The sequence below is a fragment of the Lepidochelys kempii genome, chromosome 8, assembly GCF_965140285.1.
Source record: "Lepidochelys kempii isolate rLepKem1 chromosome 8, rLepKem1.hap1, whole genome shotgun sequence".
Classification (NCBI taxonomy): Eukaryota; Metazoa; Chordata; order Testudines; family Cheloniidae; genus Lepidochelys; species Lepidochelys kempii.
In genome coordinates this window covers 15,453,994-15,526,082 of record NC_136387.1, presented here as the reverse complement: position 1 = coordinate 15,526,082, position 72,089 = coordinate 15,453,994, and the positions used below count along the sequence as shown (strand labels likewise).

The 72,089-nt window shown below is 44.8% G+C and overlaps 1 long non-coding RNA gene across 1 annotated transcript; it reads right to left on the bottom strand.

Annotated features, from left to right (window-relative positions):
* Positions 1-33,995: 33,995 nt before the first annotated feature.
* LOC140915642 (uncharacterized) lies at positions 33,996-51,596 on the bottom strand. The gene is made up of 3 exons (XR_012160228.1): positions 50,924-51,596; positions 40,197-40,357; positions 33,996-35,513 (listed from the first exon to the last, which is right to left on the bottom strand). It is a non-coding gene; the product is annotated as an uncharacterized LOC140915642 (long non-coding RNA).
* Between the last annotated feature and the right edge of the window lie 20,493 nt (positions 51,597-72,089).

The following is a 72,089-nucleotide window of genomic DNA, read 5'->3' as shown; positions in this document are numbered from 1 at the left end:
TGTCAGACATGGGAGTGGGACACTGGTGAGGCCTCAGCTGGAGTACTGTGTCCAGTTCTGGGTGCCACACTTTAAGAAAGATGTGGACAAATTGGAGAGAGTCCAGAGAATAGTGACAAAAATGATTAAAGGTTTAGGAAACCTGAACTATGAGGAAAGGTTTTAAAAAAATGGGCACGGTTAGTCTTGAGAAAAGAAAACTGAAGGGGGACCTGATCGCAGTCTTCAAATATCTTATGGGTTGGTACACAGAGGACAGTGATCAATTATTCTCCATGTCTACTGAAGATAGGATGAAGAATAATCAGTTTAATCTGCAGAAAGCAGATGTAGGTTAGATATTAGGCAAATCTTTTTAACTATCTGGATAGTTAATCACTAGAATAGGCTTCCAAGGCAGGTTGTAGAAGCCACATCATTGGAGGATTTTAAAAACAAGTTAGACAAACACCTGTCAGAGATGGTCTAGATCTACTTGGTCCTGCGTCAGCACAGGGTGCTAGACTAGTTCTCGAGTTCCCCTCCAGCCCTACCTTACAATGATTCGATAGCTTGGGAGGCCAGGCCAGAGTGGGGGGACGGGGCGCCCAGCTGAAGTGGAGGAGCATCATGGAGCTGCAGGGTCTCTCTTGGTGCACAGTTTGACCTATGTTACCAAGGAACTATGTGAGCCTCTTCCAGTAACCAGCTGCCTCTAAGAGGAGTTTGTAGCCTCAGAGAGCCCCAGATACGAAGAAGCAGCTTTTTACATCCTAGCTAGTGGGCTTCTCAAGTGCTAAGGGCTTAAAGGGACCTCAGCACTGTTAACCCCAAAGGGTCAAACCTCAAGAGTCAGACCTCAAAAACAATAAGATTGGCCCCAAAATCATGAGTGGTTATATTCTTTTTTTAAGATATTATGGTATTTTTTGATCTGTTGTTTGATTTTGGAACTCATCCTGCTCCTCTCCAGGGCATGCATGTGTGTCACAATTAGTATTGCCCACTCACTCAAATTTAGTGGGAAAGGCCATTTTGGGCCTTGCTTAGGGTGACCACCCATCCCTAATTGGGCAGGACAGTCTCAGAATGTACACTTCAAGTCCTGGTCCAAAGTTGAAATACTCTGGGACAGCATTCATCCTAGATTCCCTGTGGTGCTGCTCTGCGTCTGCCCAAGGCTCAGGGGCAGCACCAGCTTCTTCCCGGTGGGGGCTGAGGTGGGCCATAGCCCCCCTTGCCATGAGGCTCCACCTCCTTCTCCTCCTCTTCCCCCCAAGCCTCCACCCCTGGCCAGGCCGGAAGCCTAAGCCGGGCAGTAGTAAGAGTCCCCCAGGGAGCCCGGGTGTCCTGTACCCTCAACCTACCAAGGGCAGCATGCCCTGGGGGGCAGGGATATGGGCTGGGGGCTACTTTTGGCCACCTGACCCTTTGCCCAAGGCCGGTGGAGGGTCCAGGGTTCCCCACAGCAGCCCAGACTCCTTGGGTGGTTCTTACCACTGCCCAGTTAAGGCTTCCAGCCTGGCCAGGGGGCAGGGCCTCAGGGGGGACTAGGAGGAGCAGGAGGCTGGCCATGGGGCCTGCATGTGTCCCATTTTTGCATTTTGAAATGGTGGTCACCACAGCCTCGCTGCAGGAACTCTCACTCCCACATCTACCCATCCCCTGCCTGCCCAGCAATTAGTTCTTTGCCATAGTCTCCAAATCTATCCTGTCCTCCAGTTCCCACATCAGTTCTATCCCCCCAAGCTTGGGTGGGGGCAGATGCAGCAGGGATTTCTTCTCCCCCTTCCTGGGATGGGTGTTTCAGGAAGGGAAATGGGAGGGGGTGAAGCAGGGAGGAGCCTGCTGTTACTCATAGGAAGGGGAGGGGGGCTGGGTGCAGAGTTGTTCTGAACTCCTGGGCTTTCTGCTCCCTCCTTCCCCATCTCTTGTAAGAATAGTGTCAGCTTCCAAAGGGAGAGAGAGAAAGTCCTGCCCAGGGGTGGGCAAGTGGGGAAGACAGCCAATCAGAAGGATTTCCCCCCAAGGCAGCCCCGACATTGCTGTGTGGGGTTGGAGCATCTTGTGTCACATCAAGACCAGGTCCAGCCCCAGCTGAATTTCCATAACTCATGAGAAAAATCCCAAGTTGACAACACTAGGACAGGAAGGGAGAATTAGCTGAAAATGTTGGCGGGGAGGGGAAACTATATTGTGGGTATGGTAGGAGAAGGGAATGGAGAAGGAGACAGACACCCTAGTCTTCACTCACATGCTTAATATTATTGCAACCAGCAGATGGACCATGTTGTGGTTTCTCTCTCTGGATTTCTTGGCCAATCCCCCCTCCAAACATTTCAAAGCATGACCCTTACCACCATTCCACCATAACAGAGTGTATAGGATGGGGGGAGAAGTCACATAGCATCCTTTCTTTAGCTAGCTTCACCAACACTTCTACTGAAACCTATGTGAACTACAACTTCCTAAATGACTACCAACTTCTACAAAACACATTTTTCTTTCTGGTAAAAAACACAAACAAAAAGAAAATTAGGCAATTCACTGACATTAAATTTTGTTGACACAGAATTAAGGTTGCCCTGAGAATCGTGTGCTCTTCTGGAACATCAAGTTCAGCAAAACCAAACCTCAGAGAAGTAGAAAATAAAGAAGTCAGGTGCATGCTGACATAACCTTAACTCCACCCAATACATCCATAAAAAAACATCCTTGCACTCTGCCTTTGCCTGGGAATGGGGAGCATGATGACTGGAGAACAGTCTAAAGCCTTCGTTTTGCTAAAGCAAAACTTGCGTCTCGGTGTTCTGAGCAGGAGCTACCCACAGCTGCCATTCGCATAGACACTGAAGCTGTTCCACAAACCCCCACACCTACTATGTTGCACAATACCTTAGCCCGTGCTAACAACGTCACCCTTACACACAGGCTTCCATAACAGCACTTTTCCTCACCCATCATAATGTCCTCACACCACTCTCATACCCCATCTCACGGCTGACAATCCCCCACAGGAAGGAAATTCCTGGATACCACTACTGACACACACTGCACAACTCAGCATTGAAATAAGGCAAACTGCATCCCTCAGAGTACACATGCATCTGTTTCCTTTCATTACACACATGGGGTGAAGGGCAGACAGAGGCACTCAGATCCTCCTCCCCTGAGAGGCAGGCCCCCACCCCATGTCACCTCATATCACAGTCACAGCTCTGCCAAGCTTCTCCAATTAATCCCTCCACCACTCAATACAGCTACATCTAACACACTGATGTTGCTGGAGTGCATGAAGATGATTGCCAGTGGTAATAGCAGCTTTGTGGGGGTCAGAAATAAGTTTGCATTGGCATGTTCTGCAACCTTATTTCCTGGTTTTCAGAGGCTTGAGTTGTGCTGAAATCAATATTCTGTAAGGCACAAGATATCCCTGGGCAATCTTAACTGTCTGTTAAGTAAGTGGGTTTTTTTTTATCAGTGAATACACTTTATCTTATCTACATAACTCTAAGGTTATCTAGATGAAATGAGCAAAAACTGCCATTGCAGACAGTTGCAATTTTCATGTAATGATTCCAGCTACAGGTTTTAGTGTTTACATAGTGCATGGTAGCCTGACAGCAGTTCCCGTAAATAATTTTACTTTCATCCCCTTTGTATAGTCCAAAATTAGTAACTATCAGGTCATTCTTCAACATCCTTAACTGCGCTTTTAACAATTAAAGGGGCTTGATTCTGCGTTCTGCAAGACCAGAGTGCAGAATGTGTAGGCACAAAGGATAAAAAGTGATCAGCAAGGGAAAAAACAGAAAGGACCCAGGCCCTGCATCAATGAGGATGCTGCTGGTGGCTGCCCAGTAGCAGGAGTGAAGCTTAAGAGGTGAACACTTAGCTAAGCACTTCATTAGCATGATGAGCTTCAAACGTACACCTGGTCATTGGAGAGTAAAGTAGCAAGGCAACGGTGAGCAGAGACTTTCCACGGCCTACTGACTACACCTAACATTTAGCCTTAATTGTATCTGCCTGGATAAAGAAACTGTGTGTCATGATTTTATCAGACCAGTCCTGTTTTCCACATGATGCCCCAAGGTCCCAAGAACTTCCTTCTGAATGCCTGCAATGTCCTGGTATTTCAGTTCATCAATCAAAGCATTCAGGGTTTGAGGGGTTTTATGAGTACAGTAGAACCTCAGAGTTACGAACACCTCGGGAATGGAGGTTGTTTGTAACTCTGACCAAAACTTTATGGTTGTTCTTTCAAAAGTTTACAACTGAAACAGTGACTTAATATAGCTTTGAAACTTTACTATGCAGAAGAAAAATGCTGCTTTTAACCATCTTAATTTAAATGAAACAAGCACAGAAACAGTTTCCTTACCTTGTCAAATCTTTTGGTTTTTTTTCAAACTTTCCCATTTTTTTTAGTAGTTTATGTTTAACACAGCACTGTACTGTACAGTACTTGAATTTTTTGTTTCTGCTACCTGATTGTGAACTTCTAGTTCCAAATGAGGTGTGTGGTTGACCGGTCAGTTCATAGCTCTGTTGTTCATAACTCTGAGGTTCTACTGTACAAAAGATGTGTTGGAGACATACTGGTTATGACAGGTTTCAGAGTAGCAGCCGTATTAGTCTGTATTCGCAAAAAGAAAAGGAGTACTTGTGGCACCTTAGAGACTAACAAATTTATTTGAGCATAAGCTTTCGTGAACTATAGCTCACTTCATCGGAAGTGCTTATGTTTCATATGCCCTGTTTCATTCTTGTCATGTAGCAAGCCCGTTTCATGTCAACCATTGCTCAAAGCCAAAGCTTGTCATAATGTGCCAGGTGGCAACATTGCAATAGAGTTCGAATGAACTGATGACTTGGGTGGAGCTTTCAAAGTAAGGATCTAGAATGAGGAGCACTTGAGTATTTCATGACTCCAAAAAATGTTATCACAAAACTGTCCTGATATATTTTTTTGAAAATATGACACTTGTAGCTTCCACACACACTGGTGTTAGATTTTCAAGAAACTTGCACACCATGCTGCCCTAGGCAACAGAGACTTAAAGGGTCAGACCAATGTGTTAGGGGACCAACCATATTTCTATTTAAGCCAAATGGCCCTACCTTTAATGCTAGCAAGATTGGGCCCTTTACTTTTAGTTGTCTTGTCTTTATAGTTAGGGAGACTTAGGAAATAAAACAGAGTGTCAGATTTTAATTAATTGACTGCTAAGTATTTTCTTATTTCAATTATACAAAGTACATCAAACTTCTTTGATGTACTTCCGCTGAATATCTATTGTGTGATTCAGTGCTGTATCCAAGACTTCGCACAGCAGTTTGCCACAGGTGCCCATACAGCTGGCATCATGTGCATTTAGCTGGCATTTTGAATACTTTCAACCCTGTTTCATTTTTTTATTCAGATCATTATCTGATTTCTTCCTTTATGTCAGACAGTTTTATCAGCTGTGGAAATCACTCACCAGCCCCAGAATAGATGTTTTACCAGTTGTGACCTTTTCCATTTGATACCAGTTTCAAAGGTCACTGATTAATTCACTAGCTTATATAATATCACTGTTCAATCAACATTTTCTTTGGCTCACCAAGGGCCAAAATGCCAGCCTCCACCGGTATCTAGAATGTATCCCCCTTTTCTGCCTTTCAACTTGGAAACATTTCTTTTTGCTTCCTATTTCTAGTGGTGCTGGTGCTTAAGACCCTGACCCTACCGACATGTACACATCTGAGTAGCTTTACACACCACTGAGCTCAACGGGACTGTCTCCATGCTTAAATTCACTTACATGCGTAAGTGTTGGCCAGACCAGGGTCTACACTTGCTTGTATTGCACTGTTGTTTTTGTCTATATCTATGTCTAAGCATTGCACTCTTGCCTTCTGGACGATGTTCTGACGTGCGAACAGTGATTTGCAACTCAACATATCACAATAAGAAGTCAGCGAGGTGGGGGGTTGGCTGTCTGAGGAGCAGGGGATTCTTTAGGACACCAACAACACAAGATTTGAGATTCATACTTTTGATCCACAATGTGTGCTGGACTTAAATTAGTACAGACCCAGCTCAGCTGCCCCTGCCAATATGCCTGGAAAGCAGCACCTCTAGCAGTGAGAGTGGAGTCCATTCTCCATTGAACGTCTATTTACCTTCCAAATGCTGCTCACTGCTCTCCTGCATAAGAGCTCTTTCTGCTTTAGGTGACGTTACAGTTACAAACCAGTGGCCTTGCTTCTTTACATTCTGCTCCTTTCAAAGCCACTTCTGATGAAGAAGAAGGGCCAAATCCTGGACCCCAGCTCAAAGCAGGAGTAAATAAAATACACTGCTCCTCCTCCAGAACAAGGGATCACCAAACCAGCCACTGCAACAGCCCTCAGGTTCAAATAGATGGGGATCCCAATTAAAATAATTCCTTTCCTCTCTGGGGTGTTGCGAGGATAAATTCATGTCTCCAGAGCACCACTGCAGTTTTTCCATCCCAACCACCCCACCAAGCAATGGTGGCGCCAAGACCACTGTCCAACCAAGACAATGCTGAAGCTTAATGTCCTGAGATGAAGCCTCAACTGTACCCAAGTTGGGCTTGGCAGAGCTGAGGAAATGGGCGCAAAGGTGGCTGTAAACCAGCTTTCTGTACTCTGGGTCCTGGGGACAATTAACAGTTGCTTTGCCTCTTAGCACAACTCAGATGTGTCTGCAGAAGCTGCACCCTGATTGCAGCTGATAGCAGCGAAGCTGCGGCAACATGGGCTCGACAAACCCACTTGGGACCCTGGGTAATTAAGTGAAATTTGATTCTGCTACAGCTTCACTACTCCTGTACCTGAGCTAGCTGGATTAAAGCTAGCTCAGGGATATTTGCATGCGCTGTGATCACACCCAATGACTGCAGTGTAGACATAGCGCTGTAGTTACCCGAGCTCTGCTACAAGTTGGACTACTTGGTTATGACCCCAAAGGGGTGGTTCCACAAACTCAGGATTGCCAGAACCCAACAGTCCTTGAGCCACACCCCTTCCAATAGAGGAGCAGGGTGCTTGGCAGGAGTGTGGCTGGTGAAAAGGATTGGGCTGAAGGAGTACCCTCTACATATTCCCTAGAGAAGGACAGTCCAGTGGTTAGGACACAGGCCTAGGGAGATCAGGGTTCAAATCCATGCTCTTCCACAAGCTTCTTGTGTGACCTTGGGCAAATCACTTATCCTCTCTGTGCCTTAGTTTCCCATCTGTATAGTGGGAATAACAACACTGCCTTACCTCACAAAGGTGTTGTGAGGGTAACAACATTAAATATATTGTGGTAGTGGCCACATAAGTACCTAAGATAGATAAATACACTGGAGCAAAGAGAATGGGCAGAGCACAAAGCTGCATCTGTTGAATTACCATCACCTTGGGGATTGCCCTACACTGGGAGAATGTCCAGTTGGCCTAGGTAGTAGAGTTGCTGGAGATTTATGAAGGAGACAGATCAGTCCTGAGATGGAAAGCACTATATATCTGAATTTCACTTTGCTTCTTCACCACATAGAGTGCAGCCTCTTGGAGTTTTCATATTTTCCTGCCCCTTCCAACTTCTGGGCTGTAAGTTAATTTTTGTAAAATAATGTGAGATTTTGTGGATTTTTTGATATTCTAATAGAATTTTGCAAAACTCTCACAAATGGCTTTTGCCACCTTACTTTTTTTTTCTGGGCAACATTCCACGTGTTTTGCATAAAACTCCTTTTTACCACAGCCTCTTTACATATCAAAACTATTGTGTTCTTCCGCTCATTACTGAATGGGCTGGCTTTGTGTTTTGGGAAATTAATCAGAGTGGCAGCAGTTCAACAACAGGTCAAGTCATTATTTATTTAAATGATAATATGTAGAACAAAGATCCAGCTCCTGACATTTTTTGTTACTCACTTCCTTGGAGGTTTTACTTGAGTAAGGAGTGAACATGAAGGTGAAAAAAATTTACTGGAAATATTTTGTTCTAAAAAGTCCCACACAATGATTGTTTTATCAACCTCAAAAATCAAGAGAAATTATTCATTTCCTTAAAGAGAAACCATAAAATGGTAGTGTATATAAGTCCAGGAGTATGCGTTTTCAGACCCTCTTTGAGCATTTCAGAACAATGACGTTGAATGTATATTTTCTTTTGCTAGCTTTGAGTATCTATGCTGCTCCTGACTCTATTACAGTTCGAGAAATTCTGAAATCAACAAAAATGATTAAAAATTTAATGAAAGAAGATCAGGTAACTGTCAACTTAAACCTTTCTGAGAATTGATACATGTAGTCATTTTTATCCGTGTTGTATTTACTTTTTACTGAGATGTGAAGATGTTAACCAACTTAATAATACTATGCCACATCTTTTATAAGTGTTATGAAAACAGTATTTGAAGACTTTAATTGCTATTTTCTCTTTCAGAGTGTCAGGATACCAACCCCAGTTCACCAAAATGTAAGTAAAAATTTGATTAAAACGAGCTTCATGATATTAGAAGAGTACACATTACTAAGTTGTAATGTCCTAAAATTGTGCAGCCAGTAGTTTAGAAAAATGGATTGTTCTTTCAATTTAATTTTCAAATGAATATTTGCCTTTTTAAGGCAGTTATTATATTAGTTACCATGAAATTAAAAAGCACTTGCTCCAAATAAACCTTGAATAAACATTAATTCAAAGAAAATATTTTGTGATATGAAAAGAAAGCAAGGACAGTGAACAGTTTGTTTTTATATTTTACATATACATACACACATTTTGTATAGAATTGATTTTCTGAAGTGACATGTTTAAATGAGTCGATGCTTTAATCCAGGTCCAAGATGTCAACCACATTATAAAATACTTATCACAGTAAAAGGCAAACAAAAAGGGAAATAAGGATTAAAATGTCAGCACATTTCCTACATATGTGTATATGTTCTGCATTTCCTACATATGTGTATATGTTCTGCACACACAAATACATTCTCGGTAAAATTCACAAAACGACAGAGCCTCAAAATGTTTAGTGTAGTTTTAATACTGTTTAGCTAGTGTTATAGTGACATCCATGAGAGTGTTTAATAAAGTAATTGTAAAAAAAAATGAGATATTAGGGTGTATGCTTATTAGATATTAACATTTTCCCCCAAGTAGTAGACATTTGGTTTAAACACATTTGTGAAATGTTCCTAAAAAGTTTTCTGTATGTAATGTTGTTACTTCCATAGTACTGATTAATTTCAAGAGAATTTAATTTCTCTCTCACTCAATGTAATATTTTATCAGTCAGTTTCAATTGCAAATATGTGAAGAGCCTTACACTGAAACTGCAGCCACAAGGCCATAACCTCCTGTGGTGGAAACCGAGGTAGCTGCTTTATTTCATCTGACCTTAACGCAGTGAGGACCCTGTTTTCAAGCAATCATGCACCTAATTTGCTTAAGAAATTACAAAAAATCATGCATGCCAGATCAGCCATTTGCACATTGTACTTAATGTGTGCCTGCAGTCTTGGTACATATACATATAAGGTATACAATTAGGTATAGGTATACAATTGGTTGCCTAAATTACTTGAAAATCAGGCCATTAAATATCAGAGCCAGTTTCACAATCCATTTGCCACCCTGCTGTGTGAAACCTAAGTCAATATTTTTTTAACCACACATTTCCATTTAACAGCTGACAATTCTTCAATCTCATTTGGAATAAACATCCTTTTCCTTTAACTTTTTTTTCTCAGATTGCAGATTGTGTCAGCACAATCTTTGAAGGGATAGACTGCCTGGAAAAACATCCTGGAATGCAAAAATTCTCAAATCTTTTTCTCAACCTCAAAATGCTAAAAACATCACTTCAAAAGAACATGAAAACACAGGTAGCTTTTTATTTCCTCGCTATGTTTATTCTTCCAGAGATCACACATTCTTCATAGGCAGCATAATTTAATGGATTGATCAGGAACTTCTAGGGGTCATACCATACCATTGTTTTTTAAGTTGTGTTGAATGGGGACTTCTGCTTAAAATGAGATGGCAAATTTTGACTCTGCATTGTGATTGCTGTAGCATGGACAAGCCACTAAACATCTCATGACTCCACCTTCAGCTGATCTCAATGTAGTTTGTTGTAGTCAGACCAAATATTTAGTTGTCTTTTCTCTTTTATCTGTTCTTTATCTCTTTCTACTGAAAGTTTAAAGCAGTTCATGAATTCCAGTTCTCTCTTTCTGCTACTCTGTCTGACTGTGTTTCTGTCCCCCTTTTTCTACATCTCAGTTTGACCCCTCCGCAGAAAGGGATCATAGTACAGAATAGAAGAGCCACGTTTATCCGACTAGCCATTATCCGGCTCCCTGTATTAACAAAGTGCATACACGGGATCGTTACAAAGCAATAAAACCTAGCGCACCCCCCCTTCACTTACAGCGTATATGAACTATTACATCTACAGTACCAGTTTTTAAAAATGCAGCAATGATAAACTCAAGCAACTCAAAAACAGTACAGGATTGCTGTTGTTGCAAGTTAAAATGATCATTGCTGCATTTTTAAAAACTGGTACTGTACTCTTTACTAGGAGTACTGGTTCATGCATACTGTAAATAAATAAATACTGTAATTATGTTTTAATGTTTTTCTGGGAGGAGTCAACTAGTTTAAAAGCAACTCTGCACCTTAAAATAACAACTAGAAAGCTTTTTGCCCATTCTCCAGGTTATCCAAATTTTTGATGATCTAATCTGGCCCCTGTCCCAATTAGATCGAATAAACGGGGCTCTGCTGTACTTATGCGCGTACGTACATGACTGCGGGGTCTGCAAGGACTCGTGAATGTTTGTCCAATGTTTTCAAGATATAAAGAACTATAACTGTTAAGTATTTATTAGGTAATTTCCAATTTTTGGTTCATTTTGCAGGAAAGTTGTGATACAGAAAATGTGACTGTGAGTAAATTCATAAACCAACTAGAACATTTCATCAAAACACAATACCTAACAGCAAAACATTGAGAGTGATGTTATTAGATTCTACAGTCAACACAAATTTAAATGAACAGGGGACATTTATATTTCTTGTAGAGTTATTCTTTCTCTGTCTGAAGACGTAGGAGACGTGTATATTATCGCCTCCTCAGGCACTGTACTGATTTGTGTTTGGAATATTACCTTTGCAACCATCGGGACCAAGAACGTAATTTTTGTTTTTAAATGGAATTTTAATGCTGCAGAAACAGAAATGCCAGTGTGGTATATTCCCATGTCCCAGCTCAGAATACCTGTTTTATCTCATTTAATGGGTCAAACTCACCTTGGTATAACTGTGATTTCAGCACAGATACACAAAGGATGAATTTGGACTACTGTGTCTAACGTATTTTTGCTTTCTGGTATTTTGAAGAGCATTCGTCAGGACAGAAACAATAATGTAACTGGTGTAAAAGTGGCTTAGAGGTGTCCACAAATGCAGTATAAAGTATGTTTGAATATTATATACACATTCACAGACGAATTATATTTATATGACTTATCTTCTTATGAGAACTACTGCATGAACTCGTGTTATGTAAACTAAGGTATAAAGTTTGAGTCATATACAGTGACGATGATGATAAGATGTGGTATAAATATACTTCCTTTGCATTTTAATCTTGCAAAGATTATCTATTTATGGGGATATGTTCCATGAGGGGACCGAATGGAGGGGATGGTGAACCTTTCAAGTTTAAGGCCAAGCCTACATGAGAAACATGTGCCACTATAGTAGTGGTGGGCAACCTGTGCCTGTATAGTAGTGGTGAGCAACTTGTGGGAAGCGGCAGCCAGCACGTCCGTACGGGCTTCGCTGCTTCCCGCCGCTCCCCCTGGCTGGGAACAGCAAACCATGGCCACTAGGAGCTGCGGGCAGCTGTGCCTGCAGAGGGTCAATGTAAACAAACCTGCGTGCAGTCCATGGGCCGCAGGTTGCCCACCACTGCTGTATAGCAATGTCAGTTAGGGGTGTGATTTATTGCAATATTTTTATATCAACAAAACCCCAAATGAAGATCATAGAATCATAGAATACCAGGGTTGGAAGGGACCTCAGGAGGTCATCTAGTTCAACCCCTTGCTCAAAGCAGGACCAATCCACAACTATACTGTACAGTGCCCTCTATTTTGTTCACAAGCAATTCAATGACTTGCACAATGTCTTTTATTCAGGATGCAAGTTCTGGGCGAAACTGCCTTTGTACCTATTTCTTGCTATTTATTAAAGTATTAGTATTATTTTAGCACTTATTTGGTGCTTTTTATCTTCAACTCAGGTTCCAATAACTGGGCCAAATCCTGCTTGAGTCATATGAATAATCCCATTGGAGTCAATAGGATTGCCAAATGGGTAAGGTCAGCAGTATTTTGCCATTAAGTTTTCTGACACTGCTGTGTGGTAGATAAGAAAATTAAAAGAGCCACATTTCATACATGGAGAAATTTAGGAAAAAAGGTTAGGTGGTTTGTCCAAAACTACAGAAGGAGTCGTTGTCAGAACTGGGATTAGAAGGCCAGAATTCCTGATTCCCCATATACATGGCTGCTGTAGTCGTGCATCTGAAGCCTGGATATCACCCCAGAAGCTTACAGGGTGAAAAATAATAGTGGAAGGGATGGAATTTATCATGAGTCTGACTATCCTATTCAGTGTGCTTTTCCCACATAACTCTGCCAACCTGCTTTGACAATGACCGGCACACCCCATGCCAACTCAAGGAATCGCCGAAGCAGATATCAACAACCATAGCAAGCTCTGTGGTGGTTTTATGATGTGGACAAACAGATGTAATGACAAGTATATAGTGTATGACGTGGACAACCATATTTGGTGACATCACTAAAATCAGGTACACTTGTGTCATAAACCAGATTCAAAGTAATCTTTTCACAGGTGGCATTGCTATATGACTATATAATACCACCAAGCTCCTCTCTTTAAACATCTTTGATAGACAGCTTACCTGTAAAAGTCATGGACAGTGGTAAAGCAAGGAAAGCAAGAAGCCCAAAAATAAAGATGAAGTTATACCAGCGTAAAAGTGCTTTTTCTGGTATAACTTATTTTGCTCAGGGAACTGGCATAAGCTATACTGGTTAAAGCACTCTTTTGCTGATACAAGCTGTGTCTACATTAGGAGGGTTAGTCGGCATGGCTACACTGGCAAAACTTTTCTACTGTAGATTTGGCCTTAGTCACTGGTTTGAAATGAACTTAGGATAGCTAGCAAAATTCATTTTCACCTGCTATTTGTTTGGTGGTCTCTCTAGACTTGGCTGTAGAGCTTATTTTGTACAATGATCAGCAAAGAGTAAAAAATCACAGCGGTTAGCAATGATTTAGGTATTGGTGTAGACAGTGCTCAGCTTGTTGCAGCATCTTATCAAGAAGATTTGACTACATTAGATGTTGAAGGTGGTGCAACAGCATCCATTGATGGAGATTAGGTACAGACTGTGTTAAAGTACACCTGCCACGTTATAAAACTTACCACCTCTGGACCAACTATTGGCAGAAGTCTCTGCAGAGAAGCCAGGGACTGAATGAGCCATCAGGACTGAACTCCCTCCTCCACACCAGAGGAGGTCTTCCAGGAAAGAGATGGAACGCCGAAGCTGGATGGGGGAAAGCTTGCACTCCACCGATTCTATGGGGAAATGGAGGACTTCAGTCTCCTAAGCCATCAGCTCAACAACTTTCATAAGCATTAAATCACTTTGAAAATTTATGTATTTTCCTATGATAATATGAAATAATATGTGTGCTCAGCTCACTCAGATAAGAGAAACTTCTTTTGTGAAGTTAACTTAATTATATTACATTTTACCGGTATATGTATTTTGTGGATAAGTATTTATTCTATATTTTATTTTTTAAATTGTGAATAAAATTGTTCTGCCTCTCAACAAATTTGTTTCTGTACGTGTTCATGTTTAGCAATTGCCAAATCACTTTTGTGTATTAGACTCTTGGTTTTTGAGAAGCATGGGTCAAGTTGTTGCTAGAGTCAGTTTTTAGGGAGGCACAGATTAAGCAATAGGCAACAACAGGATGTACACTATGGTGCCTGCCTTGAGTGCATTGTGAGGCAGGAGAGAAACTGCCTGCAGACATACCAGTAGCAATAGCCCATAACTGCACTTAGCAGAGCCATCCAAGAGATCAGAGGTTCTCCACTGGTGGCCTACAAAACATGAACATTTGTTGATGAGCCATGGAGACCTGGCTAGTCACATGTTGCTGACTCCTTTTCCTCGTCCTTTCCGGCTCTTAAAGTGGGAGGGGAAGTGATCCACATGACAATCCTGCTACAAGATGTGCCTCCATACAGTGATAAAATTTCAGGCCTTTTGGAACAGGTAAAAGCCAACAGCCCCGCTGTTATATGCCCACCCTCAAACTCAAGAACTGCCAATATTTTAACGAAGGTCTCTGTCAAAGAGTGATTGGCTTCTTTAAGAGGTAATGGGTCCATCCCTGCACATGACTCTTTCATCTCTCCTCCCCAGATAGGGAAAATTAGTGTAGTCACCTGACAGGAAGGTCATGTGGTTAAATCAGTCCACCCTGGAGACAAATGAGAAGCCTCCTGGAAGACAAAGAAAGGAGACTGCAAGAAGGAAGGCTGTCAGGGCTCTGAACCAAGGAGCAAAATCTTGCAGAATCACAGCACAGGCCTCAAGAAGGAGGTCTTTGGGGCCCCAGAAGCATGGAGAAGGTACCTTGGGACTGAGGGGCCAAAGAGTCTGTATTCTGAAAAGACTTAGCAAATAAGACCTCATAAAGGGGGAACTTACTTTAAGTAGATTCATAGATATTAAGGTCAGAAGCGACCAGTATGATCGTCTAGTCCGACCTCCTGCACAATGCAGGCCACAGAATCTCACCCACCCGCTCCTGTGATAAACCTCTCACCTGTGTCTGAGCTATTGAAGTCCTCAAATCATGGTTTAAAGACTTCAAGGAGCAGAGAATCCTTCAGCAAGTGACCCATGCTACAGAGGAAGGTGAAAAACCTCCAGGGCCTCTTCCAATCTGCCCTGGAGGAAAATTCCTTCCCGACCCCAAATACGGCGATCAGCTGAACCCTGAGCATATGGGCAAGATTCACCAGCTAGATACCCAGGAAAGACTTCTCTGTAGTAACTCAGATCCCACCCCATCTAACATCCCATCACAGGCCATTGGGCCTATTTATCATGAATATTTAAAGATCAATTAATTGTCAAAATCATGTTATCCCGTCATACCATCTCCTCCATAAACTTATCGAGTTTAATCTTAAAGCCAGATAGGTCTTTTGCCCCCACTGCTTCCCTTGGAAGGCTATTCCAAAACTTCGCTCCTCTGATGGTTAGCAACCTTCATCTAATTTCAAGTCTAAACTTCCCGATGACCAGTTTATATCCATTTGTTCTTGTGTCCACATTGGTACTGAGCTTAAATAATTCCTCTCCCTCCCAGGTATTTATCCCTCTGATATATTTATAGAGAGCAATCATATCTCCCCTCAACCTTCTTTTGGTTAGGCTAAACAAGCCAAGCTCCTTGAGTCTCCTTTCATAAGACAAGTTTTCCATTCCTCGGATCATCCTAGTTGCCCTTCTCTGTACCTGTTCCAGTTTGAATTCATCCTTCTTAAACACGGGAGACCAGAACTGCACACAGTATTCCAGGTGAGATCTCACCAGTGCCTTGTATAATGGTACTAAAACCTCCTTATCTCTACTGGAAATACCTCGCCTGATGCATCCCAAGACCGCATTAGCTTTTTTCATGGCCATATCACATTGGTGGCTCATAGTCATCCTGTGATCAACCAATACTCCAAGGTCCTCCTCCTCCGTTACCTCTAATTGATGTGTCCCCAGCTTATAACTAAAATTCTTGTTATTAATCCCTAAATGCATGACCTTACACTTCTCACTATTAAATTTCATCCTATTACTATTACTCCAGTTTACAAGGTCATCCAGATCTTCCTGTATGATATCCCGGTCTTTCTCTAAATTGGCAATACCTCCCAGCTTTGTATCATCCACAAACTTTATTAGCACACTCCCACTTTTTGTGCTGAGGTCAGTAATGAAAATATTAAATAAGATTGGTCCCAAATCTTAGGAACGCTGAGGAACTCCACTGGTAACCTCCCTCCAGCCTGACAGTTCACCTTTCAGTATGACCTGCTGAAGCCTCCCTGTTAACCAATTCCTTATCCACCTTTCAATTTTCATATTGATCCCCATCTTTTCAATTTAACTAATAATTCCCCATGTGGCACGGTATCAAACGCCTTACTGAAATCTAGGTAAATTAGATCCACTGCGTTTCCTTTGTCTAAAAAATCTGTTACTTTCTCAAAGAAGGAGATCAAGTTGGTTTGGCACGATCTACCTTTTGTAAAACCATGTTGTATTTTGTCCCATTTACCATTGACCTCAATGTCCTTAACTACTTACTCCTTCAAAATTTTTTCCAAGACCTTACATTCTACAGGTGTCAAATTAACAGGCCCGTAGTTACCTGGATCACTTTTTTTCCCTTTCTTAAAAATAGGAACTATGTTAGCAATTCTCCATTCATACGGTACAACCCCTGAGTTTACAGATTCATTAAAAATTCTTGCTAATGGGCTTGCAATTTCATGTGCCAATTCCTTTAATATTCTTGGATGAAGATCATCTGGGCCCCCTGATTTAGTCCCATTAAGCTGTTCAAATTTCGCTTCTACCTCAGATATGGTAATATCTACCTTCATATCTTCATTCCCATTTATCATGCTACCATTATCCCTAAGATCCTCATTAGCCTTATTAAAGACTGAGGCAAGGTATTTGTTTAGATATTGGGCCATGTCTAGATTATCCTTAACCTCCACTCCATCCTCAGTGTTTAGCAGTCCCACTTCTTCTTTCTTTGTTTTCTTCTTATTTATATGGCTATAGAACCTTTTACTATTGGTTTTAATTCCCTTTGCAAGGTCCAACTCTACTTGACTTTTAGCCTGTCTCACTTTAGCCCTACATGTTCTGACCTCAATAAGGTAGCTTTTCTTGCTGATCCCTCCCATCTTCCACTCCCTATACGCTTTCTGCTTTTTCCTAATCACCTCTCTGAGATGCTTGCTCATCCAACTTGGTCTACAACTCCTGCCTATGAATTTTTTCCCCTTTCTTGTGATGCAGGCTTCCGATAGCTTCTGCAGCTTTGACTTAAAGTAATCCCAGGCCTCCTCTGCCTTTAGATCCATAAGTTCTTCAGTCCAATCCACTTCCCCAACTAATGTCCTTAATTTTTGCAAGTCAGCCCTTTTGAAATCAAAAACCCTAGTTGCAGATTTATTTTTGTTTATCTTTCTGTTCAGATTGAACTGAATTAGCTCATGGGGCGGGGAGGGATAGCTCAGTGGTTTGAGCATTGGCCTGCTAAACCCAGGGTTGTGAGTTCAATCCTTGAGGGGGCCATTTAGGGATCTGGGGCAACAATTGGGGATTGGTCCTGCTTTGAGCAGGGGGTTGGACTAGATGACCTCCTGAGGTCCCTTCCAACCCTGATATTCTATGATCACTTGAACCAAGATTGTCCCCTACAACCATTTCTTCTAAGAGGTCCTCACTACTCACCAAAACCAAATCTAAAATGGCATCCCCTCTAGTCGGTTCAGCAACTACTTAATGAAGGAATCCATCAGCTATCGCACCTAGGAAAATCTGAGCCCTATTATTATTACTAGCACTCGTCCTCCAGTCTATATCTGGGAAGTTAAAGTCTCCCATGATCACGCAGTTTCCATTAGTATTTACTTCATTAAAAACATTAAGGAGGACTCTATCCACATCTAAATTAGATCTTGGCAGTCTATAGCACACCTCAAGCACTATCCCAGGGGAGGCTCTAGTAGTTTTCTTCCCCTATGTGATTTTTGCCCAGACGGACTCTGTCTTATCCATTCCATCGCTTCTTATTTCTTTACATTCTACCTCATCATTGATATACAATGCTACTCCATCACCTTTACCTTTATTTCTGTCTTTCCTAAACAGCACGTACCCTTCAATACCTGTTATCCAGTCATGACTACTATTCCACCATGTTTCTGTTATCCCTATAATATCTGGTTTCACTTCCTGCACCAGTATCTCTAGTTCCTCCATTTTGTTACGTAGGCTCCTCGCATTGGCGTACCAACATCTTAATTTTTGCTGTTTGGCCTCGTTCACATTCTGTACCCGATTAGGCATGGTCATTCTACAGCCAGTATGACCTATTAGACTAGTATCCACACTGCCCTTCCTCCTTATGTCCATTCTCCTACCCACAGCTGTATCCTTTCTTACTTTGTTTTCTTCCCTCTCAATGCTAAAATCCGGCATGGAGATTACCTGGACATATCCCAACCATCTCCCCCAAATTCCTAGTTTAAAGCTCTCTTAATCAGTTGTGCCAACCTCCATCCTAGAAATCTATTTTCTTCCCTACTCAGATGAAGTCCATCCTGAGAGAACTGTCCTCTGTCCATGAATGCCCCCCAGTGGCCATACATACCAAAGCCCTCCTTATACCACCACTGCCTGAGCCATCTGTTGATAGTCATAATCTTGTCACACCTTTTTTGCCCTTCTCTAGGAACAGGCAGAATCCCACTAAAGATCACCTGAGCCCCGATTTCCTTAAGCGTCTTCCCCAGCCTAACATAGTCTCCCTTGATACGTTCCAGCGAGAATCTACCGGTATCATTTGTTCCCACATGAAGGATAATTAGGGGATTCTTTCCCGCTCCCTTTAGGATCCTTTTCAACCTCAGGTCTACATCCCGTATCTTAGCACCTGGAAGACAGCACATCCTTCTATTCTCTGGATCAGCTCTGGTTACAGGCCTGTCTATTCTTCTCAGTAAAGAGTCCCCGATCACGTAGACCTGTCTTTTGCTGGTGATGCTGCTATTCTCCAGTCTATCCCCTGTTCCCAAGTTCTTTCTATTCCTATTCTCCCTTGTAATCCTCTTCAACCCATCCTATATCCTTCTGGGACTCATATTTGGTGTAGTCTCCATTGACTCTTCCCGTTTTCCTATAGGACTAGCTGCTCTTCTCTTCTCCCTTGCCCTTCCACCTTCAGTGACCACCTGCTGAGCCCCTTCATTTTCCAACTCTGCAAACCTATTCTTGAGCTCTATTTCTCCTTCACTAGCCCGTCTTTTCCTCTGCCTGGTTCTTTTAGTCACATGCTTCCACTGTCCATTTTCCTCACCCAGCAGTCTCTCCTCAGAATTCCTCAGTCCTGCTTCCATCTGCAAATCTGAGCTTTTCCTTTCAGCTACCTCATGTCTTTACTCCATAATCTGCTCGAACCCCCTTCTAAACTCAACCAGACTTTCCACCTGCATCTCCAATCCTTGGATCTTTTCCTCCATCAGCTCTATCAGACGGCATTTCATGCAGACAAAACTCTTACCAGATACCCCCTCCAGGATCATGTACATACCACAGCTTCCACATCCAGTCATCTTCATTGTGTCTTCCACTACATGGGTCACTCCCACTGCTGCCTCTGTATCTGTCATAGCCTTCCCACCTAAATCCTGGCTTCAACCCCTCTCTGGAAGTATTTTGGCTTGTGAGCAAATTATTGCAACAACCACGGGGGAGCTGAGGGTGGGGTGGCTGCAGGGCCATGCTGTGCCACAAGGGGCCAGGCTCAGGGATGGCACCCTGCTAGTCTCCTAAACAAATCCTTGAATGTAGCCTTCAGTATATGCTATGTATCAGGTTGGCAGATGCTGCAGAAAGGAGTGAAGACTAGAGAGTCCATTCATTTATTTAAAGAAAAATGCTTTCTTACACCCACAATAAGGCAAGAGGCTGCACCACTGGGTAACAAACTCCTGGAAATAGCTTCAGTGCGTCCCTGAGAGCTGTACTGAGTTTGTTGGTAAATTTTGACAAGCATCCAACTTGTGTAGCTGGAAGTTTGGGACAGGGATAAAGAACATGTGGGGAATTCAGAGGATCCACTCCCTCTGAGAAAAGTTTGGAAAAATCCCTGCCACTTTGTGCAATCTGGTCAATTCCAAGGGCAAAATTTTTGCAGGATTCTTAGGAGACCCAGCGGTGAGTTGTCTCTGGCATAGATAACTAAGCAGCATCCAGAGAGGGGTTGAAGTCCACCAAAGAAGGACTGAGTGGTAGAAGCTTAATGCAGTGCTCCTATGAGCCACTCTATCACGTTACTGCTTTGTAGCACAAAATAGCCCTACGAAAGGAGATTGGAAAACAGCAGGGGAGTGTTGTGTTGTTGGAAGTTAAGTAACAAACTCATAATCAATATGTCTTAGTTTATTTCTTTTTGTGGTTTGAATTTGGCTGGGAGTTGGTGTACAGCTCTGACATCTCTAAAAGACCACACCAAAGGCCATCAGAGCATGGTTTAGGATAAGCAGGGCTTGATTTTTAAATATCATGTTCATGCAGAATTGCAAAAACATGTTTAATTTTCTGTATGTACTTTCTATGCCTGGCCACAAATGGCCACCCTCATAAACATTACTACCAGAATGGTTCAGAATTCAACATGCATGCTTTTCTGTAGAAATGATTTGATTAGATCCTTTTATTTGTTTCACCCAAGAGGTAATAGATTCCCAATACTCTCCTTGAATCTGGACACAGCAAATCCTCGATTATCCTCTCTCTTCTGGGTTAGCTTTGGTCCACTTCTTTTTATGTTCTGGTCATATGATGATCTATCTTCTTCCTTAAAGAGAGCTGAATTACTCTTGCTATGTGATTTAGTTGTGCGAGTCTCCTACCACTCTGAGGCATTGCTATTATGAAGTATAGTATACTCAAGGCAGAAGATGCCATTGTCAGGGAAAGGCGCAGAATCAGACAACATTCTAATTAAAGTCTATCAGTAATAATGACTCAGTGGGAATACTTTTCCCGCATCTCTATGCACAATATACAAAGAAAGAAAAATCCCAGACACTGCACTGAACCAAATATCCCTAAACTTTGGACAGGTTCAAATAGGACTTAGTCACCTAACCTGCTTATGTGTTTCTGATGTTTATGTCCCACTAGGCCTCTATCTGCATCTTCAGGCATCTAAATACCTTTGAAAATCTGGCCCTTAGGAGCCTACATTCCATTTTGACAAGTGATTGAAGCATTTAGGAACCTAGGTCACTTAGCCACTTTTAACATTTTTACCCCTAGTCAGTGATTCGTGGTGGCAAGAATACAACTGCAAGAGACGCTTGTGCTAAAAGGCATAGGTAAATCTAGCTTGGATGCTTCTAAGGTGCCATGGTATCTAAACCCTATGGAAGGGGCAGGTCAAAGGGGTGATATTTGTTAAACTTGTCAGTAGATCCAAAACCATACCAGAGCTGTTTAAATCCACTGATTATTTCACAATCATCTCTAGAGATCAGATAAACTGATCGGAAGTAACCTTATGTCAATGGGATACTTCAAGGGCATGCTTAAATAAACATTTCAAGTGCTCGTCTTTCAGCCTGAAGTACCTAAGTCAGTTGAAAACACATTTGCAAAAACCTATTAAAACAAACACTGCCACCATTACTTCTGGGGTATTTAACCATCTCTGTCAATCTTTAGCAGGTGGATACAGGGCTAGTAAGTTGAAGTTGAGCCTTATCACTTAAATAATCAAATGGATTTGGAGAGTTGGAACAAAACTATTATGGGGCAAAGTCAAAAGGGCAGTGTCAACTTGACTTTTTTTAAATGGACTCATTTAAAACATTGCAGTTCCTGTTTGAGCACTGTTCAAATGGTGGCCCTGATTCAACAAATTCCTTAAGCATATACCTAACCTAACCTAAAGAATGTAAGTGGTCCCACTACAGTCATTTAAGTTAGGCACCTCATTCAGTACTTTGCTGAATTTGGATCAGTCTGTTTTCAGTATATGTATATTTTTTAATTATTTAAAAACAGTTTTTATACAGATTATTCCGGCTCTGGTGATATTTATAAGGGTCTTCTCAGCAAGAGAGAGACAATATACGGGAACCCAATAACACTGACTACCCAGAAACTGCACAGAGTTTAAAAAACAAAACACCACACAGAACACTGGAAAAAAAGGGCGTTTTCATTACCATCTTTCAGTTATCTTATGTGTCACTAGAATTTTCAAGGAAATGTGATTATCAGACAGCAGCCATTTAACATTACCAGAATTACCATTTGCCTATGATATGTAGAAAGCCAATAGCGGAGAATGAGGGAGATCTCTACAATATTCTTATGATTATTATCTGCACATCAGTTTATCTGCTTGATATTATTCTGTATGAATGCATGGAGTTAAATCAAAGAAGACTGTTTGGGAAAAAACACACATGAAACAAAACAATGACAGAGATCAGATTCCTCCACAGAGAATACCAAGGGTCCTTAGGAGAACAATGGAGGACTATTAATTGGGAAACGCCCACCTAACTGGTTCCAGCCAATTAAGCAGATTTGTTTTCCCAAGGCCAGAGCCTAGGGTCAAATGGACATAAAATCATTAAAACCCTTTTAAGAGGAAGTTGGGAGCAGGCAGCAGGTGCTGGAAGGGAGAATGGAGTAGTGTAGCCTGTTGGGTGAATAAACAATACATTTCAGAGCGGTAGCCGTGTTAGTCTGCAAAAACAGACCAGGAGTCCTTGCGGCACCTTAGAGACTAACAAATGTATTTGGGCATAAACTTTCATGGGCTAAAATCCACTTCATCTACACAAAAGAATAAATGGACACAAAGTAGACATCAAGAATTGTAACATTCAAAAACCAGTAGGAGAACACTTCAATCTCCCTGGACACTCAATAACAGACTTAAAAGTGGCAATTCTTCAACAAAAAACCTTCAGAAACAGACTCCAATGAGAAACTGCAGAACTGGAATTAATTTGCAAACTGGACACCATCAAATTAGCCCTGAATAAAGACTGGGAGTGGATGGGTCACTACAAAAAGACCCTTGGGTCCTGATTCTGTCATCTCAGATCTGCTTGAGGCTTCATACGAGGGAAGTATAAGCCATAAGGACTAATATCCCAGTCCTAAGCTGGAACACACTGCAATGATATTGGACATTGGACTATAACCTATGAACTATTTCTGTAAGATCTCTTTGCAACTACAAAACTCAATGACATTACTTCACCCAAGACTCATCTAAATGTTAATATTCTCTTTTGATCTCTGAATTAGTAGGTACAAAGCTCTCCATCTCTGCTGTGAATCTAAACCTCAAGAACTGAACTCATGTCCATACGTATATTGATCTTTTAGCCTATACTCTCTCTTTTGTTTTTTTAATAAATTTTAGTTTAGTTAATAAGAATTGGCTGTATGCATGTATTTGGGTAAGAACTGGAATATTCACTAACCTGGGAGGTAATGTGTCCGATCCTTTGGGATTGGTAGAACCTTTTATTTTATATGATATATGATTTTCAGAAATCTTCATCATATTTGACTTGGGTACCTGGATGCAGGCCTGAGACCCTGAGACTGGGTCACTTTTTTAAGGGAACTGTCGTGTTGGTTTTTGGGCAACCGGTGAGGTAGTAAAAAGAAAAGGAGTACTTGTGGGTGCCACAAGTACTCCTTTTCTTTTTGCGAATACAGACTAACATGGCTGTTACTCTGAAACCCGAGGTAGTAAAGAAGCTGTTTTATGCTGGCTTGGTAAATCTAAGTATTGGAATATCCACCAGCTTTGGGGTTTGTCTGCCCCACTCTTTGCAGTTCATCCTAACTGAGTGACCTCAGCTGGCCCCACTGAGACCCCGGTCACACAAGCATAAGAAATTAGTTCAAAAGAAAATGATATTTAAGGGGGAAAATTCTCAGATCCTTCCTCATTGCACCTCAACATGGCAAAAAGCCATAGAATCATAGAATATCAGGGTTGGAAGGGACCTCAGGAGGTCATCTAGTCCAACCCCCTGCTCAAAAGCAGGACCAATCCCCAATTAAATCATCCCAGCCAGGGCTTTATCAAGCCTGACCTTAAAAACTTCTAAGGAAGGAGATTCCACCACCTCCCTAGACAACGCATTCCAGTGTTTCACCACCCTCCTAGTGAAAAAGTTTTTCCTAATATCCAACCTAAACCTCCCCCACTGCAACTTGAGACCATTACTCCTTGTCCTGTCCTCTTCTACCACTGAGAATAGTCTAGAACCATCCTCTCTGGAACCACCTCTCAGGTAGTTGAAAGCAGCTATCAAATCCCCCCTCATTCTTCTCTTCTGCAGACTAAACAATCCCAGTTCCCTCAGCCTCTCCTCATAACTCATGTGTTCCAGACCCCTAATCATTTTTGTTGCCCTTCGCTGGACTCTTTCCAATTTCTCCACATCCTTCTTGTAGTGTGGGGCCCAAAACTGGACACAGTACTCCAGATGAGGCCTCACCAATGTCGAATAGAGGGGGACGATCACATCCCTCGATCTGCTCGCTCTGCCCCTACTTATACATTTCTAACTAGGAAACAACCTGATTGTCCTTTCCTGACAGAACATCACAAGGAATGACACAAATGTGAGCTCAGCTGGTACACAGAATAATAGGGGACATTTAGGCTAAATTAGCAGCATCGTCTCTCTTTGCTGCTCCAGGCTGGTGCATTGCAATGAAGAGAGCACCCTGTAGCAGCACTCCACAAAAGTGCGTGCTGCCAAAAGAAAAAAGGCATGGCTAGAAGAAGCCCAGTCCTGCGTGCGCCTCTCCCCATATTATATATCTTTATATGTGCGTGCATGTATATATGCATGAACAAACCCCAACAAATACTTTCCAAGGGGAAATCCATGGGAAATATTTTTCTTTGAAAAAACATATACTTTTGCCAGTAACTGATTTGGGAGTGATTCACTCCTACAGTAATGAATGTGCATAATTACGGTACAAGGTAAAACGTATTGTTACAGGTTTTTATTTCATGCAGTTACATTATGGCTGCATTTTATCATTTGCTTCACAGGAAGCTGACCTTTCCTTTGATAGGCATACACCTAAGGGGATTCTGGCTATATTACTTTCCCCTGTGACAGGTAGCAAATGGCTACAGTCAGCAGTTTTGTTCTTGAAATAGGTTTGCATTTCAGTGGGTTCCAGATTATGCGTTGCACAGTAATAAATAAATACTAATCTAGCTATACCAATTAGAAATCAGTTAAGGCATATTACATTTTCTAATAGATTGTGGCAGGATGGGCTATTACACACAAAAAAAGGTTCAAATAATGTTATTGAGGTTGCAAAGTCAAGCACTCAGAAGTTGGCAAGGGAGTCACACTGGTGTCAGGGATGTGCTTTTAGTCATCCTAATGAAAATTCACCCAAATTTGGCCGAGCTTTGAGTTTCTGAAAGAACTAATTTCCTCTATGCCCAATAGTTTGTTAGAGTTTGACAGCTAAATTCTCTAGAGATTCTGCCTGCACTGAGCATGTTCCAGTCCCTGTTCTATTCTAGATAAGGTATCATACTGTGCTCATCACAGTAGCATCTGTGTTGTGACTAACACCTGTCATATGGATGTAAGCAGTGTCAGGATGAGCTCCACCCTGACATCTGGTGGTGAGGTGTGGCAAGTTGTGGAAAAGAACTTCAGGGGCCGATCTCATTTGCATAGGCACACCCACCCCGCCTAGAATGAGGCCATAGCTGCCCAAATGGTCACTTTGGCTGCTGTGGGATCCCAGGTGTCTCTGTTATTGGGGCAGGAAGAATAAATTGTTATTACCCTGATTATGGGAACTGTGCTTGGAACTGTACTTGGCCTTTTGTTATGGTGGAGGGGACTCACCATCAACTAAGTGGCACTCGCTAGGCAAGGGTCATGGGTTCCAAAACTGTGAATTGAGAGAGGCTGGGGACAAGTATTAATACTTGGTGGCATGGGCCCCTTGGTGAGGGCCTTACATGCTAATTCACTTCCTCCTCTCTCCACTGTGGAATATCAGAGCTAATTTTGATTTCATTAGAAGTCTAGTTACAGGTGCTGAGCTCACTTTGGGCTAACAGTGCACCAGCACTGAGGCTCCCCTACTACAAGCTGAATTCACCAAAGAGCTGAACTGACTAAGAGCTGAAATCACTGAGCGTTGTGTTTAGTAGTGGGGGAGCCTGAAGATATAGTGTGGAGCAGTTTGCAGGACGGCTGGAGTGCCTTGTGGACAGGCTGGTGGAGCAGTTCATGGGACGGCGGGAGCTATTTGTGGGCCGCGGAGCTGAGCGAAGGAGTTCGTGGGGCAGCTGGCGGAGCGAAGGCCTATGGAGCTGTGGGGCGGTCAGCTTCAGATCATGTAAGGTGCCTCTTACCCCCGTCCCATCTCCACCCAGGTTGGGAGGTAAAGCTCCGCAGATAAACTTTCGAACTCTGGGGCTGCCCTGACCAGGGACAGAGACTTTTGGGTCATTGGACTTTTGGGACTTTGGGTAATTTGGGGTTGCTGGACTCAAGAACCAAAGGGAAAGGGGCATGCCCCAATTTGCTTGGGGTGGGTTTTTTTTTTGCTCATGGGTTGTGTTATGAATCCTGTTGGTGGTGTTTCCCCAACATAATGCCACATTGTTTCTCTCTGTTAATAAAAGGCTTTTTGCTACACTCAGACTATGTGCTTGCGAGAGGGGAAGTATTGCCTCTTGGAGGCGCCCAGCGGGGGTGGTATATATTTGTCCCAGGTCACTGGGTGGGGGCTCGAGCCGGTTTTCATTGTGTTATTGGAATGGATCCCCTAGATATTGAACCCGGCCCTTGTTGCTGCCAACTCTGACGGGCAGAAGGGTTACATGTTTGTTCTCTCCTCCTCCTCCTCCCAGTGGAGCGTTTCATTTTGGAATTTTGTTAAGAGAGCATGTGTGCGCTTAAGCTGTGTGGGGACAGCGCTAGATTACACAGCAGAGTTTACAAATTGACAATGCACAGCCACTGAACATCCATTACCTCATATTATCATTAGCAATCTGAATGAGCTGCTGAGTGACTGGTTGGGTCAGTGTATGGAAGATGAGACACCTTTGGGGAGACCAGAGGGACAGATCCTATTTCAGGAAGGGTTTTGAAAATACCTGCAGTTTGATGCAGTCAGGTAGACAGCTATTCTGATGGGTTAGGTCCTCTCTCCATCCAGCTTAGGAGTTTCAGCCCAAACTTCCCTTCATTTTGTTGGCAGAATTTTAACAGAGTTTCTAAGGATCCCTGCCACACTTTACAGTTCCTCAGAACAGTTTCTGATCCAAGCAGGTTTTGCAGCTGCTTTGCAGCAGTTATATCAACTATGCCATGTTTTTGGACAGTATAGAAATGAGGTACTCCATGGGAGTTACAAAAAGCAGATACTCTAAAAAGATGTGATCCACTAGCTGTGATGCAGATCCCTGTCCTTCTTGGCTGGTTAAAGGAGAGTCTCAAGTAATTGGGGTCTCCATGTCAAGAAGGAATGGAGAAGAACTTTGCTTGAGAGACATTAGTCACTGTTACACAATGTCTTCAGGGACACTTTGATGCCATGGTGGTGAGTGGGATCTAGAACCTGAACAGAGAGAATAGTCTGTAACTCCACCAGATTAGAAATGTACAGAATTTTAACATGGGGTTTGTATTTCCCCTTTGCTGCTCAATGCTGACTGCCACCTTCATCCATGATGGTTGTGGAATCTCCATCATTTGGAGATTTTTAAAAGCAGGTTAGAAAAACCCCTATTAGGAATGGTCTAGAAAATACTTAGTTCTGCCATGAGTGCAGGGGACTGGACTAGATGACTTTTCGAGGTCCCTTTTAGTTCTTTGTGCAATTTTTTTGACTGAATGTGGATGCTCACTACTCAGCAGTCCAACATGAATACACAGATTCAAAAATCTAACAGCCTCAGAACCAGTGGAGTGTTGATTCTTGACAGGCACAAGAGGATTAAAGTATTTTCCAAATGTCAAGTGATTCACAGAAGGTAAGAGGCTACATTTAAATCAATACATACAATAGGGCTTCCTGGAGCCCCTAATGAAATGGCATCAGCTGGGTCACAGACCAAATCCTGCTGAGAGGTGAGAAACAGGGACTTTCTTTCACGCATGGCAGAGGTGTGAGACAGCAAAACTATTCTGGCAGGCCATGGAGATGGTATATGTGGTCCTGGGGATTTCACTAAGAAAACCCACATATGTTCAGGTTAGGTCATTTTTTCCATCAAACAATTTAAACAGCAATCAAGAAAAATGCCTACAAAGGATTTCTTTCAAATTACTTTACTGAAGAGTTAACTCAGGCTCTGACTCGGAGTTACCTCTATCCCCCCTCCAGCCCACACACAAAACCCACTCACCTGAAACTAGTAATATTTTCAGCTCAGGCTAGCTAGCCTTGCTTGGGTTATGGCTTAAAACCTGTGTACTGCTTTCACTTAGGCTAGTAACATGCTCCTTTTGCGGTGAGGATGTAGGCAAAATCCTGAGTATTTATAGTCCTCCAAAGCCTTCCCACAATTCCCCATGCCCCCACAAGGACAGACAAGTTCTCTCATGATTCAATGGGAGAGAATCAGAGTGGCTCAGGTTACTGCAAAACAAAGAACCATGGAAGTTCATGGAAGCCCCCAGAAGTTCTAGAAATGCACATGGGAAAGCGCATCACCAGTGAGGATATAGTCAGACATTGCCATGTGGCTGCTTACACCTGGGGTAGGCTAACCCAGGGGCTCAGATCCAGGTGCCAGTCACCTGAGTTAACTTTGCATGAAGACATACCCTATTGGATCATTGGAGAAGTATCTGAAACAAAGTGGTCCCCTTTCATTGATAGTTTTTATATTAGTCAATTCTAAGTATGTGTTTCATTAATCCTGAGTTAATGGCTAACAACAAGAAAGAAATGTCTATCTTGGCCTCTGATGCACAACTAAATAGTATGGAGTAACATGTACCCATTTTTAATTAGTTAGAGCTATGAATTGTTTCATATTCCACAAATGGAACCTGATGTTTAAACGGAAAGAGTTATAGGAACAGGACATTACATCCACTGTCAAATGCATTTAACAATTTGCTCTGAAATATGGACGAACAAGTGAAACAAACATTTGCAATGTTTACATTAGACTTGTTAGTCTATTTTGTCTTGTGGTAGTTGTACAAACTCTGAAACTTGAAAAAGACTTCTAAAGAAAAGCTGAAGTAACAGGTATAACTTGCTTATATTCTTTCCCTATCTCCTCTGATTTTCTTATACATAAGACTGGTCCCCTATGCTGAAGAGTTTACAAGCTATGCAGTCCCCCTTCTGAGCCCAAGGACAGGAAAATGCACAAACACTAGACATAAGGACTAGAAATGAGGAGAAGACACAGAGTTGCTATCCAAACCGATTTTAAATAAATAATTGGTATTCTGATTTTGTATACAAAGAGGCCTGAAGCTTTGAAATTCAGATCTAGATCCAAATCTCGCCAAAGTTCAGGAGAATTATGACCAGTGTTCTCATTTGTGGCCACCTCTAATAAAAACAGTGCCTGGTGATTTAACCTGTACCAAATTTGTATTGAACCTAATGAAAGAGTGTGAGCAGGTGATTGCAGTTTAGGGTCCAAGCACCACTGAAGTCAGTGGAAACACTTCCAGTGACTTTACTGGGTTTTGGATCAGGCCCTTGAAGGAGGAGAACAATCTCGTCAGAAAATGTCAGCCAGCGACCACTGACACTATTAAGTCACTCTCACTCTTTCCAGCTCAACACATACTCAAATGTCAGTAACACAAAGACAATACCTAACCCTACCTCTTCATGGAAACAGCATTATCTTCCAGCTCGTTGCCTTGGAGACATGAAGCCCTGGAAAAAGAACAGCTGGCTGAAACTGAACCCAGGCAACTCTGGTGGGAAGAAGAAACTGTTCTGAAGAGCATTCCCTACTATCCCCCTCCATCAAAGTCATCTGCTCTCTGATTATTAAATCAGGCCGTAGCACTCCTCACTCAATAGAATGTTCAAGTAACCACAACATAACAGTGTAAAATGCCCTGTTCCATCAACAGCTGGCCAGAAGACTGCCCCCCAGGCCATCAGACTCAGGCTTGGCTATAACAATCTATGCACTTGTGACTTCCAGCTTTGATTACTTCCTGGACACTACAGTGCTAATAAACAATGGTCACATAAACACCACCCTATACCGGAAACCTGCTGACCGCTATTCCTACCTGCATGCCTCCAGCTTTCACCCTGACCACACCACACGATCCATCGTCTACAGCCAAGCTCTGCGATACAACCGCATTTGCTCCAACCCCTCAGACAGAGACAAACACCTACAAGATCTCTGTCAAGCTTTCTTACAACTACAGTACCCACCTGCGGAAGTGAAGAAACAGATTGACAGAGCCAGAAGAGTTCCCAGAAGTTACCTACTACAGGACAGGCCTAACAAAGAAAATAACAGAACGCCACTAGCCGTCACCTTCAGCCCCCAACTAAAACCCCTCCAACGCATTATTAAGGATCTACAACCTATCCTAAAGGATGACCCAACACTCTCACAAATCTTGGGAGACAGGCCAGTCCTTGCCTACAGACAGCCCCGCAACCTGAAGCAAATACTCACCAACAACCACATACCACACAACAGAACCACTAACCCAGGAACTTATCCTTGCAACAAAGCCCGTTGCCAATTGTGCCCACATATCTATTCAGGGGACACCATCACAGGGCCTAATAACATCAGCCACACTATCAGAGGCTCGTTCACCTGCACATCCACCAATGTGATATATGCCATCATGTGCCAGCAATGCCCCTCTGCCATGTACATTGGCCAAACTGGACAGTCTCTACGTAAAAGAATAAATGGACACAAATCAGATGTCAAGAATTATAACATTCATAAACCAGTCGGAGAACACTTCAATCTCTCTGGTCACGCAATCACAGACATGAAGGTCGCTATCTTACAACAAAAAAACTTCAAATCCAGACTCCAGCGAGAAACTGCTGAATTGGAATTCATTTGCAAATTGGATACTATTAATTTAGGCTTAAATAGAGACTTGGAGTGGCTAAGTCATTATGCAAGGTAGCCTGTTTCCTCTTGTTTTTTCCTACCCCCCCCCCCCCAGATGTTCTGGTTTAACTTGGATTTAAACTTGGAGAGTGGTCAGTTTGGATGAGCTATTACCAGCAGGAGAGTGAGTTTGTGTGTGTATGGGGGTGGGGGAGATGTGAGAAAACCTGGATTTGTGCAGGAAATAGCCCAACTTGATTGCCATGCACATTGTGTAAAGAGTTGTCACTTTGGATGGGCTATCACCAGCAGGAGAGTGAATTTGTGTGGGGGGGTGGAGGGTGAGAAAACCTGGATTTGTGCTGGAAATGGCCCACCTGATGATCACTTTAGATAAGCTATTACCAGCAGGACAGTGGGGTGGGAGGAGGTATTGGTTCATATTCTCTGTGTATATATAAAGTCTGCTGCAGTTTCCACGATATGCATCCGATGAAGTGAGCTGTAGCTCACGAAAGCTCATGCTCTAATAAATTGGTTAGTCTCTAAGGTGCCACAAGTACTCCTTTTCTTTTTGCGAATACAGACTAACACGGCTGTTACTCTGACACCTAGGATTGAAGTTGCTCTCTCTGAGAAAGGTCCCATTGGTACAGGGAGCATCATCTCACAGGACTCGGCCTATGCCTGCACTTATGGCAGTAGGTAGAGTACACACACTGCATGCCCCCCTAGCACATAGAGACAGTGGTGTAGATGGTGAGGCCCTGTTAAGGTGAGTACAGAACAGACACGCCAGAAACGTAGGGTCTGTACCATACATGGCTCTCCATATGCCCGAGCCATGCCACTCCGCTGCAGTTTTTAGCAGTGTAGTGTCCCACTGCCTCCCTGCTACTGGAGCTTTCCCTGCTGCAGGGAAAGGATCTGGCAGCCGGGAAAGGCTCTGGTGGGGGAGGCAACAGAAAAAGTCTCCGGCAGCCTTTCATTACCATGTGTAGCTACTCACTAGTGTGGATGCAGCCTGCTTTTCACTGCAGCACGTACCTACACATGTCCTATATGCTGCTGTCAACATAAACAAGGCCTAAAAGCACATCACCATAGTGTTCAGTTCTCTGCACCTGGGCCCTCTTGAATGCCAAGTCACATCCAAAGTTTTGGACCTGATATTCAAAGCCTTTCATGGGACTGGTCCAAGCTGCCTGTGAGAGATCACCTCTCCCTCTGAAGCCATGACACCCTGTGATAGCTACGTTCCTCAGGAGAAACAGCTGTGTAAATGACAAGCATGAGAGTCTCATGAGCACAGGAGACAGCTCTCATAATGCAGACTTCATTTCCCTACAAGATTAGAATGACAGCAAACATCAGCACCTTTCCAATAAAAGGGCAAAGTTCGCCTCTTTGATTTTACTTTCCACAATAGTTAAAAATGTATTAATGCTAATGTTAAAAAAATTGTATAGTATACAGGTTAAGAAAAGAGTGTCTGGGTTTAGTGCTTGGATTATTCACAAATACAAAGTTTGTTTTTAAAGTCATAAGATTTAGATATTAGCATCCAAGTATTCAGGTACATCACTCATGAAAAGTTATACAGAGAGTTGGATGTGGAAAGCAAATATAGTAATGAGTGAAGATTGTCCCTCAGTAATTGAGAATTTAGGGTAGGTTGTTGTGAACACTCTGTACCTCAGGGGAACACCCAGCACCCCCATGTTCATCTTTATAAAATGATTGTGTGGTATCCAGTGCAAAGTTTATCATGTTGGGTATCTTCGGAAGGCTCATAATGCACTGAGCATGGTTGTTATAGTCATTGTTACAGTAATGTTATAGTAAGGTTATAGGTTATAATTTCATGTATATAGTTATGAGGTTGAAAATGTATCCTCATGACTTAAAGCAAGCCCATGCAAAAACTCTCCAAGAGCAGAGAGGCAGTTCACACCTCGTCAGGGCATGGATGGGACAAAACCAGTCCAGCCTCACAGGAACAATGGATGTTGGCTTAGGCAGCAACAAAAGAATCTGTTAGACCCTTGAGGGAGTCACCTCCTTCCTTTGGGCAGTTTGGAACTGCGATGAGGTAATGCCTACCTGACTCAAAAGTGGGGATGGGAGCAAAGCCATTTTGCCATGCTCTCTCTCTTCCACCTCCATTTACAGACACCACCACCACCAAGTGACTGAAATGCTGATCAAAGGGGAGAGCCTGACTGAAAAGTAACCAGCCAGCCTGTGGTGAGAAGCATCTAAGTTTGTAAGGACATTGAGAGTGTTAAGATCAACTTAGAATGTGTTTTGCTTTTATTTTATCTGACCAAATCTGACTTGTTATGCTTTGACTTATAATCTCTTAAAATATACCTTTATAGTTAATAAATTTGTTTATTCTACCTGAAGCAGTGTGTTTGGTTTGAAGTGTGTCAGAGGCTCCCCTTGGGATAACAACCCTGGTACATATTAATTGCTTTGTTAAATTGATGAACTCATATAAGCTTGCAGCTTCCAGAGGGCATAACTGGACACTGCAAGATGGAGGTTCCTAGGGTTGTGTCTGGGACCAGAGATATTTGCTAGTGTCATTCGCTCACAAGTACCTGGGAGCAGCTTACATGCCAGAGGCTGTGCATGAACAGCCCAGGAGTGGGGGTTCTCACAGCAGAGCTGGGTAAGGCTGGCTCCCAGAGTCAAGGACTGGAAAGGCCGAGCAGATCACTGGTCCAGATAAACCATAGGGGAATGTCACAGTTGTCCATTTAGAAAATACAATCCATGGAGAAAGTATTTCAGTTACTTTCCCGACTGCACTTCTCATCGGCACTCCAGCTCATCCCTCCCCGTATTGCTGACGTGTTCTATGTAGATGTCCCTCAACCACCTGATGGCGTCCTACACCATGAGTTGCGTAGCATCGACCAATTCTACATTCTCTCAACACTCACTTGTTACTGGGGTCCCATGCGCCCAGGGCTCTGATGATCAGCGCGTGTGTCTGGACCTGGTAACCCTTAGCTCTCAAAGTGTCGGCTAGATGGGCGTATTTCTCCAGCTTTCGAGATCAGGCATCGTGGAAGGCCAGGGTCCTGTTTTCAAAGGGAACTGTGACGTCCACCATGATGATCTTCTTTCAGTCCTCGTTGATGATGATGATGTCTGGTTGGGCTGTCAGTTCCAGGGATGGCAGAGTTCACGGCAACCTTTTCCACGAGCGGTGGATGGCCCTGGCCAGGCAATCTTGGATGGCATTGTGGCGCAGCTGCCAGGCTCTGGAATGGGGCTTGCAGCTACACAGGACACGGGGTAGCATCTCATTGGCATAGCCACACTTCCTGTATCACTTGTCCCAATTCCTGTGGCGGACGGCTCTGTTCAGTGGGACGCAGTTGAGCTGGGCCCTGTGGATGAACCTCTAGTTGGCAATTCAGGAGAAGTTGCCCCCGGGGAGGAAGTGGTTGTTGGCGTCCCACTTGCATGTCACTTCGAACACCTTGCCCTGGTCTGGCTTCTGTTTCAGGTTTTCCACGTGTTGGCAGCAGATGGCATCCTTCAGGGTCCTCTCCAGCATAGTTCTAGCTCTCAGAGTGATGATAGTACGATCCATATTCTTCATCTGTGACACCAGGACTCCCATCTCTTGGCATTCCTCACACACCACATCCAACGGCAGCCGATGCACTTCTCCAGTCATCGCGTAGCGTTCCGGGCACGAGTCCAGAGCGAAGCAGTCTCCCCCTCTCTTCCAAATTCTCCTTCCAGGGAGCCACTCAGGTAGATGGCGACATCTTCATTGGAGGGGTCCTTGCGATTCGTTTCTTGATGGCTTTCTGCATAGCACTTTCCGCGATGTTCCTCACCATGGAGTCCGGGCACGTCAGAGGCCGTGAGTGATTGCCACAACGTCACACAGATCACCCATTCGAGGGACAATGGCGCCGCCAAGATGTACACCAATTCGTTGCTGACCCTCTGGGGAAGAAACATCCACTTCTTCACCAGCTGCCTGATGGTGTTGTCTGCCTCGTTAAGAGCTACCTTCACCATGGCAGACCCCCCTCAGGACGAATAAAATATGGGGAATCAGGAAGGTGTTGATCTTCTGCCATGGTGCCAGTAGGGAGGAGTTAATCCTGGCCACATCTCATAGGATCCCCGTGATGGCATCCCCAGGTGTCTGCTGGATGCAGAAACCCGTGGGCGTGCCAAGATGGTGGTACGCTTGCCCATCCTCGAGGAAGGTCATGGGTTCGCCCTGGATCCGAAACGGCGTCGCCTGAACCGAGTCCCTTCCACGGCCATCAATATGCAGGGATGCGCACTTCCTGGCATTGAAGTGGAGTCTCATCCAGTTGGCAGCCTGGCTGGTGATTTCAAGCATTTGTTGGAGACTCTCAGGGTTGTCTGCAATCAGGACCAGATTGTCTGTGTAGGCCAGGATATTCTACTACTAAAAGCGCCAGTGCTATAATTGACACACCCAACGTGCAATCAGTGGGAGAAAAGGTGAGAAACAGAGGCAGATTTTAACTTTAAAACAGGTCAGGCACTCAAATACAACAGCAATAAGTCTGGTATAAACACATGGGGAATGGCAGAGAGTTGCTACTATGGGGTCACAGGGAAATCAGATATGATGGCAATTAAAGCTTTGTTTTAAAAACTACCTGTCATTGATAGAGCTTACTACATTGGCCATGCAGCAGGCAGAGTTGTAGGAAAGAGATCTTTCCTGAGTTTGCACAGAGGCCAGTCTTACGTGCGGATCAGTCTATATTTATCCAGTAGCAACCTCACCACTAGGTTGCACTCCTGAGCTCCAGGTGTTGAACCAACTGTGGTGTGACAATCAGGGTCCAGACACCTCAGTGGGAGAATAGGGGGTCTGAACCCCAAAGAGTAAGCAATTGAATCAACCTTTTGTAGATAAGGTTATTGGGTATAAAAATATGCTGAGTAAGGTCTTTTATGGAAGCTTGTAGCATTCTGAACTTGACAGTCATTGTGAGATGGATTTATAACCGCAGTCTGTATACCTATGTATTTATGTGTATAAAACCTGTGCTCGTAACCTGTACTACAGACTCAAATACAGCTCACAACAGAGAGGGGCAACTCCTGGAACCTGACCCTCTTCCATTACTTACTGCAGCTCTGACTTCAGCTGGTGAGTGAAAAAAAAGAGTTCCCCAGGAATATTAATTTGGTGGCGCTAATGAATTTGCCTTCACTGTCTTCATGTCCTGTTTGTGTTCCCTTTCTACAAATAGGACTTGCTGGCACAAATGCTCATGAAAAGTGAATTTAAAATGTGAGCAGCGAAGAGGGAAAAATGGGTCTGTGCTCTCTTTTTGTCTCTACAATGTATACAAGCAGCCTGGAAGGTTGCTTATTAAAAAAAGAAAGGTGATGAGGATAGTAGGGGAAAAGGGTTCCTCTTGTTTTTATGAGAAAAAAGGATTTCAGATCTTAGAAGACTCTAAGATGACTAGAAAACTACTGAAATTATGAGATCACAAGAGACTGAAGTTGTGCAATTGAAAGAGGAAGAGATTTTTAATTAGATGGTTTAAAACTATTCCTATCTGGGTGTTCTTGTTAGCACTTATTTAACTACAATGAAAAATACACAGTTTGGACAAATATTGTCTTTGTTAAAGATTCCTCATCCCTTCAGTAAAGATGCCAGGCTCACAATACACATGCTCTGAGTTTTCCCCAATGTCAAGAAGTCTTCCTACAAAACCTAGGAAGACTGGTCTTGACATTCTTAATTTTTAGGTAAGAAAGTAAAACTGTAAAAAAAAAATTAAAACAAACCTGTTGTCTCTTTATACAGTAGAAGCAAAATCTCTTTCTCATACCCATCACTGTATCTTGGCACCTCAGAATCTTTAATGTATTTCTTTTCATAACATCCATATGAAGTAGGGAAGTGCTAGTACCCTCCTTTTACTGATGGGGAACTGAGGCACAGAGAGACCAAGTAAGTTATTCAAGGTCACACAGATAGTCAGTAGAGCAGGGGATTGATTTCCCCAGTTCTCCCAAGTCCCAGGCTAACCATTAAACCATTCTTCCTCAACATTTCACTTCTCTGTTTGAGGACAATATGTGTGAGAGAAAGAGGCAAAATTAATCAGCTAAATTATTCATGATGACTGGTTTGCTATGTATAATGGTAACCTATCACTTCATGCACCTAAATCCAGTCTTTGAATTGCTGAGTTCTGGAACACCCTCTTATGTTCCTAAGGGTAACTATGGAGGAATACATAACTACAAAAAAAGAAAAAGGAGGACTTGTGGCACCTTAGAGACTAACAAATTTATTGTACAGTGAATGCATCCGATGAAGTGAGCTGTAGTTCACGAAAGCTTATGCTCAAATAAATTGGTTAGTCTCTAAGGTGCCACAAGTCCTCCTTTTCTTTTTGTGCATACAGACTAACACGGCTGCTACTCTGAAACATAACTACAGCAGAGGATAATCATTCAAGCCCAATGAGAGTACAACTTTCAGACAGCAGATGGCAGCATTAGACTAGAAATTGAGAAGGACAAGGTGGGTGAGGTAATACATTTTATTAGACCAGCTTCTGTTGGTGAGAGATAGAAGCTTTTGAGCTTACATAGACCCGAAAGGTCGAAAGCTGGTCTCTCTCACCAACAGAAGTTGGGCCAATAAAAGATATTACCTCAACCACCTTGTCTCTGTAATACCCTGGGACAAGCACACCTACAACAACACTGCATATAAAAATTAAGAAGATTTCCGGCATCAGAACAACTGCACAATGTGTTTTCTTGGGTTAAAAACAAAATCCCCCTTTTCATGCATGGAGAAACTTTTTTTTGTGTTTGTGAAAAATCCATGAAATCCAGTTATCCTAAAGTTAGTTAGTTTTAGTGGATTTTCAGTTTTAAAAAAGTCAGTGTCCATTTTGTAAATATACAACACAGCACTGTGTGCACTGACAGGTGTAACTCAGTCAGCCACCAGGGGCGTGGCACACGCAGCCTGCCTATAATCCACCTTAAAAGATCAAGTTAAACTAGATACCATGGTTAAACTTCCCCCCAGGTGTAGCTGATTGACTTCAGTGGAGTTGCACCAAGCATTAATTTAACCCAGCAGTCTAGAATTTTCTTCAGATTTCAGGTTTCAGAGGAACAGCCGTGTTAGTCTGTATTCGCAAAAAGAAAAGGAGGACTTGTGGCACCTTAGAGACTAACCAATTTATTTGAGCATGAGCTTTCGTGAGCTACAGCTCACTTCATCAGTAAACATCTGATGAAGTGAGCTGTAGCTCACGAAAGCTCATGCTCAAATAAATTGGTTAGTCTCTAAGGTGCCACAAGTCCTCCTTTTCTTTCTTCAGATTTCAGACAATCACAGTATTACAGATGCATTTCCAACCAAGCGAGCGATAGTAGGAGTGCTAATGCAGACAGGCTGCTGACGGGCTATGTCTACACTTAAAATGCTACAGCGGCACAGCTGCAGCATAGATAATCCACCTCCCTGAGAGGCAGTAGCTAGGTTGACAGAAGAATTCTCCCACTGACCTAGCGCTGTCCGCCCTAGGGGTAGGTCAATTTAACTAATCTCTCAGGGGTGTGGATTTTTCACATCCCTGTGAGATATAGCGATGCCAATGTAACTTTTCAGTGTAGATCAACCGTAATGCTGAGCAGGTTTAGGTGACGTTGTGGCCAGCCTGCATTAGCTGTCCCTGGTGGGCTGCACCTGTTGGTGCAATGGCGGGAAACGTGAAGAAAAATGCTAGCGCATTCACAGCCATTGTGTCATGTTTAACTCATTTTTCTTACTTGGCTTTTTAAAAGCGCGTTAAGAGCCAGAATCTTGGACTTCTACATGTTTCCAAATACAGGACATATGGCTCTTCCTGGATGTACGTGGCTGGCAACTCTGACCTGGGCCCTCCTTCCACGTCATTGTCTCATTGTACTATAGCCAACATACCATTAACTTGCCTGAAACTTTGCCAGTGCCTCACACAGCCTAAAAGAATAGGAGTTCCCAGAAAGGGCCCTATCCTGCAAGCAGCTAGGTGCTCTCAGTCCCACTGAAGTCAACAGGGGTCAGTGCTCAGCACCCCACATGAGTAAGGGCTGTGTAACCAATACTAACTATGTGCCTTAACCGGTATATCTGGCTATAAAATCTAGTGTCGTTATAATTTCAAAATGTGGTTGAATTTTATTACTTTGGCTACCACAAGAATAGAGAAGGCACCAGTCACCCACAGTTAAATAAAGCACCTGTCATGTGCATGTCGAAGGTGTGGCAGTAAAGGAAAGGGCGTAGCCAGAGCTCATTTAGCTGTAGGCCATCAGGAAAGCCCATAGGTAGCCATTCAATACTGCCATAATTCAGAAGGGAGACAAGATGGGTGCGGTAATATCTTTCATTGGACCAACTTTTGTTGGTGGGAGAAACCAGCTCTAGAGCTTACACAGGGCTCTTCTTCAGGTATGGGAAAGGTACTCCGAGCGTCACAGCTAAATACAAGGTGGGACAGATTGTTTAGCATAAGTAATTAGCACATCTTCTAAGGGACCATCATTCAAGGGAGAGTAGGATGGACACAGCTACAACTACTCTGCATATAATTTAGAAGGGCCACTCTAAGTTGTGCCAGGCAGGAGTCCAGCAGGGCCCAGAATCTCAGAGATATGAAGGGTATGACCCTAAATAGAGCTGCATGATCTTTCAGTACAGGAGACATTCTGCAATTCAGGGGGAATTCTCTCACAGGCTCTGTGCTCATCAGCATTTAATGGCTTTATTTATCAGCCAGACCCTCCCCCCTGTCCCACTTTGTCAGTTTCACAGGCAAGGCCATGCTAGTGTACCTCAGGTACCATATGTATCAGCTGTGAGAATGGCAATAGGCTGTGAAATGTGAAATTAAAGATTTCTGGTTGCACACACAAGCCAGCACAAACAACAGGGGAGCACTGAAAGCTGAAACGGAAACATTGAAGCGAGGCAGAGCCTCATTTTAATACCACAAAGCCATTTCTGAGGAGCCAAACTGAACCAAAGAGCAACAAACCAATGGGTGGGAAGGTAACAATGCTGTTGCAACTATGAAAAGCAGATAGTATTTCCAAGAGTTACCTCAGAAAGGATGTCAAAATGGAACAACACAGGATTCTGCTGGCAAAATGTCTTGTTAATTACACTGGCTCTTTGCTTCAGGTCTCACGGAGGAATGGATAAAACTGGTGACAAAAGTCACAAGACTTTTCCCAAGATTTTTCTGTATGATTTTGTGTCCTCTGAAACGTAGAATTAGTGAAATTTCAGGAGACTGAAAATATTGGGGGTTGAATAATGACACAAATGCAAAGTGCTTATGAAATCATGACAGTTTCACCAGGAAGCATAGCGGGAATTTTCAAAGTTGAGGCCTGCAAAAATTTCAGTGAGGAGGAATGGTCTCTTCTCTCCCATCCCACAAAAGCCATGTGAACTACTGAATTAAAGACAGGGCAGAAACCAACGAGGCCCCATGTTCTAGTCCCAGTGATTGGCCTTAATCCTTTACAAAGTTTAGTTAATTATTATTGTCCCCATTTCACAGCTGGCAAAACTGAGGATCAGAAGTGACTCAAGGTTGAGTCACTTGCCCAAGATCATACAGCAAATCAGTGTCAAGGAAAGGTTACAATCCTGGTCTAAACAACTACCATAGTGCTCCAAAAAGCAAGTAATTGAACCTCTGAGTCTCAATCTCACAACTGGTTAAAAAAAAAAAAAAGGGTTGCTTTTATTTTCCACAGGTAAAATTTGCTACATGCAGGAGTTATGTTACCCACCGTTACATCCAGGCTGGTTAGTATTATTGTCTCATAAAGATGCTACAGATTTAAAAAAACAGGCTCAGAACGTGTAGGTAAATTTCTCGAGGGGCAATGGAACTCTGTAGGTTAACTCTATCTTAAGGCAATTTTTTTTACATGTAATAATAATTCTATTTTCATCTTACTTCTTGAGATCTCACAGAACATTACAAAATATCATTGCTTCAAACATCTCTGCTGGCAAGACTCACATCTACAAATGGAGGTATTAAAGCTGAATGTTACACAGGGATTTTAGAGCCGAATTGGGAATAGAATTCAGATCTCCTGACCTCTTCTGTCCTGTTCTAATCACCTGATCGTACTTGCTCTGAAGTGCAAAGATCTTTTCTTACACTTTGGCTTTAAGACCACATCATGCAGGCTAAGAAACCCACTAAAGTACATTTAGGCTAAGAGATGCTCAAAGGGCATGAACTCAGTCCCTGGCAAGGCAGGATGGGGGCCACACAGAACCTTTGGCAGGGGGATAAATTGGGGGATCTTTGTGTGGAGGGAAGGAAAGAATGGGGGCACAGAGGAAAGAGAGGAATGAGGGTGCACACAGACCCTCCGCAATAGGGAAGACAGGTGGGGGGGGATAGACAGAGCCCCTGGCTTGGGGGAAGGAAAGGGGAAACCTGACATGGGGAAGAAGGAACGCAGGTGGTGGAGAGTGGTGGGAACGGGGGCACACACAGAGCCCCTGCCATGAAGGGGAGAATGGGGGACCTTGGAATGGGAGGGCATACCCCTGGCAAAGGGTGGCTGGGGAAGTTGCAGGGAGTCCCTGAAATAGACAGAGTTTGGGAGGATGGCACACTGAGGGCTGGTGGGGTGGAACGGAGGGACGTCAGGAGCCCCTGGTGCATGCAATGATCTTGGCCAACAGAAGCGATGAAGTGGGTGACCTAGTAATTCTCTGGTGTACTGCAGATGAGAAAGTTCCACTGAGTGCAATCTCATCCTGCACTCTTGGGACTGTCTAAAACACCACATTGCTGTATTAACATCCGTGTGCTATCTCCCTGCACAGGTATCAATGTTTCAGTTTCAGAGATAGACGCCTTTATCAAGATCAGTGTTTCTAATTGAAACTTTTGAGTGTGTGCAGAGAGCACAATTCTCGTTAATATTTGAACTAGGTTAGATTATTTGGTGTGAACCTGTTCCCACATATTTATTTATAGTAGGCTGTATGGGTCAGCTTAAAATGTCAGGTAACTGACGGGAAAACAGGTGTGCACTAACACGTCAGACAAATGCAAATACCCAGTCATCTCATAAAACATGGTATAAGCTACACAGACAAAAGTACTTAAGGTAAAAGGCAACACTTCAGGCATCAACAGGTTCAGTGTGCTCCCGTTCCAGTGATAGCTGGCATGTAAAGAAATAGCCTTAAACAAGAGCATTCCCATATTACAAGACTCACGAAAACCAGGAGTGAGCAACAATAAATGAATGCAGAATGAAATACCTGAATGGAAAAGAGCTGTGGTGAAATTAGTATTATGCATTCACAGATTCTAATTGAAATCCATCCATCCACATTAGTCACATAAATCAAACAAGGCAGGTCATTTATCTTTGAAAAGCAAAACTTCATACAACCTTATAAGAGCTCTCAGATTGGTCTGGATTTAACAGAGAACAGAATTCTGGCCAATTTTTTTCCTAGACTCTCACCTCACACGATAATCTACAATGCACAGTGTAAATGATCACTGCTATATTATACAGAATAACTCTTTCTCAATAGGGAAAGCTCATAACAACTGTCTCTGCTGACCTCTGGTAAGTCCCAGAAGAATTGAGATACCCTTTAAATTAAAGACAAATGTCACAGCTTCAGGCCAGCTGTACCTGTGTTCCTTTGCAGGAACAAACTCTAGGATTCCAGCTCCCAGCTCTCACCTCTTCTAGGTGGAGACTTGTGTCTCACTCCCTTCTGAGCAGCGTTTTAAGGCAGCACAGCTCCCTAATCTATAGTGTGATATCCCCAGCAAGCCATACTGCCTAAACAGGTCAGTGCCTGTGCTTTGCTTTCTTTCCAAGGGCTCTGAGCAGTGTATTGCCTGCAGTTATCAGTTACCACACAGCTCCTTCCAAGCAAGCACATTTATTTTTAAGGTAAAACCATTACGGAAAAAAAAACATGTAAAATCAATAAAAGTTCCTGCTTACCGGATGTCATCCATTAGTCCAGGGGTCGGCAATCTATGGCACGTGCGCCAAAGACGGCACGCAAGCCGATTTTTAATGGCACGCTGCAGCCTGCTGGGTCCCAGCCGCCCACCCCGCTCAGACCGCAGCTGAACCCAGGCCGGGACCCCGGCAGGCAGCAGCGTGCCATTAAAAATCCGGCCCACCCTGGCCCGCTCTTCTCCACGCACCCCCCCCCAAGCGGGGCAGGGTGAAGAAGCTTGGTCTTGCCGGCTGCTGCTGCAGGGCAGGCGAGCTCCCCCCTCCCCCGCCTCTTCCCCCAGCGTGCGCTGTTCCTGCCCCTCCTCCTCTCCCTCCCTGCCACCCATCAGCTGATGGCCCTTGCGAGGGAGGGGGAGAAGTGGAGCTGCAGTGCGCTCGCTGCTCCAGGGAGGATGCGGAGAAGACATGGGGACGGGGTCTTGGGGAAGGGGGGTGGAATCAGGGCATATCTCCTCCAGCCCCCTGCCGTGAACCGCCCTGGGAAGGAGGATGGGAGTGCCCCCACGACCCTAGCCCACACCCCGAGCCCTCTGCCCTGACCCCTACACCCCCCCACACCCCCCCAGCCCCCTGCCCTGACCCCTGCACCCCCCCACACACTCCCAGCCCTCTGCCCTGACCCCTGCACCCCCCAACCCAAGCCCTGACTCCAGCACCCCCCACACATACCCAGCACCCCCATTCCCTGACACCCGCACCCCCCTCACATGTCCGCAGCCCTCTGCCCTGACTCCTGCACCCCCAACACCTCATGCCCTGACTCTTGCACCCCCCACATTCCCACCCCCACCCTGAGCACCAAACGGGAGCTCCTGCACAGACCCCCACATTTCCACCTGCACCCCTCGCACCAAATGGGAGCTGCCCAGAGAATAACTCCATACCCAAACCTCCTGCCCCAACCCTGAGCCCCCTCCCTCATTCTAGCTCCTGGTCAGACCCTGCACCCTAACCCCCAGCCTGCTCCTTCACCCCCAGCCCTGTGCTCAGTGCACTCCCGTGCTCAGTGCACTCCCATCCTCAGCTCAGCGCAGAGAGACAGGAAGAGAATGGGCTAGAACCAGGGAGAAGGTAGGTATCCACTCTATGTGGGCAGGGCTGGGATTCCAGACCAGCAGCGGGCTGAGCGGGGCCAGCAGCCAGGACCGTGGCTGGCAGGAGCCAGCGGATGGAACCCCAGACTGGCAGTCTGGGGTTCTGGCTGCCGGCCCCTTGCCAGCTGGGGTCCCTGCCACAGGCCCGGCTCAGCCTGCTGCCAGCCTAAGTGAACGGAACCCCAGGCCGGCAGAGGGCTGGGCGGGCCCGCGGCGTAAGATCAACATTTTAATTTAATTTTAAATGAAGCTTCTTAAACATTTTGAAAACCTTGTTTACATACGACAATAGTTTAGTGATATAATATATAGACTTATAGAGAGAGACCTTCCTAAAAAAATGTTAAAATGTATTACTGGCGTGCGAAACCTTAAATTAAAGTGCATAAATGAAGACTCAACACACCACTTCTGAAAGGTTGGCGACCCCTGCATTCATCTGATAGGGCCCTAGAAGGTCAAGTCCTTCCAACCCTAGTGCAAGGATTGGGGCCCCTCTTGGATAGAAGGTCCTGTGGGTTTGCTGGATCAAAAAGAAGCCCCCTGACTCCCTTTAAATTCAGGCTATTTATCCAAACATCTTTTCTTTGTCTGTTGGTCTCTGCAGCATCTAGTTTGAACTAGTATATGCCAGCCTCCCCAGAAGAGAGTACCTCTCTCTGCAGCGGTTACAACCTGGCTGATCTGCCCCCAACTGTTTTTAGCTCCTTACTGCTACAGGATGAACTAGCAACCAGCTGAGCCCTCTAGGGTTAACCCACTGTTGTTAATGTAGCCTCACACTCTACAAGGCAGCACAAATGGAGGGAGGGGAGACAGCATGGCAGACAGAGACACACACCCTGTGTGTGGGAGAGAGAGAGAGAGAGAGAGAGATGTGCATTGCCCTTTTAAGTATGCTGACCCCACTCTAAGTACACTGCCTTTTTAAGTAGATCAGAAAGTTGAGACAGAAGCTGCTGCCAGGAAGCTCATTCTGTCCTGAGCCCTGTCGTGTACCCCCCCCGCCCCCACCCATGGAAATGGGGTAAGCATGGTGCAGGGGCAGGGGGGAGGGGGACACCCTGACATTAGCCCCCCTCTTCCCCCCCTCCCCACGCACAGCAAGCAGGAAGCTCCCAGGAGCAGCTCCAAGGCAGAGGGCAGGAGCAGCACACAGCAGTGGGGGGAGGGACAGCTGAACTGCCAGCAATTGGTAGCCTGCTGGGTGGCTGCTACACAGAGAATTTAGGGGAGCAGGGAGCTGATGTGGGGGCTGTTGGTCCACCCTGGTTCCAAGCTCCCACCAGCTTGCTCCAACGGGCTGCTCTTCCTGCAAGCAGTGGACAAAGCAAGGGGCTGCCAAACGACATTATAAGGGAGCATTGCACAACTTTAAATGAGCATGTTCCCTAATTGATCAGCAATGTAACAACGAAACAACGTTAACCGGGACAACTTTAAATGAGGAGTTCCTGTACAACGATAACTCGACCTACGTTAGTTCGACTTACAGCCACACCATTAATTACTGTGGTGGCTGGTGTCCACACTACCCTCCTTCCGTTGGTGGTGTGCATCCACCCACTCAAGAGGGGCAGTGTGGGGGACTGAGAGCCAGGGCTCTCAGCTCTATGCAGCTCCCATCCGGAAGTCCAGCTTCCCCCCAGGGCTTCTCATCTTTCCCCTCCCAGCCGGGAGCAGGGGGGCAGCCGCTGGGGGCTTCTCGCCTCCGGCGGCGGGATCCATACCCAGAGTCCAGTCAGCTCTGCCAACCTAAGCTACTACCTTTTGGAGAGATAGATTACCTAGGCCAATGGGAGAACCCCCTGCACGGCATAGGTGGTGTCTTCACTGAAGTGCTCCAGTGACACAGGGTGCAATTGTGCCGCTGTAGTAGTTTATGTGTAGACATATCCTCAGCTCACATTGCAAAGTTTGTCTTCGCAATCAGAAGGGCAAGAGGCTTAAATTTAAGGATTAGATTCCAGAACGCAATTAGGCAATCCTGAAATATCCAGAGTTATGCAGCAATCTGTGCCGTTACACACAGGGTGCAGCTCATAATTAGGTGTAGTTGTAGTCTCAGGGTCTTCTCTTGAGGAGTCCACGGCCATCCAAGACAAACTTCAATTATAATAAAACTTGGTATTTCTAAAACACTCTCTCATACGAGGCTCTTAGGGGCCTTCCAACAATTAAGTAAGGTTCACAACACTCCTGTGAGGTTGGCCAGCACTAGCATTCCCACCTTACAGATGGAGAAACCATAGCACAGAGAGGAAAAGTGACTTGCCCAAAATCATAGAGGAAATCAATGGCAGATTTTTTTGGACTCCATCAAACTGTCTCATATAACAACACAAACAGGACACACTTTGATCTAGAGAGAGTAAGATAAAATGTTTCCATCTGTACTAAGCAGCAGCTGCCCGTCATTTTTAGTTTGGGGAAATTTTGTTTTTGTGGGAATTTGTGTCAACTAGCTACAATTTTGCCAAAATATTTAGTTTAACTGAAACAGGATTTTCCAACGAAAAATTGTTTCTAACAAAAAACATGTGTCAGCTCGACAATGGGCTGGCCTTGCCATGAGGAGAAGGGAGGCGGCCACCTCAGGTGCCAGACTGGGAGGGGGGGCCACTAGGACCCAGAGTGCAGAAAATTGTGTCTGCTGCTGGGGCATATGTATTCTCTCTGCTCGAGATGCACAGAGATGGTGGAGTGCTTTGCTGGGGGAAGGAGGGCACAAGAGACAGAACAGGCAGGCAGGAGAAAAGGTGAGAGGGAATAGCAGAAAGCAGCAGGAGCCACAGGGAGCGAGAGGAGGAGGAGCCTCTTATGCGCCTCTTATGCACCTCAGCCGCAATCACAATCCATGCCCTGAACCTCCTTCCTCTTCTGTACATCTCTGGGAGATGTGTGGCCAAAGCTACCCAATGGGCCTCACAGGATCTTGAGGCTTTGCAGTTGGTAGACGCTGGGAAGGGAAGAGTCGTGAAAGGAAAATAAAAGGCCCAACTATAGCATCTCAGGTCACAAATAGGACCAAACCCTCAGCTTTAATTCATAGGCTATTGGGCCCATGCTGTTACACTGAGGGTTCTTGACACTGCTGAGACAAGGTGCCTTGTTTTTACACTACCAGAATGGTTCAGGGAGCCTCAGCATTATTGAGAATCAGGCCCATGGATTTTCAGGCCAGTAGAGTCCACTGTGATCATCTAGTCCAGTGGTCACCAACCAGTCGACCGCGATCGACTGGTCGATCCTAGAGGATCTCCAAGTTGATCACGATCTCCAGTGGCCGCACAGTGTGGTTGCCACTAAGGCAGACTCCCTGCCTACCCTGGCCCCACACTGCTCCTGGAAGCAGCCACTGCAGCCCTGCAGCCCCAGGGACGGGGGGCAGGAGTCTCCCCCTGCGCAATGCTCCTGCCTGCAAGCACCGCCCCCGCAGCTCCCATTGGCTGGGAGAGCTGTGGGGGCGGTGCTTGCAGAGAGGGGCAGTGCACGGAGCCATGTGCCCCCTGCCCTCCCCACCCCAGGGGCCTCAGGGGTGCGTTGGCCCCTTCTGGTAGCAGTGTGGGGCCGGGGTAGGCAGGGACCCTGCCTTAGCCTCACTGCGCCTGCCGCCAACTGGGAGCCACTGGAGGTAAGTGCTGCCCTTACCCCATTCCGAACCCCAACCCCAACCCCCTGCCCGGTGAAAGTGAGTGAGGGTGGGGGAGAGCGAGTGATGGAGGGAGGGGGGGATGGAGTGGGTGGGACAGGGCTTTGGGGAAGGGGCAGGGCCTCAGGGAAGAGGTGGGGTAGATCCTGAGTTACCCTTAAATTCAAAAAGTGATCTTGGGCGTAAAAAGGTTGGAGACCTCTGATCTAGTCTGAGCACCCTGCCTGGCACAGGCCATAGGAATCCACGAAGTGATTCCTGCCGTGTTTGTAAAGCACCACAAGTACTGAAAAATACCTTGGGCTACTGACATGCAGCATAGGCCCAAAGCTGGAATCCGGCCAGGGCCCTGGCACCAACAATACTCTGACATGAGCCGAAAGTCCCATCTTTCGCAATCCCAAATGAGTAAGGCACGTTTTAAATCTACTTCAGAAATGTTCACCGGGAGCTTGGGAACCCAGCTAGGGCATTGGTTCAACAGTATCCCAGGGAGAACAGCATTCAGAGAGAACAGTATTAACTACTGAAACTCCAGCTCCTCTTCTTGAACACCTGGGCTTTTCCCCCCCAAGGTCTTCTAGCTAAGCACTGACTCAGCCTGAAGATGCCTCGCTAATGAGATTTAGTAAATCCACAGCCCAAGACAGAATAGCTGCAGAGCACTATTAAATTATAGAAATCAGAGATGGGAAAGATGTATTAGGTCATCTCCCTGCCAATGCAGAATTAGTTCAGAGGCAGGGGGCTTAGAAATAACCTCAAATACAGTTCAGCTGCAATGGGGCAGGCATCATTTAGAGGCCAGCTAATATTTAGCAGAAAGAAGTTTAATTATGTTGGTCGCAGATACTGTGGAACTGTTTGATAGAGATTATAGCTCTGGGACATCTACTGTGGATATTGTGGTTACGTGAATGATCCTGCACTAGCCTATACATGAGGGGTAGAGGGGTGTCATTTTACAGTGGCCAATGAGCACAGCTAGTCTCAATCTGACCAGGAGGTGTCTCTGAGTGAACAGGTACATCCCGGGGAACGCTCAAGAGACAAAAGCATCACAGTGACTAGAGAATCTAAGGATGAGTGTATAGGGCTGCAGGATAGCAGGTAGGTAACTCACATGGGGTTAATTTTTTTAATTGTCTAATTTTGTAATTAACATTTGCACAGAGAGACAATGTGGTTGTACACCTCACCTTTGCACATGCAAAATGGGTACCCAAGTATTTGTGTGCTATTTAAGCTTTAACTGCTTGGCACAAGGACCCTCTCTTATTTATGTTTGTAAAGCGAAGTGTCATTTAAAAGGAACCTCTTGGCTAGGCAGCAGTTCTGCGGAAAAGGACCTAGGGGTGACAGTGGACGAGAAGCTGGATATGAGTCAGCAGTGTGCCCTTGTTGCCAAGAAGGCCAATGGCATTTTGGGATGTATAAGTAGGGGCATAGCGAGCAGATCGAGGGACGTGATCGTTCCCCTCTATTCGACATTGGTGAGGCCTCATCTGGAGTACTGTGTCCAGTTTTGGGCCCCACACTTCAAGAAGGATGTGGATAAATTGGAGAGAGTCCAGCGAAGGGCAACAAAAATGATTAGGGGACTGGAACACATGAGTTATGAAGAGACGCTGAGGGAGCTGGGATTGTTTAGCCTGCAGAAGAGAAGAATGAGGGGGGATTTGATAGCTGCTTTCAACTACCTGAAAGGGGGTTCCAAAGAGGATGGCTCTAGACTGTTCTCAATGGTAGCAGATGACAGAACGAGGAGTAATGGTCTCAAGTTGCAGTGGGGGAGGTTTAGATTGGATATTAGGAAAAACTTTTTCACTAAGAGGGTGGTGAAACACTGGAATGCGTTACCTAGGGAGGTGGTAGAATCTCCTTCCTTAGAGGTTTTTAAGGTCAGGCTTGACAAAGCCCTGGCTGGGATGATTTAACTGGGAACTGGTCCTGCTTTGAGCAGGGGGTTGGACTAGATGACCTTCTGGGGTCCCTTCCAACCCTGATATTCTATGATTCTATGATTCTCTGTTTATTAATAATATTGATACATGCTGTAAATACCTTTTGAAGCAGAACCCTTTACAGCCCTGTAAATAAAACCACCCCTGTTCTACGAATGAATTCCACCACTAACCAGGTTATTTTCATAGGTTGAGCCTGCATTTCACCCTGACTCATTTCACACCGCCTGCTCATCCAGACTGCAAGGGAGCCTCTCCTGGTTCGAGCGGGAGGCTGGGAGTGATCTGGATCATGACTCACAAAACCTTTACAGAGGGCTGCAGTATCAGAATATAAACAGAGCAGATCCTCTGTGCCTCACTGCCCCTCTCGGTAGCTACCTCGCAGGGATGTTGTGAGGCTTAATTATTGTTGGTGAAGCTCTCTGCGACCCTACAATGAGAACGCCTAACTGTTACAGGTAGACACTGCAGATGCATCAGCACCATAGACAGACAACTGAGCAGAGGGGAAAGGAGTACTTGTGGCACCTTAGAGACTAGCCAATTTATTTGAGCATAAGCTTTCCTGAGCTACAGGCTGTAGCTCATGAAAGCTTATTCTCGAATAAACTGGTTAGTCTCTAAGGTGCCACAAGTCCTCCTTTTCTTTTTGCAAATACAGACTAACACGGCTGCTACTCTGAAACCTGAGCAGAGGGGCTAATTCATATGAAGAAGGCTGGCTCAGCCCTTTTCAGGCGGTGCGTGTGCAAGTCAGAGCAGCATTATTTGCACAGGCAGAGCAGGGCGCTGGAACAGCCTGGCTGCAGCCATGCAGCAAACCCCTCTCCCCGGGGCTGTCAGCGCCCCTGGCCGGACACAGCTGGGGCTGTTGGACAGCGAAGGCTCCCCCCCAGCTGTGAGCCTGGCTGTAAAACAGCCTGCCCCGTTTCGGCAGCTAGGACGAGAGTAAACAACCCTCTGGAAAGCGGGGGGAGCGCGGAAAGTCAGGTGCCTTCTCGCCGGGCTTTTCCCCACGGCACGGATTTTCCCAGCCCCGGCGCTGGCTCCGGCACCGGACCCCTGCCCACCCCTGACTCACCGCTCGCCCAGGGATTCCCCAGCCTCCGGGCTCTCTGCTGTAATGCGCCTGGCAGAGGCACCAGCTGCGCACCGGCCCGGGCGCTGAGCCACGCCGGGGGCGGCTGCCGGTGAGGGCAGGAGCGGGTTGCCGGGGGGTTTCACTGAGCCCTTCCTCACTCACTGGTACCATCAAATCTAATCCACTGCCCGCGGGCCAGCTGCAAGCTGACCAGCGTGTAATCGGCTGCCCAGAGACGCTCGCCCAGGGTCTCGTCCCCAGAAACTGGAGCTGGTAGGAAAATGGGGACCACACAGGCTCCCACCCAGAGAGATCCACCCCCTCACCACCTTCCAAAGCAGAGCAGGTTCTCTGCACCCCGCGGCTAGCCCGGGGACCCGCCAGCCCCACTGCGTGGTGGGGAGGGGCCTGCTTTCCCCTCGCCTGCTCGCCAGGCACCGACCTCTGCCCTGGCGCTGCAAGCTGCTTGCAAGCTGCAAAATCCCCTCCCTGACCTCTGCTTCCTCGCAGCTGCCGGTGCCGGCGGCTCGTGCAGGCGTGTCGCTCCTCCGTGGCTCAGCCCGGCCGCCCCCTGCTGGCCTCCTGCGGCTATTGCCAATTCCCGGAAGAGTCTCCGTTTCATTCACAGCGCGCCTTTTGCAAGAAACCGAAACTCCAGCCTGCCGGGGAGCGGGAGCGGGAGCCCCGCCAAGGAAGAAGGAAGGAAGGGAGCGGGGAAGACGCTCCGCCGGCGGGGGCCGGTTGTACCTTGCTCCGGTTGTATCTTTACCCGAAGAGTGAACCCACAGCTCGTGACCTCTGCGAGGTTTAATAAATCGCCAGAGTTTCTAAGAAACCAGCAAAGAAAGAGGAACGGAGAACTGGCCCCTTGTAGGGCAGCCAAAGTCAGGACCCCCAGAGCTAAAGACCTGCCCTGAGACTCGTTTAGTAGCAGGTCCCCCGCCGGACAAAGCTGACAAAGAAGCTTGGAGAAAGGTTTCAGAGTAACAGCCGTGTTAGTCTGTATTCGCAAAAAGAAAAGGAGTCCTTGTGGCACCTTAGAGACTAACCAATTTATTAGAGCATGAGCTTTCGTGAGCTACAGCTCACTTCATCGGATGCATACTGTGGAAACTGCAGAAGACATTATATACACAGAGACCATGAAACAATACCTCCTCCCACCCCACTCTCCTGCTGGTAACAGCTTATCTAAAGTGATCACTCTCCTTACAATGTGTATGATAATCAAGTTGGGCCATTTCCAGCACAAATCCAGGTTCTCTCACCCCCTCACAAAAACACACACACAAACTCACTCTCCTGCTGGTAATAGCTCATCCAAAGTGACCACTCTCCCTACAATGTGCATGATAATCAAGGTGGGCCATGTCCAGCACAAATCCAGGCTTTCTCACCCCCCCTCCCCTTTTGCCGGACACACACACACACACACACACAAACTCACTCTCCTGCTGGCAATAGCTCATCCAAACTGACCACTCTCCAAGTTTAAATCCAAGTTTAACCAGAACGTCTGGGGGGGGGGGGGAGAGGAAAAAACAAGGGGAAATAGGCTACCTTGCATAATGACTTAGCCACTCCCAGTCTCTATTTAAGCCTAAATTAATAGTATCCAATTTGCATATGAATTCCAATTCAGCAGTTTCTCACTGGAGTCTGGATTTGAAGTTTTTTTGTTCTAAGATAGCGACCTTCATGTCTGTGATTGCGTGACCAGAGAGATTGAAGTGTTCTCCGGCTGGTTTATGAATGTTATAATTCTTGACATCTGATTTGTGTCCATTTATTCTTTTACGTAGAGACTGTCCAGTTTGACCAATGTAAATGGCAGAGGGGCATTGCTGGCACATGATGGCATATATCACATTGGTGGATGTGTAGGTGAACGAGCCTCTGATAGTGTGGCTGATGTTATTAGGCCCTGTGATGGTGTCCCCTGAATAGATATGTGAGCCTAGGTAGAGTCTGAATTTATTTATAGCAGCATGGGCTTGTCTACTCTTCAAACACTACAGCAGGATAGCAGCACACTGTACATAAGAACATAACACAAGAATGGCCCTACTGGGTCAGACCAAAGGTCCATCCAGCCCAGTATCCTGTCTTCTGACAATGGCCAATGCCAGGTGCCCCAGAGGGAATCACCAAGTGATCCATCCCCTGTCGCCCATTCCCAACTTCTGGCAAACAGAGGCTAGGGACACCATCCCTGCCCATCCTGGCTAATAGCCATTGATGGACTTATCCTCCATGAATGTATTTAGTTCTTATTTGAACCCTGTTATGGTCTTGGCCTTCACAACATCCTCTGGTAAGGAGTTCCACAGGTTGACGGTGCGTTGTGTGAAGAAATCCTTTTATTTGTTTTTAAACCTGCTGCCTATTCATTTCATTTGGTGACCCCTAGTTCTTGTGTTATGAGAAGCAATAAACAACACTTCCTTATCTACTTTCTCTATACCAGTCATGATTTTATGGATCTCAATCATATCTCCCCTTAGTCGCCTCTTTTCCAAGCTGAAAAGTCCCAGTCTTATTAATCTCTCCTCATACAGAAGCCGTTCTATACCCCTAATCATTTTTGTTGCCCTTTTCTGACCCTTTTCCAATTCCAATATATCTTTTTTGAGATGGGGTGACCACATCTGCACGCAGTATTCAAGATGTGGGCATTACATGGATTTATATAGAGGCAACATGATATTTTCTGTCCTATTATCTATCCCTTTCTTAATTATTCCCAGCATTCTGTTTGCTTCTTTGACTGCCGCTGCACATTGAGTGGATGTTTTCAGAGAACTATCCACAATGACTCCAAGATCTCTTTCTTGAGTGGTAACAGCTAATTTAGACCCCATCATTTTAGATGTATAGTTGGGATTATGTTTTCCAGTGTGGTTTACTTCGCATTTTCAACATTGAATTTCATCTGCCATTTTGTTGCCCAGTCACTCAGTTTTGAGAGATCTTTTTGTAGCTCTTCGCAGTCTGCCTGGGTCTTAACTAATTTTATATCATCTGCAAATTTTGCCACCGCACTGTTTACCCTTTTTTCCAGATCATTTATGAATATGTTGAATAGCACTGGTCCCAGAACAGATCCCTGGGGGACACCACTATTTACCTCTCTCCATTCTGAAAACTGACCATTTATACCTACCCTTTGTTTCCTACCTTTTAACCAGTTACCAATCCATGAGAGCACCTTCCCTCTTTTTGCATGGCATCTTACTTTGCATAAGAGCCTTTGGTGAGGGACCTTGTCAAAGGCTTTCTGAAAATCTAAGTACGCTGGATCTCCTTGATCCACATTCTGTAGCACTTCAGGCCACGTCTACATTACAAAATTATGTTGAGCTAATTTACATCAGCAGTTGGCCACCACAGTTATTAAATTGCCTATGAGCGTGCATGCTTGGCTGCTTGTATCAGTGGTGCGTGTCCTCACCAGGAGCACTTGTATCGATTGCACTGTCAGTGTGGGGCATTGTGGGATGGCTCCTGAAAGCCACGAACAGTTGACGTAAGCAATGTAGAGTCTGCACTGACATTGCGTCACCTAATTACATCAATCGTGACACTACGTCGCTCTCGGGAAGGTGGTGTCACTAAATTAGAGTAGAGAAGCACTTAGGTCAGCGGGAGCCAAGTTTAAGTGAAGACACTTCCACAGCTAGGTCGATGCAAGGCAGCTTACGCCGACCTAACCCTGTAGGTTAGATTAGGCCTCAGTGTACACATCTCCTATGCCAATGGGGAGGGTTCTCCCGGCAGCCTAAGTAATCCATCTCCTCAAGAGGATTTAGGTCCAGTTTAACTACACTGCTCAGGGGTGTGGATTTTCTAGCGCAGACCAGGCCTTAGCTTATGTCACTTTGGAAGCGGTTTACGCTAGACCTGAAAAAAGCCACTCTTATTTCAGAATGAGGTCTGGTGTACACTAGAAAATTAGGTCGGCTTAACTACATTGCTCAGGGGTGTGAAAAATCCACACCCCTGAGCAGCATAGTTCAATTGACCCAAATCCCACTGTAGACAGTGCTAAAAATTCTTCCATTGATCTGGCTACCATCTTTAGGAGGGGGTGGATTACCCACACCGAACGGAGAACCCCTCCCGTTGGCATAGGGAGCATCTACACTTACACGCTACAGTGACACAACTGTGCTGCTATGGCGTTTCCAGTATAGACATGCCCTAAGGCCTGGTCTTCACTAGGACGTTAGGTCAGTATAACTACGTCTCTGAGAGGTGTGAAAAATCCACATCCCTGAATGACAGTTAAACCAACCTAACTCCCTGGAGTAGACAACCCTAGGTTGTAGGGAGAAGTCTCCCATTGACCTAGCTGCTGCCTCTCAGGGAGGTGGATTACCTACACCGACAGAAGAGCCCATTCTATCAGCATAGATAGCATCTTCACTGCAGTGCTACAGTGGCTCAGCTGTGCTGTTGCAGCATTTTAAGTGTAGATAAGCCCTAGGTGGGGAGTTATACTTGTATAACTATGGCATTTTAACTATACCTGTATCATTTTAATGGTATAACTGGTAACACTTTTCTGTGTTGACAAGCCCTGAATTGCTGTCCAGCATTAAAGCAGATTGGTTTCACACCATTTGCTTTGGATATGATATGATTTTCTCCCACCTTCTCTACTAAACTTGGTTTTCTTTAAGATATATGGGTGATTTCATGTGGCTGTCTATTCCTGGAGGAAAGAAAACATTTCTGACTTTGCAGGGGTTGCCGGGGGGAGCAAAAGGATGGGGGAGAGATAGGGCTGGGAAACTGGGTAAAATGGCAAAGGGCAAAACGTTACCCATCCCCAAGGGATAGCTGGGGCAGCAAGGCATGTGGACAAAGCCCGATGACCACTAGGAGCGTGTGACAGGTTCAGTCACAGAGACCCCCTTGGGACTGTCACCTGATGTGCAGAAACTACCTCTGAGCCCATTTTCTTTGCCAGCTTGGGACTCCAGAACCCTGCCTTGTTGAGCCAGACATGCTAGCCTCCTGCAACACAGACCCAGGGTGTGAACCACGCACTCAATGCTGCAGACTTAACTGAAAACAGCTCAGCAAGTACTCCTGTCTCCAGCACCTGGACACCCAGCTCCCAATGGGATCCAAACCCCAAATAAATCCATTCTACTGTGTATAAAGTGTATACAGCGTAAACTCATAAATTGTCTGCCCTCTATAACACTGATATATGCACAGCTGTTTGATCCCCCAGGTATTAATCACTTACTTACAGGTTATCTCAAGTGCTGCTCAGAGCTCCGGTACGAAACTGCAGAAAAACCTGAGTGTCTCTGGATTAAGTTTAGAAGTGTGTGCAACAAGAGTGATGTAGTGGTAGGAGTCTGCTATAGACCACCGGACCAGGGGGATGAGGTAGATGAGGCTTTCTTCTGGCAGCTCGCGGAAGCTACTAGATCGCATGCCCTGATTCTCATGGGTGACTTTAATTTTCCTGATATCTGCTGGGAGAGCAATACAGCGGTGCATAGACAATCCAGGAAGTTTTTGGAAAGTGTGGGGGACAATTTCCTGGCGCAAGTGCTAGAGGAGCCAACTAGGGGGGGTGCTTTTCTTGACCTACTGCTCACAAACCGGGTAGAATTAGTGGGGGAAGCAAAAGTGGATGGGAATCTGGGAGGCAGTGACCATGAGTTGGTTGAGTTCAGGATCCTGACGCAGGGAAGAAAGGTAAGCAGCAGGATACGGACCCTGGACTTCAGGAAAGCAGACTTCGACTCCCTCAGGGAACGGATGGCCAGGATCCCCTGGGGGACTAACTTGAAGGGGAAAGGAGTCCAGGAGAGCTGGCTGTATTTCAAGGAATCCCTGTTGAGGTTACAGGGACAAACCATCCCGATGAGTCGAAAGAATAGTAAATATGGCAGGCGACCAGCTTGGCTTAATGGTGAAATCCTAGCGGATCTTAAACATAAAAAAGAAGCTTACAAGAAGTGGAAGGTTGGACATATGACCAGGGAAGAGTATAAAAATATTGCTCGGGCATGTAGGAATGATATCAGGAGGGCCAAATTGCACCTGGAGCTGCAGCTAGCCAGAGATGTCAAGAGTAACAAGAAGGGTTTCTTCAGGTATGTTGGCAACAAGAAGAAAGCCAAGGAATGTGTGGGCCCCTTACTGAATGAGGGAGGCAACCTAGTGACAGAGGATGTGGAAAAAGCTAATGTACTCAATGCTTTTTTTGCCTCTGTTTTCACTAACAAGGTCAGCTCCCAGACTGCTGCGCTGGGCATCACAAAATGGGGAAGAGATGGCCAGCCCTCTGTGGAGACAGAGGTGGTTAGGGACTATTTAGAAAAGCTGGACGTGCACAAGTCCATGGGGCCGGACGAGTTGCATCCGAGAGTGCTGAAGGAATTGGCGGCTGTGATTGCAGAGCCATTGGCCATTATCTTTGAAAACTCGTGGCGAACCGGGGAAGTCCCGGATGACTGGAAAAAGGCTAATGTAGTGCCAATCTTTAAAAAAGGGAAGAAGGTGGATCCTGGGAACTACAGGCCAGTCAGCCTCACCTCAGTCCCTGGAAAAATCATGGAGCAGGTCCTCAAACAATCAATCCTGAAGCACTTGCATGAGAGGAAAGTGATCAGGAACAGCCAGCATGGATTCACCAAGGGAAGGTCATGCCTGACTAATCTAATCGCCTTTTATGATGAGATTACTGGTTCTGTGGATGAAGGGAAAGCAGTGGATGTATTGTTTCTTGACTTTAGCAAAGCTTTTGACACGGTCTCCCATAGTATTCTTGTCAGCAAGTTAAGGAAGTATGGGCTGGATGAATGCACTATAAGGTGGGTAGAAAGCTGGCTAGATTGTCGGGCTCAACGGGTAGTGATCAATGGCTCCATGTCTAGTTGGCAGCCGGTATCAAGTGGAGTGCCCCAAGGGTCGGTCCTGGGGCCGGTTTTGTTCAATATCTTCATAAATGATCTGGAGGATGGTGTGGATTGCACTCTCAGCAAATTTGCGGATGATACTAAACTGGGAGGAGTGGTAGATACGCTGGAGGGGAGGGATAGGATACAGAAGGACCTAGACAAATTGGAGGATTGGGCCAAAAGGAATCTGATGAGGTTCAATAAGGATAAGTGCAGGGTCCTGCACTTAGGACGGAAGAACCCAATGCACAGCTACAGACTAGGGACCGAATGGCTAGGCAGCAGTTCTGCGGAAAAGGACCTGGGGGTGACAGTGGACGAGAAGCTGGATATGAGTCAGCAGTGTGCCCTTGTTGCCAAGAAGGCCAATGGCATTTTGGGATGTATAAGTAGGGGCATAGCGAGCAGATCGAGGGACGTGATCGTTCCCCTCTATTCGACATTGGTGAGGCCTCATCTGGAGTACTGTGTCCAGTTTTGGGCCCCGCACTTCAAGAAGGATGTGGATAAATTGGAGAGAGTCCAGCGAAGGGCAACAAAAATGATTAGGGGACTGGAACACATGAGTTATGAGGAGAGGCTGAGGGAGCTGGGATTGTTTAGCCTGCAGAAGAGAAGAATGAGGGGGGATTTGATAGCTGCTTTCAACTACCTGAAAGGGGGTTCCAAAGAGGATGGCTCTAGACTGTTCTCAATGGTAGCAGATGACAGAACGAGGAGTAATGGTCTCAAGTTGCAGTGGGGGAGGTTTAGATTGGATATTAGGAAAAACTTTTTCACTAAGAGGGTGGTGAAACACTGGAATGCGTTACCTAGGGAGGTGGTAGAATCTCCTTCCTTAGAGGTTTTTAAGGTCAGGCTTGACAAAGCCCTGGCTGGGATGATTTAACTGGGAATTGGTCCTGCTTTGAGCAGGGGGTTGGACTAGATGACCTTCTGGGGTCCCTTCCAACCTTGATATTCTATGATTCTATACTTTGGATTAATTAATAAACACAAGTGATTTTATTAAATATAAAAAGTAGGATTTAAGTAGTTTCAAGTAATAACAGACAGAACAAAGTAAGTTACCAAGCAAAATAAAACAAAACATGCAAGTCTAAGCCTAATACATTAAGAAACTGAATACAGGTAAATCTCACCCTCAGAGATGTTCCAATAAGCTTCTTTCACAGACTAGACTCCTTCCTAGTCTGGGCCTAATCCTTTTCCCTGGTACAGTCCTTGTTAGTTCCAGCTCAGGTGGTAACTAGGGGATTTCTCATGACTGGCAACCCTCTTCGTTCTGTTCCACCCCCTTTTATAGTCTTTGGCACAAGGTGGCAATCTTTTGTCTCTCTGGGTCCCCCCCACCTCCTTCTAAATGGAAAAGCACCAGGTTTAAGATGGATTCCAGTAGCAGGTGACATGGTCACATGTCCTGTGAGACCCCAAGCCTCCATTCTTCCCGGCCTACTCACACTGACTCACACGAATGCAGGAAGGCTTGCAAGTAAACAGAGCCATTTACAACAAACTGTCCTAGTCAATGGGAGCCATCAAGTTTCTAAACCACCATTAATGGCCCACTCTTTGCATAATTACGATAGGACTTGAGTTATACTTCATATTTCTAGTTTTAGATACAAGAATGATATATACATACAAACAGGATGAACACACTCAGTAGATTATAAGCTTTGTAATGATACCTTACAAGAGACCTCTTGCATGAAGCATATTCCAGTTACATTATATTCACACTCATTAACATATTTCCATAAAACATATGGAGTGTAACGTCACAGAGTGACCAAAAGTGACATGAGCGCTTTTATCATCTTCTGCTGATACAGCAGCACTCATGCTCACTGTGCTTTGCAGAGCACACAAAGAGAGCTGGGCCAAAGCTTGGAACCTCAAATCCACCCCCCTTTGTTGGGTTCAAGCTGGGGGCTAAGGGAGTCACAATTTACCCCACCAATCTGAACCAGCCAAGAGGGTTTTGGTTTACAGTGATACCAAAAACAGTATGTGCCTATTTTCAGATTCGACATAGCCAACTTCATGCAAGAACAGCTGATCTGACAAGTTTTCCACCATTTGGGGTGGAAATTTCATGAGAGCTGCTTGCAAAATTTTGATACCTGTGAATCTGAACCCAAACCCCAGTCATGGTTCAGCCTTGAATCCAGATCCCAAGCTCCAGCCTAACATTAATCTGATCCAAATCCAAACACCACCTCCTAGAGTAAAAGACAGTGGGCAAATTCACTCCTGGGGAATTTGGCCTGGTGTTGCTGCCCTGAAGAATTTACTATCTGAGGCCCCTTCTAAATTGTGCTGGTAGCCACATTCATAAAGCTGGTTTACACTAAGTTGACTGAACTCTACTGAGACTGCCCATTGTGAACAGGGCTAAATTTGTCAGCTAAACCACATTTAAACCATTTTAGCTTGAATGTCTTTAAAACTATGTTCTAAATGGTTTCAGTGAGTAGTTTGAGTCCCATTACAAGATGTGGCATTGGCAACCTCATGCCATTCAAAGGAATTTTCCATCCACAGGGAAGATGAATGACAGAGACCAAAAATTGCTGACTCAACAGTGAGCAATAGTGACCAATAAGGTTCCTTCAGCTAAGTGCCATATCATTCATCAACAGTCCCCTGCTAAATGACAACTTCTCCATTCAACGCAAATAAGTCAACAATTCGAGATGGAAAAATGTTGAGTAATCAAGACCATCCCATGACAAATTCAGAATGTAGTTATAGTCACTCAGACAGCACACGCCTCCAATATTAAACTGATAAAACTTTTATCAGAGAATATTCTAGAGCACAAGTTATTGAACACACATTATAAATACGCCAATTATATCAGTTCATGTTTGTCAAAAACAAGGTTATAACCATGAATTGCAAATGAAGAGAGAGAGAAAAAAGTTGTGTGAGCTGACAATTGCCCACAGTAGAAAATACAGACAAAAGGGTTAGTGGTTAAGCATATAACAGAAGAAAAAAAGTGCACTAGTTAGTTAAATCAGTTCAAAGATCCTTCGGTCTTGTCGCTTCTCAGTTAGTGATCTGGATCATGTTATCCTCATATCGGTGGTGTTCAGTCACATGTTCAATATAGATGTCCCTTGATCAACGGATGGTATCGGAAACCTCAACTGCCTCATCAGCTTGGTGTAGTGTCTGGGCACAATACAGTCCCGGAGCAGAGTCTCGTTCTTGGGGCCCCAGGCTCCCAGTGCTCTGATGATCAGCATGTGAATGGCAGTAGAGCATCCCCCTTCTCTCAAGGTATCAGCCAGGCTTGAGCTTAGCCAAAGGACTCAGGAGAAGTGACGCTGCCTCTCTGCCATGGCCGAGAAGCACTTGCCTGAGATCGTAGTGCAGGGCAAGGGGAAGCCAACAACTACTCTCAGAATGTGCACCAGAGGACTTTTTAAAAAAATGCTTACCATATTTGTCTGAGTATAAAGCTTAGACCACGTTATGAGCAGGGGAGACTTTTTGGGATGGGAGTGTTTAGGGGTAGTAAATGAAAGTATGGTGGGGTCACCATCCTTTAGGACATTCTTCATGATAGAGTCCCTATGCTAGAATTCACCTCCCTCTCTGGGTCTGACACAATCCAGAAATGTGGTGATCTTCAGAGTGTTCCGCAAGCCTCCTTTGTTTTTCCATCATTTTCCAGCTAGGGGACCAAATGTGACTGAAGCGAAGGGAAGGAAAGAAGTTTATTTTGGTGGAGTAGGAGGGCTTTGGGACCTAATAAGTTTGTCTATTTGTTTATGATGACTGCTCAGCCCCTGGAGACAGCAGAGAGCCTTAGAGAGGTGCCTTTTCTCTCTCTGCCTCCTTTGAATCTTCAAGGACTATCATCTGCAGGAGCAGGCTACCATTTTGCATTCATTTCATGGCAGGTTGTTACCAAGGGTACAATGTCATGTGATCCCTCCTCAAGAATTTACTGTTTCCTTTTGTTTTTTTCTTAAATCTCAAATCAAAGGTTATTCTCACAAAAAGTATTTTTGTGTATGGAAAAATATTTAATTAGAGGAATTCACTACAGTACTGATTCCTTAGTACATTAGCAGCCATTCACTGGATGGCAAATGTGTTGTCTTTTGAGAGACAACCCCTTTTGGGTATGTTTTGGTTTAGTTTGAAGTGAGGAGATAGTTCTGCACATTCCCTTGGAGGAACAATGCTTAGGTTTCTCTTCTGTCACTTATTTGATGCACTTATACCAAAGAATGTAGCAGTTGTTTCAGTACCCTCACATGCCGCATGTCTGAGTCCAAAAGAATTGGGACCCCTGCCAGCTTCAGCAGAGTGGAAGTGAATCATCATCAGAATCCCTTTCCTTATTGGAAGGGGATATCCAAGGGATTTTTATTTATTTTGCCCTGGCATTTTTTTTATGAAAGGGACAGGGTCTGAGTCAGAGAGGCAGCTGCAGGAACTGGATTTCTCGTTTGCCTTTCTCATATGACACATCTCACTGGAGTAGGTGAGATTCCACAAAGGAAGTTAGGGTCTGGCCGTAATGGAGGCTGAATAGATACAGGACATTTAGAGACAAATCCAGAGTCAGTGAAAAGACTCTCATTGGCATCAGAGAGCTTTGGTACAGGTTTGTAGCACTAAACAGCATTTCACCTCTTCAAAGCCCAGCACAAACATAATTAACCCTCACAACCCCATAGAAAAGCATTCATTGTATACGGCCTGAGCCAATGCCCACTGAAGAGCATAGGAGTCTTGGCAATAACTTCAATGGGCCTTCGATCAAACCCTTAGGGTCAGATTTTCAAAAGATCTCAGGCCCAGATTTCCCAGTGCTCGGCAGCTACAACGAGGGTCAGATTTTCCTAAGAGCTCAGCTGCCATTTAAGCACCTGGATAAGGGGCAGATTTTCATAAGTATTCAACGCCCAGCAGTTCCTATGGCCAGATTTTCCAAAAGAGCTAAACACCCAATGTGCATCCAACCTGGTGAGCTGTTGAAAATCTGGCCTCTCATTGTGGTGCCTAAATGGGAGCTGAGTTCATTTGAAAATCTGGGCCTGGCTGAGGGGGCTGAACCCTTCTCAAATGGCTGGTCCGAATGCCCAAAGTGTGCTAGGCACTGCACAAGAATCTGGCAGGATTGTTAAATCAATATTGGTAAGTTTGCCACAGGCAATTTATACCAAAGCCAAGTCCTGTTGGGTTGCATCTCTTGTTCCAATGTAAACTGACTGGGACTACAATGGCAATGAATGGCTGCTGGCACCAGCTATACCAACTGGTATCAGCCCCATGTTTTGCTTGAGCAGCAAGCAATCATTCAGACAGTTGTTTGCAAGCTCTCTGGTGTTCAGTTGCTTAGGTTATCCCTCCCAAGAGGTTTCCCCGCTCTGGACAGCAGTCCCCTCACTGACCTAACGGAAGAATGGTGTTTGTTTAGCAGACACGTCTGCAGACAGTGTGGCAGAACTGGGTTTGTAACATATTGTGGGCAGTCTTTGTGCACAGAGACCAAACTACATTCATCCCAGTGCAGAAACTACTCAACAGATTTGAAAATATTGAATTAACACAGTCCCCACTAAGCCAGTCACACAGCATCATCAACTGGTTCTGCTCCAGGCTTGATCCACGTTGAAGCATGTGTTCTGAGCACAGCTGTTTGGGGTCAGCATCAAACAGCAAGTTAGTGGGAGAGCTGGTACACACTCCAGTTTTTGTAACATGTAGTCAAGGGCTCTGTCATTTGTAGGCCAATCTCTTTACTGCACCCACATTATCAGAGTCGCAGGCATAAACTTTCTTGTTCCTTGGCACCCAGCTGCATTACGGAATTACCTTAAAACTCTGGTTGCAAATTTGCACTAGCTGGCAGTCATGTCATGCCCTTGACACCATACATTCCCCTAATGCAGATGAACAAAACTGTTGTGAAAATGTAACCAGCCTAGATACCACAGCTACTCATCTGCCCTTGACAATATAAATGACACTGTACCTACCCATCAAAAAGATTCACTCTGTGTGCAGCGAGTGGGTGAGTAGAATTTTGCAAGGCGGTAAATACATCGGTCAGACTGTTTACCTAACACAGCGGTAAACTCCATTATGTAACAGCAACAGTAACATACAGATTCTTCTCCCAGGAAGGTTAATAGCAAAATCCCCTATGGGCCAGTACTGCACAAAGCATTTTGAGATCCTTGCACATAAAGCTCATTTATATGTGACTACAACGAGTGCACTCCAGACACAGCCTTTCTAAGAGACTGTTCACGGCTCTGGTCGTGATTAAATTATACTCCTTGTAATTTCCAGCCCACCCCAGCTCGCCAAAGCTTGGTACTGTGCTTCTTTCAAATCAGACAGTCAAGGGGATGCAATACAATAATCTCTTGATTTGAGCATATCTGCCTTTTGGACCCACAAAACCATGAGCTCCAAGTTGCTGAACGCTTTCTATGCTCTACCCTAGCATCCTATCATCTGCTTTCTCATTTGGGCCAGCGGTTCTTACGGCTAGCAAAAGCAAGCACTCTCAGACTTGGGCTATGTCTACACTACAGACCCTACAGCGGTACAGCTGTACCCCTGCAGTTGTGCCACCATAAGCCGCTCTATGCCAATGGGAAATAGCTCTCCTGCTGGCATAATTAAACCACCCCCAACGAGCGGTGGTAATTATGTCAGCAGGAGAGCTTCTCCCCCCGACATAGCGCTGTCCATGCCGGCACTTTTGTCGGTGAAACTTATGTCAGTCGCGTGGGTTGTTATATCTTGAGATATTCAGAGATTGAGGGTGAGATCATGACATATGAATCGCTGCTGGTGGTATGGGAGGCACTGACCTAGCAGAAAGTCCTGGACACACTGCGTGGGCCTGATTTTCCCCTTGCTTAGAGCAATGGAGTAACCTCTCCGAAGTCAAGAGGGTTACACTCTTGCAAAAGGAGTTAAAGAGGAGAGCCCACTATGCCTGAACCAGGTGCAAAGACTCCAGGAGCACGGGACCAGTGACACTCCTCACTCAGGCAGCCTAGCTCCAAGAACCAGTGAGGAGGGACTGTGTCCCCCACAATGAAGTTAGAACTGAAACTCGTGCAGAAACTCTGGGGAGAGGTGACCTTTGGTGCACTGTCTCCTTCACTACCCCCTTCTGCTCTCATGCAGGGAAAACCACAGTCTCCCTCCGCCCATTATCCTCAATCAGCTGCTGAGTACGGATGTGGCTTTTAGGGTGGTGCAGATATAAGCAACAGGCCAGTGACCTAGCCTTGTAAAAAATGTTAGAGATGTAACAAGGCAGCTATTTTGCAAACAGCATGACAGACAGTGATGGCAGAGCCTTGTTCATGCCCTAAGTGAGCTCAAGCAGAGTGGGAAGGATTCAAATTCAGACCTGGACCCTGAGTACTGACATTGCCGAGAGCCCTCAAACCACATGTGGAAAATGCTGGCACGGGGTGCTCAGCACTTCCCAGGATCAGACCCCTTGGCAAATTTCCCTTCCTGATGTACACATTTGATAAGGGATCCAGCCCTTCCTGTGGAACAACATTACAATTCAATAGTGGTGACGTTTTGATGGAACTGGTAAAATTCTCTAATTTTTCCCCATACAGGCAAAACAGCTAATTTTTAAATTAATAATAATTATTATTATTTATTATTAAAGTAGGAGCCTGATCCAAAGTCTACTGATGTCAAAGGAGAGATGCTGGTAGATTTTAATAGACTATGGATCAGGCCCTAAAATAAGTTATTTGGATTCTGGGAAATTGTCACCACCCTCTCAGAACATATTTACTATATTCTGAATATCTCAGCCAGCAGGGATATCACCTAATGCCAACTGGGCAGCACTTCAACATTCTTGGAGCTATTTTCCTACATGTACAGCAACCAAGCTTCTTCCTTGTACAAGAAGCATTTATAAGAAATGGAAACAGTTTAAAGCTACCTTGCTGCAATTCACCATCTGGACGACTGGTGGGAAATGACACCCCTTTGTTCTTTGTCTCATATAGAAGTCTGTGGATAAATTTTGCATGGATTTAACCCCACACAGCTGTGTTAGCACCATGGGTTGGACACGTACATCGCTGTGGGTAACATTGGGTCCTAAATCTGGGAACAACTATGGGATGCTCAGTATTAGGGAGTGGTGGGAGCTGTTCCATAGCTGAGATTGAAGGTAGCTTCCCACTTATATATTCCCAGCCTAACTCCTCTAAAAAGTAACAAGTGCCCCTAAATTCGGGTGAGGGTGAAGGGAGGGAGAGAAGGAGAAATGCAGGAGAGCAGGAGGATGGAGGGTGAAGGGACAATAGAAGAGGGGGACAAAGAACCCCCAAGTGGGGTAGGAACTGGGGATGGACACTATGTTCCCTGGACTCAGGATGGAGGACTCTTGGGGAAGCAAGAAGAGCGGTGCACAGGGTGGTTGTAGGAGACTTGTTGAGCATGGAGAGAATTAAAGGTGGTTCAAGGCACACCAGTGTCATGGGGGCAGGCAGAAGGAGGGCATGAAAAAGGTGCAGGGAAAAAAGATATATGTTAAAGGGACTCGGAAACTGCACGGAACCTGTGAGGAGCATGGAGAAGGGTGACAGGTGGGTGGACTGGGGAAGTCAGACAGGTGCTTAAAAGGAGGGTGAGGGGAATGGAAAACTGGGTGTTGGTGGGCATAGAAAGGGTCAGGTGATGGAGGATTTGGGGGGGAAGGAGACAGGATGTTTGATGATTTGGGGAAGCTATGTATACTTTATGAATTCTGGTTATTAGGAAGTTGTTAGCGTGAAAACTGCTTTATCATCACGAATGCCCCTCTGTATCTGTGGGTTCCCCCATTGCTGAAAAGGCTGTATCATGTCTTCTCCAGACCACGGACAATGGTGAGTGGTCAACCTTATGACTGTGCTCTGACCATACAACAGTTACTTTAAAAAGTGTCTGAGTAGGGAAACAAGTTTGTCCAAGTGATCTGCAGTGGTGGGGCTTTGGAGAGTGGAAATTCTCCAAGCAGAACAGAGAGAGGTGACCAAAGCAGGAGGCTATAAAACAACTCAGGGAGACATGCAGGAGAGGGCATGGGACAGACAGGCCAAGGTCAGAGAAGAAGAGCTGGGAGGAGAAGGCATGATGTTTCAGAACACAAACTATGCACTGGTGGAGAGAACTCTGGATCCCAAAGGACTCTGACCCCAGCCCAACGAGTGCTTCAGAGTGGTGAGGAAGTTGAAGCAGGGAGAGGTGTGTAGGGTTTATTATTTGTGTATAGATCTATGTATTTCTCCTCTGATTAAGTAAAGAACAATAATGCTGTAGATTCCAGTGCAAAGACAGGGACAGTGCCTGTTCAGATTCTGGAGGCTTAAAACATTCAGGATGCAGCTGCTAGGTCCCCTCACAGCAGTCTGGTGAGAGGCATGGAAATTTTCCATGTGGATAAAGCCTCTGTCCCTAACACTATCCTCTAACCCCATGTCCCACCCCAGTAACTTATTATCCCCACCAAAATCACACACACACAGGTCCCTTCTATGGACTTGCTCACGCTTGCAGGAGGGAAGCCCTGAACTGGCAGGCCTCATTCAACTGGTCAGAGCAAGTGTCCCCTCTGCAGACCTTCTATGCCAACAAGACTCAAACTGTTGGTGCCATTAAAGAAAAAGGGAAGTCACAAGCAAAAAACTTCATCATATAGGGTTGAAATTAACAATGTGTTTCAGTGATGGCAGCTGACACTCTGCCTGCCAAAAGAATCCTTTCCTTTTAAAAAAAATCAACACCTTCATTAAAAATAATATTAGCACACCAGGACGTGCACTGATAAGGGATCCTGTTAGCTTGCCAGAATCATGTAATCCTCCATTACTCATGATCATATCACCTGACTCATGCTGCCCCTTCAGCCTTAGCATTACTTCCTTGTTTTGTTCTGTCATTGAGTTATGCTAGAGACAAGGTAGATTCCTAGATTCCAAGGTCAGAAGGGACCAATGTGATCATCTGGTCTGACCTCCTGTATAACACAGGCCATAGACTTCCCCCAAAATAATTCCTAGAGTATATTTTTTAGAAAAACACCAAATCTGGATTTTAAAATTAGAAGCAATAGAGAATCCATCACAACCCTCGGTAAATTGTTCCATCGGTTAATTACCCTCGCTATCAAAAATTTACAACTTATTTCCAGTCTGAATTTGTCTGGCTTCAACTTCCAGCCTTGGATCGTGTTATACCTGTCACTGCTCGACTGAAGAGCTCATTATTAAATATTTGTTCCCTATGTAGATACATATAGAAGGTATGAGGCAGTATCTTATTGGACCAACGTCTATTGGTAGCCGGGACAAGCTCTCCAGCTTCGCAGAGCTCTTCCTCAGGTCTGGAGAAGGTAACCACAGTGTCTGAATGAAAGACAAGATGGGTCAGATTGTTAAGCACAAGAGGTTCACGTGGGGCGCTGTAGAAGACCACTTACAATGAAGTGGGCAGCAAAGGATTAGCAGCCAGTCGGGCGTGTTACAAGTTGTTGCAGTGAGCCATAAAACCAGTGTCTCTGTTAGGAATTTAAGTTCCCATGCTCATCTTTTGAAGGTGGTGTGCAGGCATCCTCTGAGGACAAGGACTGAAGTACGCTGCTGATTATTTACTCAAGAGGATGGCCCCGTGGTTAAGGCAATAGCCTGCAACTTAGAACTGCTGAGGTCAATTCCCTTCTCTGCTACAGACTGCTCGTGTGACCTTGGGTGAGTCATTTAGGGCTAGACTTTTAAAGGTATTTTGTGCCGGTTTTTAAAAATTTGGCCTTTAGTCTTTCTGGGCCTCAATTCTGCATCTGTAAAGTGATGATAATAGGTCTACGCTACCTCACAGTGGTGCATGCAGATAAATACATTAAATATTAGGAGGTGCTCAGATACTACAGTAATGGGGCCATACAGGTGCCTAAGCTAATTCAATATCAAATAAAGTAGGACAAAGGAATGTAGTTTCTGGGTACATTAAGCAATGTGTGAATTGTTAGATCTTCTTACTGTACACAACATGCGCTTCTCCACGATGTGGAGCAGAATACTTTTTTATGAATGATCCATCTGTTTCTCGAAGTGTGTTGATCACACAGTGTTTGCTGGTTTGTGTAAATATGCACAGTGTCCCCATGTTTGTAATTTTTACTGTGTTAACTATATTGTTCAGTAATTACCCTAAGCACTTTTGTTTGTTTTGTTTTTTGTATTGAGTAGGGTTGTTAGTGTTTTAGTATATAAATAGGAATGGAAAATAGGAGTTTAGTTCTCTCTGAGTCTAATTACAGCATAACATACAAAGGGTTTTTTATCTGATTTTTTATTTCTTGGTCCCAGGAACCGGAAAGAAGCAAACAAATGAAACAAAACAAGCACCACCCTGATTTGGGTAAAATCCTTTGCAGTCACTCTGAGTGGGATCTATGGGCCAAATTCTACTCTCACTTAAATTGCATTGCACTGAGAGAAGTTACTGCTGATTTAACTCTTTGTAAGCAAGAGCAGAGTTGGGATCAAGGTGTTACTCTCCCTTTGTGCATTCCTACTCTGCATTTATTTTGATTCCTTCTGTAAGTGCCTACTCACAGCTCTAGATGAGTTTATAGATTTAAAATACGTAGCAAAGAAGATTACATTCTGCACCCCACATACCAAACAGCGCAGCTGCTCAAAACACAGTCACATGTAGTACTGAAGAATACTGGCCCACCACATCTGAAAGGCCCAGAATAGCCGTTCTTAAATTGACCTGCAAAAAGGGGGGGGAGGGGGAGAGATTTGTGCCCTTTTTTCCCAATCTTTATTATGTATAAAGAAGCTTGTAATGTTTTCCTAATACTATTACTTTTCCCCCCCAAAAGACTATTGGATGACTGGACATACATAGGATGACATAAAACCCACTATGTAAATGAACCCTAATTAGTTCAGATAATAAGTGATTTATATTTACCCTCTTTACAGCTCTTGTTTTGCATGCCTGCTTTTGTTAGCATCTGTTAAATTCAAATGCCTGAGAAACAACTCGGAAAAAAGATGTTTTCGTTCAAAGTTCAACATCTCCAGCCCCTCTGTTCAGAGATGAGAAAAAAGATACAATAGTAAGAATTTTTAAAAAATAGTTTTTGGAAGCAATATAAGCATTCAAGCTTCAAAGCAAAAACCAAACCTCTAATGCAGTGGTTCTCAACCTGTGGTCTGTGGACCACTGGGAGTCTGCAGACTAAGTCTAAATTTTCCAGAGGGGTCTGCACTTCCATTCAAAATTTTTTAGGGGTCTGCAAATGAGAAAAATGTTGAGAACTACTGCTCTAATGGAACCTTTAGGAAGAAATTTTCCCTGTGGGCAGATAATTGCATAACTGCCGTCTGTAGGTTTCTTGTAACCGCCTCAGAAGCAGATGGTACTAGCCACTATCGGTGGTGATAGGATACTATCCTAATCCAGAATGTCAATTCCTATATATCTAAAACACATCATCTCTCTCTCTCTCTAAAGACCTCCACACCTCCAGCAAAGCCAGAGAAGGTCATTCTCGTACTTCTAAAGTTTTCAAGTGAGCGGAAAACAGGACTTTAAGATAAAACAAACAAATCTTTCAGGCCAGCTTTACACAACACAAGTCAGTGAAAAAAGGTAAATAAACTTTCTCCTTCTTTGCAGGTCACCTTTAGAATTGAATGTTACAGCATTTCAGATCAATTGTAGCTCATTGTCTGGAAGTGGAGAATGTGTTTGTTGCCCCCGATTGGGGAAGAATTGCACACACCATCTCATTTTTGCGGCCTTGTCTCCCTGTCTCCGTACTGACCTGCTCATTTGTCTCATCTACCTGTTAGGCCTGGTCTTTTAAACTGTAAGCTCGTTGGAGCAGAGACTGTCATTTTCTGTGTGTTTGTACAGCACCTTGCAAAACAGGCTCTGACCTGGCTGGCATGAAGGTCCTACCATAGCATAAATGTTAAACAATATATAATAATAAAATTATAAGCTAAAAAATTAAGATATTTCTGATTTTTGCTTCTTTCTTTAGAATCTAAGCTTTACTTTTTTTAAAGAGTATGCTTATGTTTTTCATCATGAAAACAACAGGCAGATGCTGTTAACCTAGATTTGAAAAAAAAAAACAAAAAAACAACCCAAACCTACCTTCCTCTTAGATGTGAACTTCATACCTTACTTGGGGACCATTAAAATGCTAGCATGAAATGACTAATGACATTTCAAAATTACCTCACTCTTTGCTCGAATCAAGTCACCTATCAAAACAGCATACCCAGTGCTGCTCTCAGGGCCCAATCCAACTCTCTCAAAATAAATGGGAGTCTTTCCTTGACTTCAGTGGTGTGAATCAAGTCCTCACCTACTCCTGTACCTGCCCAGAGGCATACAAGAGGACAAAAAATGGTCACCCTTCTTTCCTTAGGATAGTTATTTCAAAGCAACACATCCCTGACACACTGCCAAAGCTGGAGAGACCGTCCCCGGGTGCTTTCTTTCCCAGTGTTTGCAAAGTGTCCTTGTTTTCCAGTCCCTCCTCCTCCTCCATAGTGATAGCTTAGGAGGGCGGATACATAGGATGAATTTTAAAATTTTTGCTACAAGCAACTGTATATATCACCTGGCAGATGGGTGCTGTGGAAGTAAAGAGTGTCTTGGGACTCATGGGAGAACTAAGCAATGTTCTATAACCCTATGGGAGTGAAAGACTGAGACCAGATTTCAACTAAGAGTTTTATGAACAGAGACAACAAAGTAAGACCCCATCTATGTTTCAACTATAACCTAATTAAAGGACCCAATTAAGATTGTCCAGGTTTTTAACCTAGTCACAGGGCACGGTCAAGTTTTGTCTACACTACCACTTTTTGCCAGTGACACCAGGTGGGGACTATATTATAAGCAGCTCCCCTGACTTAATTATTTTTATAGTGTACACAGAGACTTGTTTGGTGCCTGCATTCACAGAGGCCCCTACCTGCTTCTTTTAGACCCAAATGTGCATTCCCTGAACATTCAACACTGCTAGGGTTTGAGTTTTGAGTTAATGCAGGATCAGACCCTTACTAAGATGGATTGATTGTATCTGCTTATGCCATTTTAAAGACACACCAGTAACTTCACGTTACCTTGACTCAAGAAACTGAGCAAACAGGCTTTTAGCTATCACTACATGGTACAAAACTTTAAAAAGAAAA